This window comes from Cervus elaphus, chromosome 13 (assembly GCF_910594005.1).
Source record: "Cervus elaphus chromosome 13, mCerEla1.1, whole genome shotgun sequence".
NCBI lineage: Eukaryota > Metazoa > Chordata > Mammalia > Artiodactyla > Cervidae > Cervus > Cervus elaphus.
Genome location: NC_057827.1, coordinates 30,997,620 through 31,069,342, shown reverse-complemented (window position 1 = coordinate 31,069,342; position 71,723 = coordinate 30,997,620). Strand labels below are relative to the sequence as shown.

Here is a 71,723-nt window from a genome sequence, read left to right as displayed (position 1 = left end):
GAAGGCTGAAGCCTCAGGCCCAGCTGCAGCTGAGCTGTGTTTTTCTCTTCTTGTGGTTTCTTCTCGGGGTTAAGCAATGTTTCATTTCTCGGCACAACAACCGACTGGGGCCTCTCTGCAGTATCAACACAGCCTGATGGGGAAGGGGGAGGGGCTCCGCACCAGCCCTTGCGTCTCTGGGCTTCTCTGAGCCTGTTCACGATGATGGTAACGAGAGACCCCAGTGTCCTTCAAAGCCTCTGAGCAGAGGGAGAGGCTGCCGAGGGCGTGTTCTAGAAAGATTAGGACAAAGTAAACGCCAAACACAGTGCCAGCGCTCCTGGGAGAGACCAGCACCTTGATGAAAGCAGGTCCCCCAGCTCAGAGCGGGCAGCCCCTCTCCTCAAGCCTGACTGGGTTGCCTGGGGCCCCATCCTGGTTTCCTGGAAGTCAGGCCCGCCCCATTCCTCTTCCCATCCTTTACCCCACCCCCTCCTTGAGGGTCTTCAGGGAGGCCCTCCAGGTGCCAAATGCTCCCCCAACCTGTGGACTCATTTCTGAGACTGAGGAGGTCACTGCAGGGCGATGGGAAGCTGTGAAGAGGGACCGTTGCCCAGGACTGATGAGCGTCCTGGCATCGTCTGAGGATGGCCCTGGACTCCTGCACCCCTGCTGGCCCTCGGGGCCCCGACACCAGGAGAGTGTGCCCCTTAGCCCGAGAGGCTTCTCCTGACCTTGACCCAGCCTTCAAACAGGCTCCCTGAGGCTGCCCTAGTCCCCTCAATCCCCCACTGCAGGTCCCTAGGGCTCTCTAGGTCCTCCAGCTCCACAACCAGACCCCTCCCTGCCTGGCTGTACCCCCAGCATCCTGGCCCTTGGCCAGGCATTGTTTGGGGGTAACCAGGCTCAGAGTGGTTCCAGTTTCCCAGCCTCCGCAAAGCGGGTGGCCCTGGAACCGTAAGCCCAGACTCTGCAGTCTTTTGCTCTTCTGATAGAACCAGAGCCCTGCAGCTGACCAGCCCTGACCCCTCCATTACTCCTCAACTGGGGGCCTGTTCTGGAGCCCTCACTGGTGGGCGAGGAAGGCCCGGGGATGCTCAGAAACTGGAAGCCTGGACCACCGCCATGGTGCCTGCCTTTGCCTCCTTTTACGAGGTAAACAGCTTCCCTCAGCCTTGGCCAGGTCATCTGTCCCTGCAGGTGATGCTATGCTGACTACTCAGAGCCCAGGGAGCAAATTAGGGGGCCCAGGTCCCCTGACTCTGCTCCCCTGCACCCAAGGCCTCAAGAATGCACTTCCCTTTGAGGGTGTGAACAGCCCACCGGCTGTGATCTGAGTGGGGTCTTCTCTGAGACTGTGCGGGCCTCTGACAGCCCCTTTGCCACCCACACCCTGTCAACCCCTCTGGCCCAGAGTCTACAAAGTAAGGGAGAGAATAGGCAGGATCTGGGCTTCTGGTGGTCTGCAGCAGTCAGCAGGGCTGGAGTTTTCAGGACTGGTTACTGGTAACCAGCCACAGCATGGGGTGGGCTTCCCTGGGAACTCAGCTGGTAAAGAATCCACCTGCAATGCGGGAGACCTGGGTTTTGTCTCTGGGTAGGGAAGATGCCCTGGAGAAGGGCGTGGCAATCCACTCTAGTATTTCTGCCTGGAGAATCCCATGGACAGAGGAGCCTGGCGGGCTACAGAGCATGGGGTCGCGAAGAGTCAGACATGGCTGAGAGACTAGGCACAGCACAGCACGGTGCAGGGCACTTCCTGAACGGTTCCCCTCCCCCAGGGCCACACAGGCTCACCCAGAGGCTTCTCCCCGCTGCATTGCATCTCTCAGGCTCCGTACAGGGTGGGGCACCCCTGCTGGAGGCTGGGGACACCAAAAGGGGCTTCCTGAAGTCACGCCACCCCCTCCCTAGGTGGCCCCAAGCTCAGGACCTCACAGCCACGCCCACCTTCCTTTTCAAAGCCAAGTGTTCTGGGTCCTCCCTCTCAGGGTTCTTCCTGTGATCCTAAACCCACAACAGAATTTCAGCTTCAGGCTGCATGCATGGTTCCTAAGGCAGCCATAGGAGTGGGCCAAGAGAGGGCTGCCCAGATGGACCCCTCTGGGAGGACTCTGTCTGGGCCACCATCAAGGGAGCCTGGGCACCCTCCGCCCCTACCCATGACAGGGAGTTGGAACCAGCAACCACAGTGGGGTTTCAGTTCAGCCAGCATTTAGGGAACCCCGGCTCCGTGCCAGGACAGCGCTCACCCTGGGGAGGTGCCAAGAGGAACAGAAGCCCGATGCTGCTGGGATGTGATGGTTCCCTGGATCCCCAGTGTGCCACCCATCAGCTGGGGGCTGAGGGCACAGGGAGGTTCTGGGGGCCGAGGCTTCCACGGCCTTGGGAGGGAATGGGGGAGAGCACAGAGGGTGGGGCAGGCAGGGCTGCAGCTCAGAGGGTGCAGGGCAGGAGTCAGAGCATTATGTACAAAGGGACCCTCTCAGAAACATGCACCCCTATGTTCACTGCAGCAGTGTTTACAATAGCCAGCACATGGAAGCAAGGAGCTGAAGGTGGGATTGCCTTTTAGGGGGATTCACATGGCCCTTCTGAGTAGTGGAGTCATTGTGGAGTTGCATGAAGAGATCCAGGAAGGACAGTCAGCTTACAGAGAGGTAAGGATGCAGTCCCAGGCTTTCACGCTTGCTGGGTGAAAAATATAGCTGACACTCTAGAACGTGCTGCAGGGTAAACATTTCTGCAGCCCTGGGGTCTTTGTGCTTAGGCCAAGTTTTCCAGAGAAAGAAATTCTGCAAAAAAGTCTGTGCTCGATGCAGGTCTTTTGCAAACAACCAATTCTATCTGGCTTTACACACAAAAAAGAGGAATTCAGAGCAGGAAACCTGCACTGGAGTTTTTAAGAGCCCAAGGGCAGGGTGTGCTGGGCTCTGGACTGGGGTCTGGAGCATTATATGGTACAGGGTCCCCTCACCCCTTCTGGGATCTCTTTGCATTGTTGTGGTCTGCCCACATCCCACCATGGAAAATGACCACCTTCAAGTCTACATTTCTGCAAATTGTGCTGTGGTCCCCTGAGGCCAGCTCTGTCCTCCCAAGGAGGGGGCTTTGGTGGTCCTGGCTTGGGTCCGGCACCTGTCCCCAGGCCAATCAGTATGGCTGGTGTGGGGACAAAGGCACCCTGGAGACATTACTATATATATATATATTTGTTCTAACTTTTTATTTTGTATTGGGGTATAGCCGATTAACAATGCTGTGATAGTTTCAGGTGGACAGCAAAGGGACTCAGCCATACATATACATGTATCCATTCTCCTCCGAACTCCCTTCCCATCCAGGCTGCTGCATAACATTGAGCATAGTTCCCTGTGCTTTATAGTAGGGCATGTTACTGTCTTCACAGCAGAGCTATTTTCATCCCTGAAACAAAATCCTAACCTGAAACTCTAAATATGCCAGGGGCAGCCTTGGAAACAGCAGGTAGATGGCCTCTGGGAGTCCAGGGTCCTCCATGCTCACCTCCTTCCCTCTATGAATTCTGAATAAACCTTCAGAGCCCGTTTGAGAAATAAACAGGTCTTCCTGTTCCCATGAGAGCTTTTCCTCCCTCCTGCCCCAGCTGCCACCACCTCTTCTCAACAACACATGTCTCCTGGGTCCCAGGAGACACCCCAGCCTCCCTGGGGTCTGCAAGGATCTTAAGTACCAGGAGCAGGAGCTTGGAAATGGCAGCTCTGGGAGGCACATGGAGGGGCTGGTGATGACTGGGGTCAAGGGCATGCTCACCATGATAGCTCACAGCACCTCCAGTCCTGCCCCTGCCAGAAGCCTCCTTCTGCCTGGACCCATGCAGGTTGGGGGCCCAGAGCTCTCCCCTCCCTGGAGCAGCTGCACAGACCACAGTCCTCCTGGTTTCGCACCACCTCTGGCCCATGCAGGTCTTCTTACGTCCCAGCAGTTTGACTGAGGAAACAACTTACAGAGAAGCAAAAGGAAAAGAAAGCAAATGGGACCAGTGCTTCTGGTATGTGTCAGCTCACTTACATTAACCAAAGAATCCCTATAATAATTAGCATCTTTATGAACTAAGAGGCCAGAGCCTGGAGCTGGTCAAGTCCCCAAGGTCACACAGCTGTAGACTGCTAGGCAGGACATTTAAACCAGATGCCCAAGACTCTAACAGGTTTCCCTGGTGGCTCAGTGGTAAGGAATCCACCTGCCAATGCAGGAGATGTGGGCTTGATCTCTGGGTTGGGAAGATACCCTGGAGGAGGGCATGGCAACCCACTCTAGTATACTTGCCTGGGAAATCCCATGGACAGGGCTACATATAGTCCATGGGGTCTCAAATGAGTCGGACACAACTTAGTGACTTAACAAAACAGACTCTAATGCCCTCAGTTTCTGCAGCACTGCATCCAGAGCGGAATGAATTGTGGGTGGCCAGTGGAAGATCCAAGCCCTGGGTCTCATCCATGGTTTCCAGGCTCTCACAGTTGAGCAAGTCCTCCAGGTTAGCCAATTCTAACCATGTCTCTCGATCTTGGGAATCCTACAAGAGCCCTTGTGCTGTGCGAAAACACCACATGCCTAGGCAGGGAGGCTGGGTCCCGGATGCCATGTCTGTGCTGCTTGTCAAGGGCCTACCTACTATCTTCACAGCTGAGTCAGTTCTGCGCGGGACACGCGCTTAAACTGAGCTCATTCCTCCCCACCACCCCAAGATGAACTCCCCTTAAGACCCTAGTGCCTGGTCTCTCCTCTTCCCAGAAGGCCCTTGCCCCTCTGCCACTCCAGCTGTGCCTACTTCCTCTGAGCTTGCCTGGTACCCAGGCCTGTTACAGGCCAAACGAGTTGTGCTAGGCTGAACTATGTGCCCTCCCAATTCATCTGTTTAAGTTGAAGTCCCAACCCCCAGGACCTCAGGACATGATTGTGTTTGAGAACGGGGACTTTTAACAGGACTTGTTTGCTCAGTAATTCAGATGTGTCTGACTCTGCAATCCTATGGTCTGTAGCCCAGCTCTGTCCATGGGATTTCCTAGGCAAGAATACTGGAGTCAATTGTCATTTCCTCCTCCAGGGGATCTTTCTGACCCAAGGGATTGAACTTGAGTCTCCTGCATCTCCTGCATTGGCAGGCAGATTCTTTACCACTGAGCCATCAGCAGAAATTAAGGTTAAATGAGGTCACGCAGTGGGCCTTATCCACTCTGACTAGTGTCCTTATGAGGAGGAGAGATTAAGACACAGACACATGCAGCGGGATGACCATGTGAAGATGCAGGGAGATGACGGGCCATCTCTGAGAAGCCAAGGAAACCAGCCCTGCTGACACTTTAACCTTAAATTCTGGCCTCCAAAATTGTGAGAAAATAAATTTCTGTTGGTGAATCCACCCAGCCTGTGGCACTTTGTTATGGCAGCCCTGGTGGACTTGTACACAGAAAGGTATTTAGAAGGTCTGTGCGCAGGACCCTGGGGCACAAAAGGTGGGGAACGGCTCTGGGCCAAGGCTGGGAGAAGAGGGTGGAGCATGTTCCAACACCAGGGGCTTCAGGGTCCTTGGGAAGACTAAGTCACCCCTCTTGGCCTCAACACTGCTTGTCTCACAGAGCTGGGTGACAGCCAACCAGACAATGCCAAGGAAAGCCCTAAAAAGTCTATAAAAGAAATGTTTGTCTTTCAGTCATGTCCGACTCTTTGTGACCCCATGGACTGTAGTCCGCCAGGTTCCTCTGTCCATGAGATATCCCAGGCAAGAATACCAGAGTGGGTTGTCATGCCCTCCTCCAGGGGATCTTCCCAACCCAGGGATCGAACCCAGGTCTCCTGAATTGCAGGCAGATTCTCTACCGCTGAGCCGAGTCTGCAGATCACCTTTCAAATATTCATCCCACTCCCATGCCTGCCCTGTTAGAGCAGCCACTCAAGTTAACAAAATGCACAGAATATGACAATGAAACCTGAGAGATGGATGGTGCCCAGCTTTGTGAGTCCTGCAAAGATATGTGTTATGGCTGCCACTTCTTGGGGTCACATCAGTGGGGGTCCACCAAACTCTTCAGAGCCTGCAGCTGAGCTGCTCTGCTGCAGCCTGGAGCCTGGGCACCTTCACTGGGCCAGCTGAGGGGCACATAGAGACCGCCGAGATCTGGTCCTACCCCAGGGGGACTCTGGCTTGGAAGGTGTCTGGGGTGACTGTCCATCTGGTCTGCTGGGACTGAGGGGGTTCCTAGGGGTCATGACTTCTGAAAGAAAGTGCCAGGCAAATGCAGAGAAAACTCTAGAAGCTGCTGGCCAGGAAGAATGGTGACAGCCTTCCAAAGACATAGTTTTGGCACCAGCAGGAGCATGTGTCTGTCCTAAGGTTGCCCTGCAACTGGTGTATTAATATACTCCTGTTTCTCCTCTGAGTCCAGGACTCAGAGTGGGAATGGGCATGGGGTGGGGGGGGGCTCCTCAAAGTGTAATGCCAGAAACACCCACCCCAAGTGTCTGCTGCCTACCCCTGCAACTTGAATCATCATTGGTTTGATAGTCTTGGTCCCTGGGGGTGAGGGGACTCCCCCTCCAAGGTGGAGGACCAGAGTCCTCTTGAGTGGAAATGGAGACTGACAGTAACTACTGTGTTGGATTCCTCAGGCTCCTGAGACAATGGGAGGAAGGGGGACTTGCTACTCTCTGGGGTCGTCCACTCCCATCACCAAGGGGAGGCTGGGAGCTCTACACACAGAGGTGGGCAGGGCTGGTCTGGGACAGGGGCACCTCTAAGGGCCTCCTGTCCAACCACAGAGCCAGGGAGAAAGTACAACAACAACCATAGCAGGAGATAAGCCTTCCTGGGTGAAGGGCCCCATCAGCTGCCATGTGGATCTGGGTGGCTTTGGAGCCCTGGGGGGTGGTCCTAATTGGCCACAGATCTCAGGACTAGTTATAGAAATGAAAATCTACTCACATACTCTTTCTCATTAATATTTGCTATGTATAGGCTATTTCCCCCCTTGCCTTCCCTATTTCAAAAATGTTGATAAACTTGTTATTGAATTATAACAGAAACACAAAAAGGACACAAATGCAAAGTGTACAGCCAGAGGCACACAGGTGAAGACATCTGTGCATCCACACCCAGATCAAGATACAGAATATGGTAGGAAAGGATGAATTTGGAGCTCAGGACTAACAGATACACACTACTATATATAAAATAAACAAGTACCTATGGTATAGCATAGGGAACTACACTCAGTATTTCATAAAAACTTGTCAAAAGGAAAAGAATCTGAGAAAATAGATCTATTTTGAATGTATTTGTATGTATGATTGAATTATTTTGCCATACACCTGAAACTAACAACACTCTAAATCAACTATACTTCAATAAAAATTAATTTTTTGAAAAGACACAGAACATGGCCAGCAACCCAAACACTTTGCTGAGGCCCACTCCCCCCAAAGTAACTACCATTACTAAAGAACTTCACTGATTTTGAATATGAGTATGGCCTCATATTCAGGCTATAGTCTATAGTATGCAGGCTATACTCTAAGGTAGGAGCTGGCTTCACTCAACTCAATGGGCTGGAGGAGAAACTGAGGCTGGGGGAGAAGTTGGGGCTGGGGGAGAATATTTGCTTCCAGTTATTGCCGGAAAAGAGGGAAGTGAAGGTCATCGACTGCTGCTCACTTCTTGGTGTCCTCTAAGCTCTGTCTCTGGAGAAGGAAATGGCAACCCACTCCAGTATTCTTGCCTGGGAAAATCCCATGGACAGAGGAGCCTGGTGGGCTACAGTCTGTGGGGTTGCAGAGAGTCAGACATGACTGAGCGACTAAGCACAATCTCTGTCTCACTGGATGCACACCAGACCCATGAGTCCCGCAGGTGCAGCGCTTGCTAGAATCAGAGGGAAAGAAGCACCGGACCAAATAAGGCCCAATGGGTCCAGCATCTGGACCTCAGGACCCACACACTGGGCTCTGCTGATTTTTACCACCACGTCCCTTCAGTTGGTGGGCTGGCCATGCAAGACCCTCCAGCAGGGGGCAGTACAGCAAAGCCGAAAGGTGGACCAGTCTTTGGACCAAATCCTCCTAAGATCAATTTAGGGCCAGGAAACTGCCAGCGGCTTGGGTTGCAGGGCTTGATGGTACTGCTAGAGAAGTGATTACAGATGGGAAGGAGAGACAGGAGAGTGCCTGCTGGCCCCTGAACTGGATCAAACACAGGAGCCCCGTTTGGAACTGGCAAAGCAGGCTTGGGGGGAGGGGGAGAGAAAGGGTGTGGGTGGTCCTGGGTTACTGACCACCAGAGCCCGCACATGGGAGGGCAGGGACCCATGACCAGTTAGAAGCCCAGCAGTAGCCGGGACTCTGCTTGGGGACCTCATGCCCTAATCTCCTTCTGTCTCAGCCGGTAGATCACAGCGTAGACGCTGTCCTTGCTTCTTTGCTGCATGGGGAGTTGGGCAGACCCCAACACGTATGGGGCAATTTGAGGGATCACCCCTGACCTGCCAAGAAATTGGGGGAAGATAGTTCTAGACAGCTTTGGTGGTTGTAACATTTATTTATCACCACATAATAAACCACCTCAAAACAGCTACATAAAATTCAAAATACCAGTTACTCTGCTGATGAATCTGGGACTTCTGTTCTGGGGCTTCTGCCAGTGGCTGCCCAAGGGAACGCCAAATTTTCCAGTTTTTCTAGACAGCCTAGAAAGTCAATTTTCTTAAATATGGAAATGTCTGATTTTTAGCTAATTTACAGACTATAGGGGCTACACAAGAGCAGCCCAGGTGCAGCCAGCCTGTGCCTCTGCCTGGCCATGCAAGGTCAGTTTGGAATGGTCAAGGGCAGGTGAGGCATTCCAGAAGCTTCTCTACTCAGCACACTGTTTGGTGCTTTGCTTGGAGTGCTCAGGGGAGGAGGGACTTCCCAGGTGGCACTAGTGGTAAAGAGGCTGCCTGCCAATGCAGGAGACACAAAAGATGAGAGTTTGATCCCTGAGTCGGTAAGAGCCCCTGGAGGAGGGCATGGCAACCTGCTCCAGTATTCTTGCCTGGAGAATCCCATGGACAGAGGAGCCTGGCGAGCCGCAGTCCACCGGGTCACACAGAGTTGGACACGACTGGAAGTGTCTGAGTATGCATGCTGGGGTGCTTGGGGTAGGACCAGGCAAGGGTAAGGAGAGGTAGTGATGAAGGAGTGGGGAGAATGGCCTCCCTTAGAAATCTGGCAGAGCAACTAAGCAGCAGATGAGGAGGGGACAGCTGGGGGTGCCCCCAGGGCACAGCGGCCTCCTGCATTCCACTCTTTTCATTTCTCCTCTGAAGACCTCTCTTTGCCAACTTCCCCAGCAAAGCACACCCCCTGCCTCCCAGCTGCAGCCTTAGTGGGTGCCCCAGACACTCACTGAACAAGCACACCCCTGGCTCCCACAAAGCAGGCATCAGGCAGCCTTCTGGGACCAGTCTACCTTCTGCCAGCCTAGTGGTGCCACGTTCAGTCACTTTATTAGGGAAAGGGTTGGAGGGGAAACCTGACCTAAAGGCAAGGTTATGCAGGAGCCCATCCATGGGCTCTGCAGAGGAGGCTGTGTCACATGTCACTGACACCTGGCTGATTTCATCTGACACCAAAAGCAAAGGGGATGCATCTGGACACCCCACATAGAAGTGTTCTTGAATCCCCAGCGGCAGGAGCCCCCAAGGGCGGTGTGTGTCTGCTTACATCTAACCCAATAGCAAGGTGTCCAAAGGGACCAGTCTCAAGCTCAAAGAGGCTAAGGAGTCCCCTCCCACCAACTGTGGGGTGATTTCAGGTGCTGAGAAGACTTTAGTGTTGTCGACTAAAATTGTATTCATGACTTAAAAGTAAAGTGTCATTCAGCAGACAAAACTGAGGATTTAAGCCTAGGACACAGCATCTCAGACAGCTCTGAGGGGATCGCTTCAGAGATGCAAGGGTGGGGTGGGGGCGGAGCCAGGATATAGCAGAGTTTTTGCAACAAACATAGTCAGGGACTTCCCTGGTAGCACAGTGGATAAGAATCTGCCTGCCAATGCAGGGGACACAGGTTTAATCCCTGGTCTGGGAAGATTCCACATTCCTATGTGCTACAACTACTGAGCCTGTGTGCCTAAACTACTGAAGCCTGTGCTCCCTAGAAGAGAGCCTGTGCCCCACCACAAAAGAGAAGCCAGTGCAATGAAAAGCCCGCACACTGACACAAAGAGTAGCCCCTGCTCTCTTCAACTAGAGAGAGCTCTCACATAGCAATGAAGACCCAATGTAGCCAAAAATAAAATAATTAAAAAAAAATTTTAAAGATCAGGTAGTCAGAACATCAAAAGATTCAGTCAATTCAGTCCAGTTGCTCAGTCATGTCTGACTTTTTGCAACCCCATGGACTGCAGCATGACAGGCTTCCTGTTCATCACCAACTCCCAGAGCTTACTCAAACTCATGACCATAGAGTTGGTGATGCCATCTAACCATCTCATCCTCTGTCGTCCCCTTCTCCCGCCTCCAATCTTTCCCAGCATCAGGGTCTTTTCAAATGAGTCAGTTCTTCACATCAGGTGGCCAAAGTATTGGAGTTTCAGCTTCAACATCAGTCCTTCCAATGAATATTCAGGACTGATTTCCTTTAGGATTGACTGGTTGGATCTCCTTGCAGTCCAAGGGACTCTCAAGAGTCTTCTCCAACACCACAGTTCAAAAACATCAATTCTTCAGAGCTCAGATTTTCATTTTCTTTATTAAAAGATTACTACTAATTAAAGAAAACCAGATAGTTCAAGTAAGGAATTTATCGATTTTCTATGTACGGGAAGATGCATACCTAAACTTTGGTAAGGTACATCTGTCTTTACCTAACCATGACCCAAATCTCCTGCACTGGCAGGGAACCCCCATGGTGGGAGTTTGGTGGGAGATGGCTTTTGAAGCTAAAGTACCAAGACTGTCCTTCCTCAGCAGTCCACCCACCCAGCATGGGTCTGTGACCTGACGGATGCTCCTGGGCTCCTGTGAAGAGGCAGTGAGAAGGGATGGCTAGATTTCCCACCTAAGAGGGCAGTGAGTGCCCTGAACTGAGAGCAGCGGCAGCTCCCTGACTGGCAGGTGCTGGAGGTTCAGCCACACACGTGTGCCTGCCCTGCACTCTCTTGGCTCCTGGGTGGTTTCCAAGCTTGGCTCTGCTGCCTGGTGTCCTTCAAGTTAAGGCCCTTTCTGCTGAGTCATCCTAGCTGCTCTGTGTTGCCTGCTGCCAGGCTCTCTATTTGTCTGATGCCCAGGAGGGGAGACAGGGCTGGTCTCCAGGAGGCCGCCCTAATCTTAGAAGGCATTTGCGAGGTGCATGCAGTCTTCAAGCAGTGGATGGGGGCTCTGTCTTCAATGAGAGGGAGTGAAACCTGAGGGAGCCCTGGAAGGGCTCAGGGGTCCTGGGGCTCAAAGCTCTCAAGTCCCAATCTCCCCATCCTAGACTGTCCTTCCTGATCTGGGCCTTGAAGTTTGCCGGCCTGCGCGGGAAGGAGAGAAATTTCACACCCAAGTTGCTGTTGGACCTGCCTAGTACAGACCTGGGGCTCCAGTCAATGGGGACAGACATTTAGGCAGGTAAGAGAGACCTGTTGATATGTGGGTATTCTCTCCTCACACAGAACGCAGCATCCTGGAACATGTCCTAGGAGGATTCCCTCTTAGGTGGCTCTTGGAAGCTTGATAAAAAGCAGTGAATGGCCTAGTTTTTTAAGAGAACGGCAATGGGAAAGGAATGCCGGAACTTGCAAAGCAGACTATGGAGGAAAGATCAGTGCCTCAGAGAAGCAGCCTGTAGGACTCACAGACACAGAAAACAATCTTGCGGTCACCAGAGGTGGAGGGGGGTGGGGAGGGGGGTAGTTTTGGATTAACAGATATATGCTACTATATATAAAACAGATAAACAACAAGGATCTACTCTATAGCACAGGGAACTATAATATTCAATATCTTCTAATAACCTATAATGAAAAAGAATCTGAAAAAGAATATATATATATTTGCATGTGTGTGACTGAATCACTTTGCTGTATGCCTGAAACTAATACAGCATTGTAAATCAATTATGCTTTAATAAAAAGCAAAAAGAAAAAAGAATTTCTGCTCGACAAGACTGGAAAACCCAGCATCTGAGTGCTCCTCGGAAGGTCTGGAGGATACTTGCCAAGATGGTAAGGAATTCATGGCAAGAGAGGAGGCACTGGCCTAGTTGAGAAGCTGGGTGGTGGCTGTCATCAGAAGGGTGGGCAGGGCTGGTGGTAGGAGGTGTGATTGGAAGGACCAGGAGCAAGGAGATCTGGGGAAGAGGCATGGAGACCTAGAAGGGAACCTCCCCATGGACAAAGTGAATTGCTGTCTGACTTATATCCCTTGGGCTCTTACCTGGTGGCTCAGATGGTGAAGAGTTTGCCTGCAGTGCAGGAGACCTGAATTCAATCCCTGGGTTGGGAAGATCCCCTGGAGCAGTACATGGCAGCCCACTGCAGTATTCTTGCCTGGAGAATCCCATGGACAGAGGAGCTTGGCAGGCTACAGTCTATGGGGTGGCAAAGAGTCGGACACGACAAGTACTCACTATACTTGTAACCCTTAAGTGTGTGTGTTGGGGGAGGGGGTTGGCCTCCCTGAACCCAGTAAGATTCCAGGAACTGAGGACTGACCCTAGGCCCCCGCAGGCCCTTGGGAGATGCACCGGCTCCCTCCTGCCAAGTCCTCCTGATATCCTAGTGTCTGAGTGACTCTCCCTTGCTGGAGACTGGGTTTCGACCCAGTCTTAACTTCCGTCCACCCCATCCACCCAATCATCCACTGCCCCAGTGGCCACGCCTGGGGTGAAAGCCAGCCAATCAAAGTACATGGCTGCCGGCAGCATCTCCCTTCCCTGGGCCCGGGCCCTTGGGGAGCAGTGGGCCGGCGGCAGTGATGGGAAAACACACACTGTTTGGGGGCGTTGCGGATACAGTACGGATTATTTTTAGCAAATTGTTCTGACTTAGTGAAAACCCTGAAAGATAGTGTTGATGATCGCCCCTATTTTGGTGCTGCAGAAGGCACCGCTATAATTAGACGCTTGTTTCTGGGTGATTCTGCTCTTCCCATGAGAAGACACCTCGCCTGCTGCAGAAACGCAGCCCTGAGGGGTGTCTTTATTGTTCAACTGGGGGCTCCATCCTTTACTCTTTACCCTTAAGGATTCACAGCATTTCTGAGAAAAAATAAATTATTTGCCTGTTTCTCAAGCTAATATTAGCTGGAGCATAAATGAGAGGGGTTGGGCCCTCTTTTGTTCTGCGATCCTGCTGACAACCGGGAATTATCCCTTGCAGCCCGCCCTCCTCCTCAGAGGTACTTCCTGGGCCCCCAGCCAAGCCCGGCTCCTTACCTCCTTCCACCCTGAAGTCTCTCTTGTATCAGTGTTTGTCATTTGTGACCTCAAATTTATCTCTGAAGCACTTGGACTAACATCTGTCCCTCTGCTGGACCATAAGCTCCACTTGGAAGGGACTGTAGCTCTCTGTCCTGTCCCCGGAGCCTACGATGGTGACATCAGTGAAATGCCACCATCAGAGTCAGGCATGTGGGGAACCCACAGCCCCCAGCTCTGCTGTCCCCCATCTACAGGCTCACTGCATGGACTTCTCTGTGAGTGCGTATGTGTGTGCTAAGCCACTTCAGTCGTGTCTGACTTTGCAACCCTATGGACTGTAACCCACCAGGACTGTAACCCACCAGGCACAAATACTGGAGTGGGTTGCCATGATCTCCTCCAGGGGATCTTCCTGACCTAGGGATTGAACCTGCATCTCTTATGTCTCCTGCATTGGAAGTTGGGTTCTTTACCACTAGCACCACCTGGGAAGTCCTCTCTGTGAAGTGACAAGCAATTTACAAATCCAACCAGCTTGTGGCAGAAGCATCGTGAGACTTTAGCATGGGATGTGAATGAGGTAAGCCTGAAAAGGGAGAAGGTGATATGAGCTAGTGATCCTGCTATTGAAACTAGGGTTGGGGCACAGGAGAGAGGGAATCAGAAACTAAGAGTGTCAGTTTCCTGGGAGCTGGTGTCCCCTTCAAGACCTGGTCATAACCACAGCCCGAAGCTCAGGGTCTCCTGTACAGTAGGTGCCCATGACTGCCCATGGGAGCAGCCTCTGAGATGGCCCTCAGGATCCTTTCCCTGGTGGCCATACCCTCGTGTGGGATCCACTTGCACTGTGCCAGGACCAACAGAACACAGCAGAAGTGAGGGTATGACATTTCCAAGAAAAGGTAATAAAAGGCGCTGTGCTAAATATCCATTGACAGAGGAATGGATAAAAAAGATGTGGCACATATGGAATACAATGGAATATTACTCGATCAAGAAAAAGATGAAATTGTACCATTTGCAGAGATATGGATGGACCTTGAGTCTGTCACACAGAATAAAGTAAGTCAGAAAGAGAAAAACAAATATTGTATATTAGTGCATATGTGTTGAATATAGAAAAGTGGTATCAGTTCAGTTCAGTCACTCAGCCGTGTCCAGCTGTTTGCGACCCCATGGACTGCAGCACACCTGGCCTCCCTGTCCAACACCAACTCCCGGAGTTTACTCAGACTCATGTCCACTGAGTCAGTGATGCTATCCAACCATCTCATCCTCTGTCATCCCCTCCTCCTCGTGCCTTCAATCTTTCCCAGTATCAGGGTCTTTTCGAATGAATCAGTTCTTCACATCAGGTAGCCAAAGTATTGGAGTTTCAGCTTCAACATCAGTCCTTCCAATGAATATTCAGGACTGATTTCCTTTAGGATTGACTGGTTGGATCTCCTTGCAGTCCAAGGGACTCTCAAGAGTCTTCTCCAACACCATAGTTCAAAAGCATCAATTCTTCAGCACTCAGCTTTCTTTATAGTCCAACTCTCACATCCATACATGACTTACTTGAAAAACCATAGCCTTGACTGGACGGACCTTTGTTGGTATAGATATGAAAAGTGGTGTAGATATGAGCCTATTTTCAAAGCAGAAATAGAGACCCAAATGTAGAGAACAAATGTATGGATACCAAGGTGGGTAGAGAGGTGGGACTAATTGGAAGATAGGGTTTGACATATACACACTACTATGAATAAAACAGATAACTAATGAGAACCCACTGTACAGCTCAGGGAACTCTACTCAATGCTCTGTGGTGACCTAAATGAGAAAGAAATCCAAAAGAAAGGGAAAATATGTATATGTGTAGCTGATTCACTTTTCTGTACAGCAGAAACTAACATTGTAAAGCAACTAAACTCCAATAAAAAAAATTTTCAAGAGCCACTGCAGCTCCCTCCATGGTTGAGCTCTGTCCCTCTGTGTCTCTGTGTCTGTCTGTCTTTCTCTGAGATCACTCACTCTGGGAGAAGCCAGGTTGTGAACAGGCCTCTGGAGATGCCCACGAGGTGAGGAGCTGAGGTCTCCTGCCAACAGTCCCGTGACTGAGCAACCTGGAAAGTGGATCTTCCAGCCCCACTCAAGCCTCCAGAGACCGATGCCCAGGGTAACAGCTCAACTGCAACCTCACAAAGGTCCTTGAACTGCAACACCCAGCAAGTTGCTCCCAGATTCCTCACTCCCAGAACTGGTGGGCCGTGATGCATGTTTGCTGCTTTATGCTGTTCAGGTATGTGGTCATTTGTGACACAGCAATGGTGATTCATACACCAGCTAACTGCACCTCTAACTCCTGACTCTGTTCTGTCAGCTGGGAGCTGTGTCCGCTCCCAGCAGGGTACTCCCACTTTCTTCTCCTCATCAGCCTCCACCTCCCTCCAGCCCCCTGGCCCTGGCTCAGCAAGAGTCACCAATAAGGGCCAGCACTGACCATAACAGAAGGAAGGGCAAGGCTCAGGGAAACCAGGGAACCTCAAAGTCCTGACCCCTGGCCTGAGAAGAAAACTTGACCTTCTCCCCTCTGCCCACATGGCTTACTTAACTCTTCCCGACACTGAAATCTCTTTCCCTCCATCCTGCTTATCCCACTGCAGAGGAGCCAAGCAGCCACTTCCTTTTCCAAACTGCCTGAGGACCATCACTTTCCTGGTTCAGTCCTGATCTCTTCCCTGTGTCCCAGCACCAGAGACCAGTATTCCTTGGGAAGCTATATTCCACCATCAACTGCCATCATTTGCTGAGAGTCCCTGCAGAAAATAGAAGGGAAGACCTCCCACTGACTGCCCAGGCCAGGACGGCTGCCCCTGGGCACACAGCTTGGAGTGGAATTTTCAGAGCTCCTTGGTGGGCACTTGATGAGTCCTCTCCAGTTGGAGGCTTCCACTCTTCTGCTGGCAATTTTCTTGTCTTATTTCTTAGCAAATAGCTCTCCTTTCTCTGTTCTCTCCTTTTGCAGCTCCAAAGAGTAGGATACTGGATCGTCTGGACCAGACTTCTAGTTGTCTTTTCTCTCTGTCAATCTCTTTTTCTAGATACTCCCTCCACCCTGCCTTCTATCTCATCTATTAGGAATCCAAGTGCTTGGATGACCTCTTCCTTGTCTCTTAGATCCAATATCCTCTCTCACATCCCTGATAATATTAATGACAGTTTCATTAAGAGCTTCTCTTCTGCTCCTTTCTCTCTGAGTCCTCTGATGCCTGTTTTCTGTTTGGTTCCACACTGGTACATTCATTCACATGGTCAGGGATTCTGGGTAATCTGTTCAGAGTCAAGAGAGTAGCACTAAAGTGCTCTCTGAAGATTTCTTGGGGGGAGGGGGCTTTACGCTGGTGGGAAGAGCAGATTTCTTGTGGGGTAACCTCATAGGTCAGTGTTTCCAGGTCTCTTCTCTAGGGACATGTGCTCTCCCTAAAGCATGGAGGTCCTGCTGCCATCTTCCTGGGTGCAGAGTTGGGAAGGCGCTTTGTGGGTTCTCTTAGTGTGAAGTCTTTCTTCTTCTACCCTCGCCCTTCTCAGTCCAGAATCCCACCCCCACCTCCTTCTGTCCCTGGAGTCCCTGAGACCAGAGCCACCCCTTCTCCACTTTCTCCAAAGAGCAAAACTTCAGGCTTGTCTGGAGACTGCAGAGGAGGAAACCTGGGGTCCCACCCACTTCCTGGACAGAGTCTGAATCAACCCCTCCATTTTATTCTTGCCTTGACCACCCTTACATCATCTGCCTCTTGTGATGCCAGCTGCTACCCACTTTCCAGGCTCCTGGGTTCCAGAGTGGACAGACCTGATCCTTGGCAGTGGATTCCACCCCACCCCTACAGAGCCTTAGGTCCTGGCTTCCTCTTCTCCATCCTACCCTCTCACATCTTAGCCTACCTCCTCTCCATCCTACCCGCTCACATTTCAGCCTACTCATGGGGAAAGAGGAGGTAGCTGTGGCTCCCTCTCCCATGCTGTTGCAAGGCAGAAATGAGGTCACCATGGTGCCATTGTTAGGGGAAGCACACTGACTGAAATAGCCCACCCTGGCCAGGCACCATAGTAACCGTTTGCGTGAGTTATTTTACAACAGGAGGTCCTGGTAAAGAATGAGGAACTAACAGGCCACCACCAACTGGAAGAATTTGAGGAAGGTCAAAAGGAGATGCCACATGTCCTACCACCTCCCAGAATCCTCCTCGCTGGCATCCATCTTGGCTGAGTGATGCATGCAGCACCAGCAAGGACCATGAGTCAGATGACTGGCCAGAGACAACCTGGAAACTCACCCCATCACCATAAAATGAAACTGTGGGCCACATGGCAGAGCAGTCCTCCTGGGTTCTCTTACCCTGCTGCTTTCCACCCTTTCCAATAAAGTCTCTTGCTTAGTCAGCACATGTGTCTCCTTGGACAATTCATTTCTGAGTGAAAGCCAAGAGCCCCCTCTCAGACCCTGGAAGGGGTTCCCCTTCCTACAAACACCATGACCATGATGGCAGCCCCTCGGGTGAGCTCTGTCCCTGGTGCACACTCTGTTTCTCCCACACAGGCCCAGGAAGAGGAATCACATGTAGGGACCATGGGAAGCACAGAGCCAGGGAAACTGCCCCCTCCATGCGCCCCCACCCCCACCCATCCATGCAGGACCGGCCCCCAGCCAAGTGTGCCACCCAGTGACGCCGTGTTGGCTGTTTCACGGCCTTTCCAAAGCCTCCTTTCAGCCCCCTCCCTCCACACCCACAGACAGAAATGTGCACAAGTGCAAAGTCACCATGACAAGAACATGAGCTGGCAGCTGAGACCTGCACGGCTAATGACGGTCTGAAAGAGGATGAGCCGGCTCTGTGCCATCTGCCCACCTACTCCTCAAATTACCTTCACCCACCTTCTAAATGGTGTCTGACTTTAGGAAGAGTGATTGCCAGAGTGGGAAATATATGTGTCCCACCCCTGCAGGGCGAGGCAAGCTCGCAGAGCAGTTCTAGTTCTGTTCCGTGGGGGTCTAACCTGTCTGCTGCAGCAGGCTCCTGGCAGAGCACAGGCACTAGGGGGTGGTGACACAGGGTGTTTCAGGTTGGGTCTGCTCCTGTGACCCAGGTTGGCCCGCCTCCCATCCCTTACCAGGACTGTTGAGGCAGGAAGCCTTGCCTGGAACCTTTGATATCCGGAGGCCTGGCCAGACACATGGACAAGCTTGTCTTGTTCCTTAGTATGTGGTCACAGTGCACATGTGTATTTCAGGGAAGTCATTAGGCTTTGAGGTCATTCATTTGATGACCTGGACATTGTCAGAGGCTAATTTAGGAAAAGACAAACTCAACCTACATCAGCTGGTAGAAGAAAAGCATTTGTTAGTTGTGATGCCCTCCTCCTAAGGCAGGAGGTTCCCTGGTGGCTCAGTGGTAAAGAACCTGCCTGCCAATGCAGGAGACTTGGGTTTGATCCCTGGGTCAGGAAGATTCCCTAGAGGAAAGCATGGCAACCCACTCCAGTATTCTTGCCTGGAGAATCCCCACGGACAGAGGAGCCTGGAGGGCTCCAGTCCATGGGGTCACAAAGAGCTGGACACTACTGAGTGACTAACACTTTCACTTTCACACTGGTGAGTTAGGATTTCAGTATATGAATGGGAGAGTGGGGCAAAAACGATTAGCCCAAGACATCAGAGAAACCCATGATGCCAGTGTCCATGTTTTATGTATCCTTCCAGGAATTAATTTCTATGCTTCTACACACACTCTCTCTAGCTTCCTCTTTTTCATGAGTATACTTTTATATGCTTTGAAGACTGGTCCATATCACAGACCTATATATTTGCTGTTATTTAGTCACTAAGTCATGTCTAACTTTGTGACCCCACAGACAGCAGCATGCTGTCTATATACACACCTTAAAAAAAAAAAAATCCTGATAATTCCATACTATGGATGTGCCATAATTTCATTAATATTACTATTGCTAGTATTTAGGTTATTTTCTAAATGAGGAGGATGAGACAGTTAGATAGCATCACCAACTCAATGGATATGAGTTTGAACAAACTCCGGGAGATAGTGAAGGACAGGGAAGCCTGCTGTGCTGCAGTCCATGGGGATATAAAGAGTCGGACACGACTTAGCGGCTGAACCATAACAAGGTGTTTCCACCCTTTTACAATCATAAGCAATGCCTCCATGAGCCTGTGATCAACATCCTTGCAGAGGCACTTGAGAACACACACAGAAAAAAGTTTGAGAGCGAACTTGCTGGGCCAGTGGTTCTGACATAAGGGCCCAAACCTTCCAGGTCCTGTCCCTCTGGCATTGCGGTTATCAAAGTTTCTGGAGCTTGGCCAATCTGATTTAGGTCTAGAGTAAGGTTTCCAGGTGTTTCAGTCTGCATCTCTTTTACCATGAGATTAAACCTCTTTTCAAAGGTTTAAAAGCCTTTTCCCTTTCTGTGAGGGATTTCTATCCATTTTTCAATTCAGTCCCTGGGGTTTTTTTTTTTGGTATTGATTTATAGCAGTCCCACACTTGTGACATAAATTGCATATATTATTATGCAGATGATACTGCTTTCATATTCAGACATAAATATATTTTGTTCATTTAATGACTGCATGATAATTCCATTTTAGGGATGACCCATTATTTTATTCTTAGTTGAAAGTTGCCTTCCTACTTTAATCACATGTTTTCTGCCAGGCAGAAATATCTGGCTCTTGTATCAGTGATGTGATTTATGGCCTAGGGTTTTGTAACATAAGCATTCCTAGCCCAGGAGCCCCTTTCAAGACATGGCGGTGGCCAATGTATCCCTGTGAAGTGGTGTCCCTAAGATGGGAAAGTTGCCACATAGAAAAGTGTCTGATCCACATGGAAGTATCCCCACCCCCTCCCACCATGGGTGTGGCTGTCTCAGAGCAGGGACCCAGGGCAGCTTCAAGCACCCCTGCAGCCGAGGAAGAAAGGCCCAAGGTGGAGGGAGGAGTGGGAGGCCAGGTGGGCGGGTCCCACACGCTCTCCACCAAGGCTGGAAGTGTCGGCGGCCACCCCAGCTGCCTGTCCCTGGCCTTTCCTGCCCAGCATTCTCCATCCTTCCCCACGGTACACCGCCAAACACTGTAGAGAGCCGCTTCTTTGTGTCAGGGCCTGCCCTGGGGGCTGGGATGATTGCACTGTGGAGACTGGTGGTCCGCGGAGGGCAGGCTCCTGGCACCGGGTTAGGGCCCTGCTTAGCTGGGGGAAGCAGCGGCTTGCACTGAGCGCTGCCGGGAATCTGGGAGGGAAAGCCAACAGGAGGTAGGTGGCAGCAGATGAGGCCAGACCCAGGGACCAGAGCGCGGGCTGCTCCCCACCATGGACACACTGCAGAGACCCTGGAGGGTCAACATCCCCCAGCCTGACCAAGCTGGAGGCACCCCACACCCCTGGGCGAGACCAGCAGGGATGCCCCACCACCCTGGAGGGCAGTGCCCATCCAGGACCCCAGTGACCCCAATGCCTTTGGGGACCGGTCAGGCTCTGCGGGCTGGCAGCTCAGCTTCTGGTTTTGACTTAGAGCTGATGCTCAGTTTTCTCATCTATAAAGAGCACGTAATGCTATGGCAACCCCTGAGATGGGTGAGGAGTGACCCACATGAATCCCTGGATCTGTGAGCACTGCTCAGTGAGTGTAGATGGAGGGCGGAGCTGAGCCCACTCGCCAGCCCAGTCGTGCACACCCCTCCCACACACACTCATCCAGGATCACATTTTCTCTGCAAACGGAGAAACTCTCCATCACAGATTTCAGCACAGCTAGCGTCTATGCTGGGAAAGACTGAGGGCAAGAGGAGAAGGGGGCGACAGAGGATGGCATCACCAACTCAATGGGCATGAGTTTGAGCAAACTCTGGGAAATGGTGAAGGACAGAGGAGCCTGGCGTGCTGCAGTCCATGGGGTCGCAAAGAGTCGGACACGACTGAAACCGAACAACACTGAACCTCCACGATTTACCTGGGCCACCAGGAACCAAGCGCCCCCACTCCTGGAGGATGCTCTAGGACTAGGGGTAAAAGTCAAATTGCACCTGTTCACCACCAGAAAGGTGAGTCCCTTGCCCCTTTCCTAGAGGTGGTGACACGCACAAGTGTATCAGGTTCCTGACAAATGCTGGCTCCCTTGGGACTGAAACTGCTTGCCTGCAGGAGAGCCCAACTGCATGAGACACTCAGTGACTGCTGTGTTTGCTGAGAGACGGGATGGGAGGGGGCTAGTGCCGCCCCTCTGGTGTCTCGTCCGCCCCTCTGTGGTCCCTGCAAAGAGTCTGTATTTAGGAGATCAGGAAGTGGTCCTTTTCACAGGGCTGCCTCGAATTATTTCAGCTGCACCGAGGTATTTCAAAGTCAGACCAAATAAACATTTGCATCTAAAAGAGGCAAAACAAGGTCATTTGAAATAGAGAAGAAAGCCTTTCCCGTATCCGGAGGGTGTGGCCAGACTCCCCCATGAAGCCTCATAGCGTTAGCTTTGGTTTTATGAGTTTGCCAAGGCACGGAGCTCTCTGGCTTCAGGAAGAAAGTGTTTCGTTTGAAATAAAACATGAGCCGATCTAAGGTTCCTTCCCTGATCTGCTCTGTGGCCACCCCAGCCCCCTGCAGCTGCCGGGACCATATCTTTAAAGGTTTGTTTTTCCTGAGGAGGCAGCCGGGACCCACTGGGTGTTAACAAGCAACCAGGCCCAGGGTGGGTGTGTGAGTGTGTGTGTGTGTGAGTATGTGTGTGTGTTGGGGGGGCTGCTCCCAGCCTCCACTCAGCATCCCCCGCATGTGGTCAGATGGGTCTCTGGCCTGCCCCCAGCTTTCTAGTTCTTCCCTCTTCCTGTTGGGCCTGGCACCCAAGAAACACAGCCAGACCTTTCCTGAAGAGTCTGGACCGAAACCAGGGTGTTCCTGTTCAGTCGCTCAGTCATGTCCAACTCTTTGCCACCCTGTGGACTGTAGCACACCAGGCTTCCCTGTCCTTCACCATCTCCTGGGGGAATCACCTTTTCTTTTCTTCTAGCAATTATTTCTGCCCTCCCCTGGCTTAAACACATCTTTTAAATTAAGCCCAAAGGGAGGGGCCGTCTGTATAGCATTCTGTGTGCTGACACCCCCGCCCCCCCCCCCCCCCCCACCCCCACAGGGACCTGTAGCATTTCCACCAATCGCTGAGCTCCTGGATGACAACAGGGTCAGGGCACACCCTGGCCTCACCTGAGGTACAGGTGCTCTTACACAGGTGGGACTTCCTATCCAAACCACATGCCCTCTGACCCTCATGGCATCCCTGCCTCAGAGGAGTGTCTGCACAGGCCCCGGCCCTCCCCAACCCTCCCACTCCTCCAGGAGCCCTTGCTCATTCATTCATTCATGCACTGGGCTCAAGATGACTCATGCAACACCCAACTCTCCCTCCTCAGACCTCTGAAATAGCAGGATAAATATAAAAACAAATCCTTTGTATAGATGATCTTATGTACAAGACAGAAATAGAGACACAGGGGTAGAGAACAAACATTGACACCAAGAGAGGGGTGGGATGAACTAGCAGATTAGGATTGACATATATACACTACTATGTGTAAAGTAGAAAATTAAAGAGAACCTACAGCATAGCACAGGGAACTCTACTCACTGCTCTGTGGTGACCTGAATGTGAAGGAAATCCAAAAAAGAGATATATGTAGGCATATACCTGATTCATTCTAGTGTGCAGCAGAAAGTGGTAAAACATTGTAAAACAACTGCACTCCAATAAAAATAAGAAAAAAAAACACCCAGATGCCCTGGAAAACTAGAAATATGCCACCAGTAGACCAGAACATGGGAGAATTCGCAGAAGAGAGAAGCAGAAGAGGTCAGATTAGTGGTGAAACCCAACATCCCTGAGGACCCACAAGGCCGGACCACCTTCTGAAAGTGAGGAGGGGTGCAGGGTCATGAACATTTACGGGGAGAGTTACCTGAAGGGCCACCCAGGCAGCCAAGCTGGTTTCCTGTTTGCCCGTGGGATAAAGCCAGAAGGCAGTTTTAGAGACTTCCGTGGAGGCATAAGATATGGCATAAGTGTATAAGAATCTGCCTATCAATGGGGGTGAACAGAGGCTTAATCCCTGGTGTGGGAAGAGTCCACAAACTGCAAAGCAACTAAGCCTGTGAAAGTGAAAGTAAAGTCGCTCAGTCGTATCCGACTCTTTGCAACCACATGGACTGTAGCCTACCAGGCTTCTCCATCCATGGGATTTTCCAGGCAAGAGTACCGGAGTGGGTTGCCATTTCCTTCTCCAGGGGATCTTCCTGACCCAGGGATGGAACCCAGGTCTCCCGCATTACAGGCAGACACTTCACCCTCTGAGCCACCAGGGAAGATGTGCCACAACTGTTGAGCTTGCATGCTGCAACTAATGAAGCCCGTGCCTAGAGCCCATGCTCAGCAATAAGCCCTTCGCAACAAGACCAAGCATCACAACCAACAGTAGCCCCAGCTTGCCACAACTAGAGAAAAGCCCAAGCAGCAATGAAGACCCAGCAGAGCCAAAAGTCAATAGTAATAAAAAAAGAAGACAGCTTTACAACAGGGCAGGGGGCTGTAAGGGGCACTTCAGAGAGGGAGCAGGGCCACTGTCCCTTAACCGTAGCAAAATGAGAGGCAGAATGTCCCTGCATCAGAGGCCTTCTCAGCGTGGGAACAAAAGGTTTGAGGTTTTGTCTCTTCAAAGTGGCCCCCTCCCAGCATTCTGACTCCCATGTGTTGGTCTGAGAATGGGTTCTGTGGGAGATCCACAGCCTAGAGTCGCCCCACCAGGCTACCTCAAGACATGGCCCTTAGGGGTGGGAGATGCAGCCAGAAAGGAAGGGTAGCTCCTCTCCTAGCCCTCCCCACCCCCATAAAGACTCTATAGGTCCACCCCCCACCAGAAAAAGAAAACACAGGATGCTGGCCCGAGGTAGCTAAGTTGGACATCAAAGGAATGATTTCAGTGAGCCCAGACTCTTGCATATCTTCCCATACACAGAAAAGCGCCAAATTCCTTAACTTGGGATATCTGGTTTTCTTTAATTAACAATCATCTTTTGATGTTCAGGGCTTCCCTGGTAGCTCAACTGGTAAAGAATCCACCTGCAATGCAGGAGACCCCGGTTCTTGATTTCTGGGTTGGGAAGAGCCGCTGGAGAAGGGAAAGGCTATCCACTCCAGTATTCTGACCTGGAGAATTCTACAGTCCATGTGGTCGAAAGACATGACTGAGCTACTTTCACTTTCACTTTTGATGTTCAGACCACCTGTCCTTTGTTGCAAAACTTCTATATAACTTGACTCCTCCCCCACTCACCTCCTCCAAGCAGTTCTCTCAGGGTCACTTGAAATGCTGCCTGCCTGTCTTAAAGTCCTAAAAATTCCCATCAAATAAAACATAACTGTCAAAGTTTACGTTGTGAATATTTTTTAAGTCTACAGGATCAAATGAGTTACTGCATGCAAAATGCTCAGAGCAATGCTTGGCATTTGGGAACCAGTCACTGCCCAATAGGTCTTATACTATCCTGATCTCATTTCTACAACAAGCACATTAAGACACATCAATGCAGATTGATCCAGCTGTACATCCTTGGCCATGAACAGTGGTTACCTGGAAGTGGGGGTGAGGAGGGAGGAAGGGGGTCAATATGGTGTCTATTGGTCTATGGTCTATGAATAAATCCTTTCAATTTCCTCTAAAAAGTACTAACTCCTGTAGGTAGGCAAGTAAGTATACAGGAGACAGATCAAATGGATGTTACAGGACAACGCAGGCAGAGCCCTGGGACCTGAGGCCTCTCCAGGTCCCTGAGAGGCACCCAGGAATGGGGGGGGGGGGGCTGGGGCGGGGAGCTGGGAGTGGACCCTGGAAAAGGGGCACTGCACAGAGCCAGGCCATGACATTCATCATCGCCACTCTCCTTTCTGCCCCGCTCTTTGATCCACCAGGTCCCAGGGCTCAAGTCCCACCAGTGGACACAGTCAGTGAGTGGACAGTGAACTCATCGGAAAACGCACAGCCTTCCTGAAGGTCCAGGGTCCTAGCTTAGTGGGAGGAGCGATGTAGGCACTGTTCGGGACAGGTGCTGGCTGACCCCAGGCGGGGGACGGGGGTCAAGGCACGAGGGGGGTGGTACAGCCTGTACCTTGCACCCCTTGCACCCTGGAAGGCAGGTACACCGTTCATTCATTTCATACTTCCCTGCAGGGCTGGCCTAGGGCCCGGGGAGAAGGCAGGAGTGCGGCCTGCGGCCTCCATCATCCTCCCTCCCGCTCCTGCCCTCCCGCTCCTGCCCTTCCCAACCCTTCCTCCCTCTCCTTTGCCTTCAAGTTCCTTTCTTCTCCTCCCTCCTCCCCGCTCCTGTCCCCTTGCTTCTTCTCCCCTTTCTTGTCCCCCCGCCCCAACCCTCCTCCCTCTCCTTTCACCGACCCTCCTTATCTTTTATCCTCCCCCATCTCCTGTCTCCACCACCCCCCCCCCCCAAGGCAGAGGCGGCGGGCTGGGCGGCCCCTGGCTTGGGCCCCGCCCTGCGCTCGCACCTGCTCCGCGGCCGCGTGGATTCCCCGCCCCGGGCTCCGCGGGCTGGAGGGAATGTGGGTCAACGCTGAGCCGCTAAGCCTGTGCTTGGGAGCAGACCGGGGACCCGGGGCCTCTGCCGGGGCGGGAGCGGGGAGGCGGCCGCTTGCGTTGCGAAGGATGCGGGCCCGCTAGCCCCTCCTCGCGCCCCAGCCCGCGAGAGGCTGCCTCCCTCCGCTTTGCCCCCCGGCCGCTGCGCCCAGCGCGCCCGCATTTCAACTGGCGGGTCGGAGGGTCTCCCCTCCTGGACGCGGTTCCCGCTACCCCTCACTGCCCCCTAGTGTCAGCCCCCGGACTGCGCAGGCTGGAGCCCAGCCCTGGAGCACGCCCCTGTGAGCGTCTGTCTGACGCCCCCAGACCGCGCGGCCCTTCTGCCCAGGTGTGCAGGGCCCTGGGTCTGCTCTGTGGGGAAGCCCCCCAAGCGGCCCTCTCCGCCTCTACCCCGGGCGGTGCTCCCACCTGTAACCCGGCTGAGCGCTGTCCAGCCGCACCCTAGCCCAGTATCCCGAAGTCCCATTGCAGATCCAGGTCTATGCCCTGCGGCAGGGACCAGTTATGGGGCCATGGAGGTGACCTGGCCTCCCAGGCATCAGTCCTGGGGTCTCCCCGCAGCAGTCTCCCACCTTGGGCCTCGCTGCCTCCTGTATTGCCCTGGGACTTCTAGGGTGGGCAGCACAGCTCTACCACCTCCTAGTACACTCCTTCTGAGCTCTCTCCAGGCTAGGCCTCCGATTCCTTCTGGACTTAAGCCTGATCCTGGAAAGCCCTACCCCTTGTTCACCTGACCAGTGGGTCACCTTAGCCCAGAACCCCCAAACCCTCTCACCAGAATGCTGCTTCATGCCCTGGTTCCCGGGATCCACAGTTTGCATCTGTCAGTGACCAGGCTGAGCGTTGGCCTGTCAGGGAGGCTGGTGTCTGTGAACCCCAGCAAGATGAGCTTCTCATATAGGAAGCAGGAGGCCTGCCTGAGTCAGAGGCTGCCAGAGTCCATCCACCCCCTCTCCACACCCCACCCCACCCCACTCCCCTGCCGTCACAGGGCTCCAGGTTTGAAAGACTGCCTGGTGTCCTCAGTCATGTCAGACTCTTTTTGACCCCAAGGACTATAGCCCACCAGGCTCTTCTGTCCATGGGATTCTCCAGGCAAGAATCCTGGAGTGGGTTGCTATTTCCTTCTCCAGGGCATCTTCCAGACCCAGGGATGGAACCTCTGTCTGCTGCATTGTCAGGCAGGTTCTTTACCGCTGCACCACCTTCAGACAAATCATCAGACACAAATCATCAGAGCCCTGTGGATCGCTTGGTAAACAGCGCTCAGGAAAAGCCAGGCTGGGCCCTGCCCACTCAGTTAGGAAACAGATTTGGATTCAGTTTAGTTTTGTTTTTATTTGAAGCTTTGGTCATGGGCAGGTTATCACCGTTGAGGATCTTCCTTCCCATCAACTCCCGCTGAGTTCTGAGGCTCTGAAATTCTCAGGGGAACAGACACTGGTTAATAAAACTTGGAAGGGGCTGTTTTTTTTTTTTTTTCATGAAGTAACCCTCCTTTCATGTCTGTTTACTGCCGGGCTCCATCTCTGGCTCCACGTAGCAACGTCTGATTAAATGCCCAACATGTCCCGGGGCGAGAGACACATAATTGCAGTGCTTCGTTTTCCCATGTGATGATTAAGGAAAGCTTTGCTCATTTTGTACGTGTGGGAAAGAGACTATGTTAGTATTTGGATTTGAAAACTTGTTGGTGTTGCTGTCCTGAGAGAATGATACAGTGTGGGTTGCCCCTGCAATGGTTACTATACATCTTTGAAAACAGAACAGATTTTTGGTGCCAGAGGGTAGGATGGGGCATGGAGGGAGGTATTGCCAGCCTGCCTTATATGTAACGTTACACACAGCAGCAGGACATATTTCTTCCTCAAACACTAGATAAACAATATACACCATAAATGAGGATCCTTTGTCATTAAAGATCTCAGTGTGACTAGTGTTTTGAACCTGCCACAAGGCTTTTTTTCTCAAGTAAAAGGAGAAAATATGCCTACCTGTACTGCTTCTCCTATGGAACTTTCCTGCCTCTGACTCTGTGGGGAGAATGGAAAGAACCTGGCCAAGGAGTCAGGAGTCTGTTCAGTGATGAATTTGGCTGTGAGCTGGCTGTGTTTTGTTGCAGAAATCGCTGTCCTTCTCTGGTCTCAATTGCATTATATGTTAATAGACAAGAGAGTAATCTCCCTTCCTCCCTCTCTTTCTCCTTCCCTCCTCCACTTCCCTCCCCTTCCTTGTTTTCCTTTTTTTTTGGGGGGGGGGGAGGTTTGTTTGTTTGTTTCTGGGTTTTCTTGGCTGCATTGGGTCCTTGTCATTGCTGCACAAACTTTCTCTAGTGAGTGGGGGCTACTCTCTTGTTATAGTGCTTGGGCTTCTCATTGCATTTGCTTCTCTTGTTGTGGATCCCGGGTTCTAGGGCACGCAGGCTCAGTAGTTGCAGCACATGGGCTTAGTTGCCCCTTGGCCTGTGGGATCTTCCCAGACCAAAAATTGAACCTGTATCCCTTTCACTGGAAGGAGGATTCCCAACCACTGGAGCATGGGGGAAGTCCTCCTGTGATTTTTTATTATGGAAACTTTCCATTTCAAAGATAACCAGTTGTAGAGAGAACAGTAAAGAAATAATAAACCGTCATGTACCCCCTCACCAGCTTCAACAGTGATCATTACAGAACCCATCTTGTTTCATCTTTGCTTCCACTCAACCCTCACCCCCAGCTCATGCATGTGTGTTTGTTCAGTCACTCAGTCATGTCTGACTCTTTACCTCTCCATGGCTGGTAGCCTGCCAGGCTCTTCTGCCCATGGGATTCTCCAGACAAGAATACTGGAGTGGGTTGCCATTTCCTCTTCCAGGGGATCTTCCCGACCCAGGATTCGAGCCCACGTCTCCTGCATTGGTAGGCGGGTTCTTTACCTATGAACCGCTGGGGCTTCCATACCCTCCAGCTTATTGGGAAGAAAATCCCTAAACATCAGTAATTTCATCTATACATGTTTCAGAATTATCTGATTTATCACTGCAATCTGGTTGCTTGAAACAGCACTACTCTATTAGATTAAGATGCTGTGGCTTGACAGTCTTGGCTGGGACCAACTGGACTGTTCTTCTGTTGATTCTGCCTGGTTCTTTCATATAAAAGCAGTTAGCTGGTATCTTGGTTGTGGCCACACAGTCTGTGATGGCTTTATGTGTCTGACAGCTGGCCTAGGTGCCTCCATTGTCCACATGGCTCCTCCAGTTAGGCTAGCTTGGGCTTGCTGTCATGGTGGTGGCGTTCCATGAGTTTCCAGTGGCAAGAGAAGGCAAACCTCAATGGGAAGTTACTTCCCAAGCTTGCTGCTTGTGTCATGTTTGCTAAAGTCCCATTTGCCAAAACAGGTCTTGTGTAGCCCTGCCCAGAATCAACATGGGAGGGGAAGAGAGATGTACAAAGAGGGAGAAACAGGGGAAGTAATTTATTGGCGGCTGTTACTGCAGCAATCTACCATAAGGATATATTCCTAAAACCTAAGCCCTCTGCCATTTTAATATAACCACAATTCTGTTATGAAAGCCTACCAAATTGACTGCAATCTTTGATATGGATGATATCCAGAGTTCCCCCATTTTCACGTAAATGTGGAGAAATGGGAACTTTGGTAAATAATATGGTGCGGCCACAGTGGAAAACAGAATAAAATGGAGTATTGTTTGTGTGTAACTGCTGTCAAGTTTTTTATGACTGTGCACTCTTATAGCATAAAATAGATCTGTTATTAAAAATGTTTTACAAACCCAAAGGTTGCTCATTTTGTCAGTAGCAGAGGGGCTGGAGTTCTCAAGAAATGAGGAGCAGTTGTAACAGTTCTGAGGACTATTGGCTTGGGTCTGAGCAGCTACACTATGGCTTTATTGTCATTCATTGTCACTTGAACAGCTACTTTCACATTTCACCAACTTTAAATCTCTCAGGTGCCGTCATTAGTGCAGTAATAAGACACTCAAGTCCTTGCAAGCAAGATCAGTTGAAATACACAATTTCCCCTGATGCAATATAGGTATTATTCTCTGAAATGTAACAGCACACTCTTAGGTCTTAAGAGCCATTTAGACAGGGTGGATCTGGAGTCTGTGAGGTCTGAAGATTATAGACTTGTGAGACTCCTGTAAGAATTAGATGTTGCAAAAATCAAGTTAGGTATAAAAGTGAATATTTAGAATGAGAAAATAAATCACAACAAATCAGAAACTTAAAAGTGCTGAAAAATGCCCCAAACACTGTAAATCCAGAAATATAACATAACATTAAAAAAAGTAACTTCCTGACATAATTATATAGTACTTGTTTTTCTACATTTTTGACTAGACTTTCTTATATGGCAGTTCTCTTGTCATATATTTTTATAAAGTGTTTAAAAGATGATTAGAAAGTGAAAGTGAAGTCGCTCAGTTGTGTCCGACTCTTTTTGACCCCATGTCAGACTCTTCCGTCCATGGAATTCCCCAGGCAAGACTACTAGAGTGGGTTGCCATTTCCTTCTCCAGGGGATCTTCCCAGCCAGAAATCACACCTGGGTCTCCCACACTGCAGGCAGACTCTTTATCATCTGAGCCACCAGGGAAGCCCTAAAAGCTAATTAATCTCTGTCATATAGCACAGAGGTCAGCTAACTTCTCCTGTAAAAGACCTATCAGTAAATACATCAGGCTTCATGGCCATAGGGTGTCTGTCATGACTACTCAACTCTGCCACTGCAGCACGGAAGCTGTCTTAGATGATGTGCAAATAAAGAAACATGACTATGTTCCAATAAAGCTTTATTTATGTAAACAGGTGCCAACCCAGGAAGTGACAGCAAGATGGTGTAATAGAAAGACATAAATACAGAGATTAACAACAATAAATAGTTCAAAAAAGTGTTTCAGAGAACTCCATAAGCCAGTTAGGAAGTCATAACATCCCAGGAAGCTGAAAGCTAAGAAGAGCTGCACTGAAACAAGAAAAATCCATTTCAACCCAAGCAGGCACAGCTTGCCATCAGGATAAAGTGCAACTTCCAGCTTCTCCTTTGAGAGGAAGAGAGCAGAACATACGTCCAATGTTTCAACTTTTCAGGGGGCTGCCCAAGAGACTAGTTTCTGTCTTTGCTGACTCAGAGCAGTGATGGAACCAGGAGAGCTCACATGCGGGGGACCACAGAGAAAGCGCTGCAGCTTGACACTGCTCCAGAGAACTTGCAGTACTACAAGCAGACACCAGAGGGAGCAAGACTACAAGCTCCTGAGAGAAATTGGCAGACCTCATCAGCTGGAGAGGGAAAAGGCAACCCACTCCAGTATTCTTGCCTGGGAAATGCCATGGACAGAGGTGCCTGGTGGGCTACAGTCCATGGGGTCCCAAAGAGTTAGAGATGACTTAGCGACTAAAATAACACAGCAGCAACAACGCCTTATCTCTTTAGACAAGACTATGTTGGTCCCTGTGAACTGGTGAACTCTTTCGAAGTTGGGTTCAGTTTAGTTGCTCAGTCGTGTCCAACTCTTTGCGACCCCATGGACTGCAGCACGCCAGGCTTCCCTGTCCATCACCAGCTCCTGGAGCTTACTCATACTCGTGTCCATCAAGTCAGTGATGCCATCCAACCAACTCATCCTCTGTCGTCCCCTTCTCCTTCCACCTTTAATCTTTCCCAGCATCAGGGTCTTTTCCATTGAGTCAGTTCTTTCTATCAGATCGGCAAAGTATTGGAGCTTCAGCTTCAGCAGCAGTCCTTCCGATGAATATTCAGGACTGATTTCCTTTAGGATTAACTGGTTGGATCTCCTTGTAGTCCAAGGGACTCTCAAGAGTCTTCTCCAACACCACAGTCTAAAAGCATCAATTCTTCAGTGCTCAGCTTTCTTTATAGTCCAACTCTCACATCCATACATAACTACTGGAAAAACCATGCTTTGACTAGACAAACTTTTGTTGGCAAAGTAATGTCTCTGCTTTTTAATATGCTGTCTAGTTTGGTCATAGCTTTTCTTCCAAGGAGCAAGTGTCTTTTAATTTCATGGCTGCAGTCACCATCTGCAGTGATTTTGCAGCCCCCCAAGATAAAGTCTGTCAGTGTTTCCATTGTTTCCCCATCTATTTGCCATGAAGTGATGGGACCAGATGCCATGATCTTAGTTTTCTGAATGTTGAGTTTTAAGCCAACTTCTTCGTTCTCCTCTTTCACTTTCATCAAAAGTCTCTTTAGTTCTTCACTTTCTGCCATAAGGGTGGTGTCATCTGCATATCTGAGGTTATTGATATTTCTCCTGGCAATCTTGATTCCAGCTTGTGCTTCATCCAGCCCAGCATTTCACATGATGTACTCTTCATCTAAGTTAAATAAGCAGGGTGACAATATACAGCCTTGACTTACTCCTTTCCTGATTTGGAAACAGTCTATTGTTCCATGTCCAGTTCTAATTGTTGCTTCATGACCTGCATACAGATTTCTCACGAGGCAGGTCAGGTGGTCTGGTAATCCCATCTATTTGAGAATTTTCTACAGTTTGTTGTGATCCACACAGTCAAAGGCTTTGGCATAGTCAATAAAGCAGATGTTTTTCTGGAACTCGCTTGCATTTTCAATGATCCAACGGATGTTGACAATTTGATCTCAGGTTCTTCTGGCTTTTCTAAATGCAGCTTGAACACCTGGAAGTTCGTGGTTCACGTAGCCAGGTGTTGAAGCCTAGCTTGGAGAATTTTGAGCATTACTTTGCTAGTGTGTGAGATGAGTGCAAGAGTGTGGTAGTTTAAACATTCTTTCAAAGAGCACAGTGAAAATGGCCACCATAGTGTGAAAGTTGCAAAAATATCATTGCATATGTAATTAAAGAGAATTGAACAATTATGTTGATTGACAGGGTGAAGATGTCAGAACAATCTGGATAAGTGAAGAAACCTGGCTTCACCTGGGAGCTCATAATCCCGTCCAGGCAGCTCTACAAACAAGAAGCTTGCATAAGCGGCAAACATTCCCTGAAGGATTCACGCACAGACAGACATAGTGGGTGCCTCAGGGGAGGGGTCCTTTCCAATTTAAATCCTTCCTTGATGTTTGATCGTTTATCATGTTTATGAGTTGTTTTTACTTTTAAAAAACGCACACATTTAGAAGCATGCGTGCATGTGTGCTAAATCGCTTCAGTTGTGTCCAACTCTTTGTGACCCCATGGACTGTAGCCCACCAGGCTCCTCTGTCCAAGGGATTCTCCAGGCAAGAAAACTGAAGTGGGATGCCATGCCCTCTTCTGGGATATCTTCCCAACCTAGGGATCGAACCCTAGTCTCCTGCACTGCAAACGGATTCTTTATCGCTGAGCCACCAGGGAAACCCACGTAGAAGCATATCAAGATACAAAAGAGAAAGTTCTACCAGTGACTCCACCTCCCAGAAATAAGTCCGACGATCATCTTGGAATTTGTCAGTTAAGGAATTCATACAGACCTTGAACTCTGGATGTCTCTCCAGGCTGCTCAGCCTTTTCCCATAACCCTAAACTCATCCATAGCAGATTATTCTAGTTCCTGGATGATCTTTTGACACGTTGGGCCACTCCCTCCCCTGCCCCACCCCGCCCCCCTCTCCCGGCCTATAACTGAGGCCATCCAGGGGCCTCGTCCGTTGGTTCTGCACCAATGGCCCCTTGGGCAGCATCCCCTTCCCAACAGAAAGATACGTCACAGTAAACCCATGGGCCCAACAGAGGACGAGGACCCCAATGCAGAGTTCTGTCTGCATCTTCACCTCTGCTGCTCCCAGGGGTCCCCCCAGGCCCCTTGGCTGGTCCTTCCCTGTCTTGTTCTTAAATGTCAGCCCTGTCCACACTATACTGTCATTGGCTTTGGGGACACTTTTAAATTCACTTTGTTCTTCCCCTCTGCTTTCTACTCATAACCAGCAAATGTGCTCAGGCCTTTGCAGATTTCAGATGCTCAACAAATAGATACTGAAAACAGCAGAGTGAAGGAGGCTGTGTTTATGGGTGATTGTGGTCCCCACTTGTCACCCTAAAAACTGCATCACAGCAGCCAGAACTCAGGCCCTACATGGTGGAGCATTCTGCCATTTACAAGGGACTGGGAACTGCTGGGGCTTTTCCTGCTGTGGGAAATAAACATTCCCAAAGGCCCACAGCTGCCAGGTCTTCTGTCAAGAAGCAGGCAGGCTTTGGCAGAGGGCAGGGCCACCTGTCTTTCTTGTGACACATGGGCAGAAGGGTGGCCAGATGGGCCACAGGTGGACAAAAGTCACCCCGCCGTCCTGGGCTGCACTCTTCAATACAGGTGATCATCCAGGCTTCCGTTGAGGGTCTCAGCTTTGCCTGGCCCTGCACTCTTGCCTTTAATCCTGATTTAGGACGCACCCCAATGCAGGATGCTTAAGCCTGGTGAATGGGGCAGGAGTAATAACATTTGGGCTTAGAGGGAAGTTAATTCTTTCCACTCATTGGGGTCTGGAGATCTCGAAAAGCACAGGTGTCTCCCGGCACATGTAAGGACACGGGCTCTCCCAGGCTCTGGGTTAACAGCACGTTTCCCGGCCATTCCCAGCCTGCTCCCACCTGGGAAGAGCTGTCTTGCCAAACTTGCAGCCTTGACCATCCTTTGGGCGCTGCCATGAGGAGACATTTTCCCTCATTGGCCCCAAGCCAGCGAAGAATTTCTGAGTCCTGACAAGCCAAGGAACACACTGCTGACTTTAAAAATATTCAAAACCTAAAAGTTGGGACTTATGTTTTATTCAGCAGGAAGTTTTAAGACTTCAAACCCGGAAGGCAGCATTTCAAGTAACCCTGAGAGAACTGCTCTGAGAATCTTACTCAGACCTTTGCATCCATGTGGACAAATGTGTCTTGAAGGTAGATGGCCAAGAAGCAGATTTTGAATATTCATAGAAGCAGCCATTGACTTTCTGTACCAAACAAATTTCTTTGCCTATGTAAATGTTTTCCCCCCTCCAAAAATCTTTGAAAAAGAAAATAAATAGCACCTGAAATCTCAAGAATCTGAGATAATGAGCATTATCATTTTTTACACATACACAGGTGCGTGTGCACACACAGACACACATATTTACATTAGTGGCGTCTCTTCAGCATTCATTATTATAAAAAACTTAAGTATCCTTTAAATGCAGTATTTTCCTTCTGACTTTCTCCTTTCCAATTCCCCACCTCCCTGATCTCTTATAATCTAATATGGACCTCTGGTTAAACATGCTGAATTGAAAGTATGCATTAAACTCTGTTCCCTCCCCAAACTCAGCTAAAATGACAGTAAATGGATGACAAAGGCATTATCCCTAAATGACAAAGAGCTCAGCAGAATATTGGACAGCCCTTGAGAAATGCCCAGGACATTTGGGAAGCAGGAAAACAGCTGGGTTGACCGCTGACCTTGATTCAACAGGGCTGGGGAAGCTGAAACCTAGCTGCCTTTGGCGGGAAGCACACAGGCTGATTTGCCCCCAGTGACCCTGGGAATGTCAGTATTGGCATCTGAGATCCTTTGGGAAAATATGAACTCAGCAGCAGTTGCAAGTCAGCCTAAGAAGCAACTGAATCTCCAGGTTGTATCCTTCACCCCTCAAGTGACTTCCCATCCCTCTCCTGGTAGTAAAACAGGAGGGAAGGGGGACAGGGTACAACCTTTAAAAGAATGACATAGCCCAAGGACACAACATAAACAAACATCACCAACTCAATGGATATGAGTTTGAGCAAACTCCAGGAGATAGTGAAGGACAGGGAAACTTGTGCTATAGTCCATGGCGTCGCAAAGAGTTGGACGTGTCCTTAGAGACTGAACAACAAGGTCAAAGATGGCAAATGGGTCAACTCTACTAGATCTTAAGTATATGCTCACTATGACACATTAACTAAATGACACACGCACAGATGCTGTGACATTCCCAAGGCCAACCATTAAGGTAAAAAAATGGGCAGTGGACCAATTTCTGGAAATCCCCACCCTTTCCCCCAAATAGCTGGAATAGTCCTCCCACTCATTAGCCTGTGAAATTAACCGCTCCTATAAAAACTGACAACCTAGTACCCAATGGCTGGTCTCCCCTTCAGAGATGGCCCACACTCTTTCTGTGGAGTGTGTTTCTCTCTAAATAAATGCACTTCTTACCTATCACTGTGTCTCTCACTGAATTCTGCAGAGACATCAAGGACCTGAGTTCCATTAAGTCTTGAGGCCAGGTGTGTGATCTCAGTTAAGAGACCAATTTGGGTTGCATGGTTTCAGCAGGAGGTGAAGTTGCTGTCTGGAGAGGTTGAATCCATGAGCCCCATGGATGTGGGAACCCCAGGCACAGCCCAGGGTACGAGATCCATTCTGGACCCAAGACACATGGGATGTGAAGTGCTCAGGACCTCTCCTCCCATGGCTCAGGGAACCTTAGGGGTCCAGCTCATCCATCCAAGTCAGAGGCTAGAGGGCTTCTCTCTGCAAGAATTACTTTATAGGAAAGATACACAGATGCTGGTGTTACCAGAATCATACCCCTGCCCCTCCCTCGAATTGAAACTAATTACTCTTAGCTAAGAGTCAGAATGAAGCTGCAAAAAAACCCCAAAAAACAAAAATAAGAGCTGGTTGGAACCAACTAGGTCCAAGATGGCAACCTGCAGTAGAGCTTGAGGCTCATCATAGGCTCACTGTGACACATTCCCTAAAGGACACACCCACCAGCCCAAGGCAGTTGCTAGTTGCCATGACAACAACCAGAAAAGCCCATGCAAGGGTATTTTAATGATGGTATGCATATTGTACCATGATTTACTTATTTCTCCTTTGAATGACACTGATTTTGTTTCCAGTTTTTTGCTACTACCAAAAATACTGTAGTTAACATCTTTAAATATATATATACATTTATACACACATATATGTGAAATTTAATATGTATATAGATATATACATATGTATACATATGTGTACATGAACATATATAAGAAAGCATTATTTGCTCAGTTGTGTCTGACTCTTTGTGACCTGGTGAACTGTAGTCCTCCAGGCTACTCTGTCCATGGAGTTCTCCAGGCAAGAACACTGGAGTGGGTTGCCAAGCCCTCCTCCAGGGGATCCACCTGATGCAGGGATTGAACCAGGGTCTCCTGCATTGCAGGCAGATTCTTCACTGTCTGAGCCACCAGGGAAGTCCATACATATACATATAGAAAAGATACACAGATGCTGGTGTTACCAGAATCATACCTCTCCTCTCCCTTGAGTGGAAACTGATTACTCTTAGCTAAGAGTCAGAATGAAGCTGCAAAAAAAAAAGATATACATATACATACGTTACATAGAGCTTCAATTTCTGTGAGATAAAGCCCATAGACGAGTTACTAGTCAACAAGTAAGTGTACTTTTAAAATAATATATTAAATGTATTTTATTTATTTTTTGAATAATATAGCTAGTTTGACTTCCAAAAAATACTGCAGCAGTGAATGAGAATATACATTTTGTCAAGATCTCCTTTCCTGTTCTTCAGTAAAATTCTATCAGTTCCTCACACTGAACTTACAAACTTGTTGCTAGGTTTATTGATGGGTGTTTTGTTATTTCTTTAGCAATTTGATGGGGATTATTTTCTCACTGGGGCTTCCCACGTGGTGCTAGTGGCAAAGAACCCACCTGCCAATGCAGGAGACGTAAGGGATATGGGTTTGATCCCTGGGTTGGGAAGATCCCCTGGAGAAGTAAATGGCAACCTACTCCAGTATTCTTGCCTGGAGAATCCCGTGGACAGAGGAGTCTGGTGGGCTACAGTCCATAGGGTTGCAAAGAGTTGGACACGTCTGAGGGCCTTAGTACGCACACACGAGGTAGAACTTTTGGGCAGTATAGGGATGTGGCACCCAATGCTTCTGCAAGACCAGGGAGAATTAGGACTGAAAATGCTATTAGGGGGACTTCCCTGGCAGGTCCAGTGGTTAAGACTCTGTACTTCCAATGCAGGGGGTCTGGATTTGACCCCTGGTCAGAGAACTAAGATCCCACATGATGCAAGGCATAGCTGAAGAAAAAAAAAGGGCTAGGGCTTAGCAACACCAAGTCCTGGATTGTCTCTCCAAAACCATTTCACCCACAGCCTTCTCTGTGTCATCCAGGGCAACTCCATCCTTCCAGTAGCTGTGGTCCTGAGCCTGCTGGGCATTGACTTTTCTCTACTCTGTCCCTGCCCCGTCATCCCCACACCTGGTCCTTCACACAGCCCCTCGGCTCTGCTGTCTCCAGGGTCAGACCACCACTCACCCTGCTCCTGACTTCTCAATGACTGTGCTCCCCTCTGCCCTGGCACCTCCAGCTAGCCCTCCAGGGGACCACGGGGGTCCTTTTCAACTGCAAATCAGGCCAATGGCTCAGCGAACCCTATAGCTTCTTAGGATGGCTTCCAGGGCCTCCATGATCCCCACTGCATGCTGACCCCACTTCCAGCCACCTGTGCATCCTGGGTGTTCCTCTTTCCAGATATCCCCCACATACACCCCCTTCCCCCCTCCCACCCCCTCTTCCCGGCTGCTCCCTTGGCCTGGAGCCTTCTCCCACATTCCTGTATGGCTTAGACATCCCTCTCCCGGGAGCTTTGTCCGCACTGAGGGAGTGGGGAATGTGTTGAGGAGATGCCAGAGTTGTGCCTCTCCAAGCTCCTAAGCCCCCTAAGAGGAAGAGGTCCTGTCTCCGAGGTCAAGCAACCTCCTGGGGCAAGAAGGAGTGTGTGCCCCCAGGAATCTGACTCATCACACTGGCCTGTTCCTCCTCCCTACCCACCCCCTTTTTTCCTGCAGCCCCCCTCCTTTTCTCCCTTCTATCCTCTGGTATTTGGGGTGGTCCTGCTTCAGGATTCCTTCTCAAGGGGAAGCCAGAGAGGGGCAGGATGACTGAGTCTCAGATTTCAGCAGTGATTGCAGCAGTTCACAAGTCACTAAAGGTTGACGAGGTTAGGGCTTCTCTGGTGGCTCAGTTGATAAAGAATCCCCCTGCAATATAGGAGACACAGGTTTGATCCCTGGGTCAGGAAGATCCCCTGGAGAAGGGAATGGCTACCCATTGCAGTAGTCTTGCCTGGAGAATCCAATGGACAGAGGAGCCTGGCAGGCTATAGTCCATGGGGTTGCAAAGAGTAGGACACGACTGAGTGACTAACACACACGTGTTGAGGTTAATAGGAAAAGGAAATGCCAAGCAGAGAGTCCAGCCTAGAGTGCTGTGCAGGCTCCAGCAGCCACCATTTACTTATTGAGCTAAAGCCTGTCTGTCCTTAAAAAATTCACCTATGACCTTGGGAATATGTCACTGTCCTCTGAGGCTCAGTCTTTGGGGGCAAGAGGACAGACTATCCCCATCTGCAGGGAGTGATGACACCTGGGCCCACAGAGGGGAGAGCCGGGTGGGAGACAATGCTGACACAGAGCACCCCATGGGGAGCACCCACCACGTGCCCACCTGGAGCCCTGGGCCAGAGCCTACAACCACACCTCCCTTAGGAAACTGAGCCCTTTTGTGGGGGGCCAGACCGGCACCCCTGAGATAGCCATGACAGACAGGCACTCACAGAACACTCTGAGCCCCAGCCCAGACTGGATGGACCATCAACAAGGATGTCTGTAACAGGCCATGACGGCAGGTTAATAGCGGAGAAAGAGCATGCCTGGGGCTGGGGGAAGGAGCCGTGACCCAAGGGGCTGGGTCTTGGTGCTGGTCTTACTTCCAGACTGGGGAATCTGGGTGCTGCCCTTGGTGGGGGTGGCCCACCCTGCAGCTGTGGGCTGTCTGCCCCCATCTGCGCTTTTCTGCTCTGCACACCCAAATCCCTCCCGTGTGACCACCCTTTGCAGCCACCACTTTCTCAAAGTGGATTTACTTTCAATCGCCATTTGCTAAATCTGCCCCCTCTAAACCTTGGGGGGATGGAGGGATTAAGCCTGATTACAGATGTTATAGAAGCGCCCCAGAGCCCCGAGGCGGGAGTCTGGAAAGAGGGCAGCTGGAACCCACATCTGCTCCTCCTGGGCTGACCAGGCTCTGGACACGTTTGACCAGCCCTTCAGGGGCCCCCACAGGGACTGTGCCTCTACCCATCCCAGGACACGAGAGGCAGGCTCATGGGCTCCGTGAGGAAGATGAGCAGCTCCTTCAAGAGGGGTTCACTCAAGAGCTCCACGTCAGGGTCACAGAAGGTGAGTGGGCGGGCAGAGGGCCTGCGGGGAGGGGATGCTGGTCTCCCGCTGCCCTCTTTCAGAGTGCCTGGGGAGTGGAGATGGGCATCCGAGACTAGAGCTCCTGTGTCGGGACCGCTCCTCGCCCTTCATACCACTGTATCTAACGCCCACCCCTCCCAGCTGCCCCCACCATCCACATATCCCCCACGGCTCTCGAGGAGGCTACTAGGGGTGTGAGCCGTGCAGACAGTGTGGGTCTCACATCCCATTCCTCCACTGTAATGTCACCCCCTTAACTCTCAGGGTCTTGCCTTAAAGTTCATCTTCGTTCCTCATCACATGTCTGCGGGATAACTGTGAGGACTTTGGGGAACCCTCAGTGAAGATCAGAGATGCCTCAGAGGGCCCCGGGAGGGCCAGGGGGCTCCCGGGACTCAAATCAGACTGATGGAAAGAGGTTGCAATGCCCCTGCCCCTGGGCCCTGTACAGCGCCTTGCGAAGAGCTGTGTTAACTTGAACCCTACCTGTGATTTTCCCAGGTGACCGAACTGAGGGCCCTGAGCACCCAGGGCCTTAAATGATTCTCTGAACTCAGGGGACCTGGACAGGCCAGCCTGTCCTTAACCCTTACCATTCAGAGGGTGGTGAGATCCAGCCAGGAACCCAGCCTGGGCCACTCTGGGAGCCTCTGGACATCTCACCCCAGAGGCTCAGGGAGGGGGACCTCTGTTTTCCCTGGGGGTGCCCGCTGAGGGAGGGGAGTGGGGGAGGCAGCAGAGGTGCCACAGTGCACAAGCAGGGGCCTGCCCTGTGTGGGTGGCGAGGACACCCCACTCCCACGAGCCCTCACTAGCACCCACATGCAGGCGGGCCCCAGGGCCTGGGACTTGAACCAGGAAAGGCCTTTCCCCTGGGCTGGAAGCAGAGGGTTCCTCTTGCGGCTCCACAGGCTTCAGGCTCCCAGCTGCAAACTGGGTGGGCAGGTATGGACCAGTCTCTCACATCCCATGAGCCTGAAGATTCAGATGGAACAATGAAAGGCTTTCTCTTCTAAATAAAGAGTTAAAATTCACCTGTCTCAGAAATAGGAAAAATCCATCCTTTGGGGGCTCTGTAGGGCATCTCTCTGCTTTTATGCGTGTATGAGTTAGTGTTCTTTGCAGGGACAGTGCACACCCATGTCTTGTGCAAAATCAACATCCAAAAACCCACCACAGCATTTGGCAGGAATGTGCATGAGACCCATGTGCAGCCTGGGACCACGTGACCCCTTCTCCCCAAACCAAGCGTTCACTCTGTTCTCACTGATAAACTCTGAAAAGAACAGGCTTTTGTTGTTCTTGAACATGATGTCTCCTCTTGACCTGTGCCTGATGCTGGAGAGGGAATGGGAGCAGGGGAAGTCCCAAATGGTGATCGATGGGGTCTGGACTCAGGGAATTTGGCAAGAGGGGAGGAGGGGGAAGTGCTTATCTTTTGTTCAAGATTGAAAAGCACCTCACTAATATAGACACACTCACAACCTTCGCTGTAGGAGACATGCCATCGGTGACAAGTCCAAAAGCAAAGGTCTCAGCTCCACTTCTCACTTCTGAGCAGATAGTGCCAAACTCCTAGAAAAGCTGCATAAGGTGAAAAGTCTTAATGTCATCATTTGCCCTATTTACAACCCTAAGCCCTGGAACTGAGAAGTACACTTGCTGACAGAAGAATGAACGACAATACCTCTGGCTTTTAAGGAAGCCACTCTTTAAAGCGGTGCTAGGAAACACCCCCAAAATCACACAGGCAGATAGTGGACTGTGTCCATTCTATTTTTTTACATACTAGGCCCTCCTTTGACATCACTAGCTCAGGGCCAGGTCCCTATTTCCTAACCCACACCCACATTCTTCGGCCTAGTGTTCACTGAAACACACCAGGTGTCTCAAAGGGAAAAAGACCAACACAAGATACAGCAGGCACAACCTCCCTGGGGTCATCTCGTCCGGACCTTCCATTGCCAAAGGCAGATTGAGCCCTTAGTCCTTGTCTGGCCAGCTCTTCTCACCTCTAAGGCTCTTCCTATGGTCTTAGACAGACAGGGGTGGCTGGCACGCCATCCTGGGCGATGAACCAAACTCAGTGGACTTTGGGGCCCCTGGAGCTCCATCCTCAGCTGCCTGGCAGAATAGTCTCTTTTCCAGAAAAAGCCTCGAGTGTTCACATGGGAGATAGAAAATGTGCTTGTGTGCGACTCCTTGTCTGTACTTTTGTCTTCGTCTACATTTTATTTAGCTGAGAGATGCAGAGGATATTTGGAGTCCACGGCCAAGGTCTCAAACACAACTAAATAATAGCCTGGCCCAGCGATTATATCCTAGAGTCAACCTTGAAAAACTGTAGTCCATGTACTCAAGGGAAGGTACACAATGCTCGTGTCAGCATTGCGTGCTGTAGAAAATCAGAAAGAACCAAACAGTCCATCTAGGAGGGTAACTATCAGCTTCTGTTTATTCACACAATGAAATATGCTACAGCCCTTGAATAACCAAGCCAGTTGTCTCAGCATGGATGCACTGAATGAAAAAGCAAACCCTGAAAGCGCACTCCTTATTGAAATTCTAGAACACAGGGAAATTCCACATAAACACACATATTTCTTTAGTGTGGAGGTGGTTAGCTGTATTTGTAGTGTGCTTTCTTGCCCCCTCCTTCCCTCTTTTTAAAGAGAATAAGAAAATACAAAGCACATATGGAAATTCGAAACACCTGTAACGGCTGGACTGTGGGTCCTATGCTTATCTGTTGTATCAGCTGTGTCTCTGATGTTGAAATCAGAGCCATGTTTTCATGATTTTTTAAAAAACGTGCTAATACTTTGCTTTTTAATGTCACAACTGCTGCTGCTGCTGCTGCTGCTAAGTCACTTCAGTCGTTTCCGACTCTGTGCAACCCCATAGACGGCCGCCCACCAGGCTCCCCTGTCCATGGGATTTTCCAGGCAAGAGTACTGGAGTGAGATGCCATTGCCTTCTCCAAATATCACAACATAGAATTTTATTTCATTAATTCATTCAAATGTTCACGGAAGCTTAGTCCATGCCAGACACTGTGTGAGGCCTTGTGAACAGACAAAGATGTAGATTTTGTGAAGCTGATATTTCAGTGGAAGAAATGAAGTATAAACGGAATGTGGTAGGAGGTAACCACGGCTAGGATACAGAAAGATAGGGTTGGGTAGGTGGCCATCTAGTTTACAGATAGTGTCTAAAGAGGTGGCATTTATACTCATGCCTTCAGTTTCAGAAGGATTCAGCTATTCAAAGAGCTGAGAGAACATTCCAGGCAAAAGGGAACCAAAAAATGTGCTAGTACCTTTAAAGTAGGCCACAGGGGCAGTGAGGGTAAACTTGGGTGTGTTGACCTGGGGTTGCCCCAGCTGTGCACATGGAGGATGAATTGTGAGTGAGGACAAAGCACATTACAAAGCCAGGCTGAGAAGGGCCTCCTGTAAACCCGCCCCTGGAATTGTCTGAGCCTCCTTCTCGAGGTCAGCATGCAGGCTGGGGTCACGGCCACCGGTCTCACCTCCTGCAGGCCCGCCACCCCTCCCCTTGCAGCAGCGGTGGCAGACCTTTGGCACTACGACCAGACCCAGTGCCCCACGGGGTCCTGCCTCCCCTACTTCTCAGAGGGCATTGCTGGAACCCAGGGTGTCTTGCATACCCGCATAGCCTGCGTTTGGAATCCGCTTACAGAATTCCAAGGGCGTGTGTCTTCAGTTGCTCAGTTGTGTTCGACTCTGCGACCCCGTGGACTGTAGCCCGCCAGGCTCCTCTGTCCATGGGATTCTCCAGGCAAGAATACTGGAGTGGGTTGCCATTTCCTCCTCCAGCAGAATTCCATATGCAAATCCAAACCATCCCCATCCCCAAGCAGGAGGGGCCCAGCTCCCCACTCCTCTGTCATGAAGGCTGTAGAGGTAACAGACTCCCACCACGACCCGTCTGTCCACGGCTGCCCCATCATCTGTGGGACAAAACCTGAAATCTGACTGTTGTGAACAGCCAATTTTTGTTACATCTTCAACCCATTATAGACTGATACTTTCATAGAATGCAATACAAATGAACTATTAAATGATGAAATTTTAAAAAGACATACAAAATTCAAGCCTTAAGGTTTTAAAAAATTATTAACTGTAACAGACATCCATTGATTCCTTCAAATTGCTGCACTGGCGTAGCCCTCATTGCAGCCCTTGTGATCTACAGCCCCATGCTCAGGCCACACTTTGAGTACAAGGGTCCAGGAGACTACACGACCCCTTTAATCCCTGCCACCACCCCAGGGAGCAGGGGCTCTCGTCCCCTTTGAGGCTGAGGAAGATTCTCAGAGCAGAGCTGAGCTGGGGAGACTCAATCTGGGCCCTGTCTTTCCCCAGGCGGTGTGGTACCTGATTCTCTAGCATCTGAACTGGGCAGGGGAGTTCCCTTTTGTGTGAATATGGAGTTCTGGGGATCCCCAGCCCCAGGAACAGGCCCGACCCCATGTTCAAACCTGAGCAGAGTTCCCCAGGCAGCCACCCAAGGGAGAAGGGCCTGGGTGATGTGGCAGAGAGCCCTTGAGTTCTGGAGAAGGTGCCACAGGGGCCTCCCGCCTGTGGACAGTCCAGTCACCCTTCACCTATGTGACAACAGGTGTTCCCAGGGATGGTGGGTCCAGCCCCTCTCTGGGGCCTGTTGGGTCGCCCACTTGCCTGCAGGTCCTAGTTTCTGGCTCACTTGGACTCCTCACTGTTCGGTAGCCCCCACGTTTAGCCCAGGGGCAGAAAGGTCACAGGCCTGGTTCTTCCACTCTGAGGGGCCAGGATGGGGGAGTTGTTGTTCAGTCTCTAAGTAGTGTCTGACTTGGTGACACCATGGACTACAGCACGCCAGGCTTCCCAGAGTTTGCCCAAATTCATGTCCATTGAGTCGGTGATGCCATCCAACCCAGGGGGCGGGAGAGAGCAGGAAATGGGCTCAGGGTCACTTGCTCAAAGGACATTGCCCCCCTTTCCCCCTGCCACTCCCCCTCCCCACAGTATCAGAGAAAGGGCTCCGGAAAGAAGCTGCCTGGGAGACAGGAGCCAAAGGGAGTGGTTTGGGCTACAGGGTCTGTGTTTGAGGAAGTTGGAGGTGGGATATGGGAGAGGGGAGCAGGTCTGACATTGTCTGATAGCTTACAGGCCTCCAGGGCTGATGTTGGGTCCAGGCTGGGCTGAGGGGCACCCCTGGGCTGGACAGGGGCTGAGACCTAGCCAGAGCCCACCATGACTGCTGTGTTGTCCAACCAGCCTGCCACCCTTGCTTTGGGCAAATACTCAGGGGGAGGTATGACTCTGGCAGGCCAACCCCCACCCCAGTGTAAAGGGGATGCCAAGTAAGAGACCTTTGGAAGGCATTCCAAGGAAGGCATCCCTGTGCATTCCAGGAGGAGTCTGGCAAGGCCGGTGGGGAAACATTTGGTTGCTTTGTTGAGTCGGCCTGAGAGCGAAGGAGAGCCATCACAAGGTTGAGTCAAAATCTCTGACGGGTTGGAGGGACTGTAGGCAACCAAGATGTCCTGTTGCTTCAGGACCCCCAAGAGGACCCTGTGAAGCCTAACATCAAGAACAGCCTGAAGACAGCAGCCCCCAAACCAGAGGGACCAAGGAGTCCCTTGTTAGAGATTTACAGTGCACACCGCCATATTAAAGGTTCTGATAAGTCTTGCATGAAAGAAACTTCCATTTAACTCAGAGCACCTCATGAAAACCCTTTTCATGTCACCATTTTTGGAGCAGTTCAAGGGGAAGGCTGGGGACACAGTGGCAGCCCTGTGACCTCTGACCTCCCCTTACCCTTTGGCCTGTGCTTCACTGCACACAGCAGATCAAGCAACAAACCAAGCCCTTCACCAGAACCCCCATCCCTAGAAGGCAGCTCAGATGACCCCCACCTCCCTGGAACCACAGCCCCTCTCCCCTGGCCCCTTTCAAAATTCCCTCCCCAAGAGATTTCCAGCTGCTAAGAAAAGTCATACTTTTCCCCACATCAGCCCCTCTGTGTCCTGGGACACATTTCCTCTTTTGAATGCAGGTAAGTGTCTGGAAAAGGTGCATGTGACCCTGAGCAGTAGGTATCACATGGTATAACCGTGGGCCTGGCTGGCACGCTTGACCTTCAGCTCCAGAGCAGCCTTGAATGCTAGAAAAGAGCCTGGAGCTGGGGAGGCCTCAGTGCAAATCCTAGTTCTGCTGTGTGACCACAGGGAAGCCACTTAACCTCTCTGGGCCTTGGTTTCCTCATCAGTAAGATGAGCTGGTTTTGCATGGGACTTTTCTAGAAAATTCCTTACTTTCTATACATTTTATAACATTAAAAACAATAACAACAACAACAATTTGTAACATGTTACAGGTTTAACTTTTAGAACACTGGCTGAAAGGCAAACAAAACCCCATTATGATCAGCTAGGAAGTTGTTGGTGCAAGTATGTCATGATTCTTTGTTCTCTGCAAACCTACCATGGTGTTTTAGTAAAGCCAGGTGCATGCCATCCTTCCCCAGCAAGCATATCTTAGCCCTGCTACAAGCTGCTGGGACCTCTTGGAGCTCAGGAGCCAGTGATGGCAAATCAGAAAACAACACTGCCATCAGGGGCAGACATCCAGCAGGGTCACCCAGATAAGGTGCCAGCTAATGAAAGCAAGACAGCAGCAGGAGGGGCAGAGCCTCAGGGCAGGGGCTCCAATTCTATGTTGGCCCCAGGGAAGGAGGCACTGACCAAGGCCTGAAGGACAGGTGGCTCAGACGGTAAAGAATCTGCCTGCAATGCAGGAAATCTGAGTTCTATCCCTGGGTCAGGAAGATCCCCTAGAGTAGGAAACAGTAACCTACTCCAGTATTCTTGCCTGAGAAATCCTATGGACAGAGGAACATGGTGGGCTACAGCCCATGAGGTCGCAAAGAGTTGGAAACGACTGAGTGACTAAGCACATATTCATACACATAACTTTACTGCAGTCAGCTTTGATCTGTTATGAAGGTTTTTGATTCAGTAGTAAAAGAAAAACGTTCCAGAAGACTGAGATTTGGAATTTGGGCAGGGGGGAAGGAGAGGGGGATTGAGTTGCATCTCATCGGATTAGACTGGATTTCACATTCTTCCATGGGCTTGGAAGAATCCCTGGCTTGAACGATGCAATGCCTCAGTGCCTTCTAATTTTACATGGTGCTGTGACATGTATTTCATACTGTCAAGTAAGACAGTAGGTTCCCCTGGCAGGCTAGGAGAACACATAGGGAAACAGAGCCAGTGTCGCAGTCACTGGGGCCGCCTGCTCCCCTGAACATCCTAGAGTCTGTCAGCACCCACATCCTCCCCTACCCACATCCAGAGGAAGCAGTGTAAGACCCTGCTCCCTCCCACCCTCTGGAGATAATTGGCAGGTGGTTGGTACCCCACTGGCTTCTACACATTCAGACTGGAAAGTACACACACATGGAGGGGTTAGCAGATGGAATCATCTTTGTGTGTATGTGTCTGCTCAGTCATGTCCAACTCTTTGCTACCCTTTGGACTGTAGCCCGTCAGGTTCTTCTGTGCATGGGATTTTTCAGGCAAGAATACTGGAGTGGGTTGCCATTTCCTTCTCCAGGGGATCGTCCTGACCCAGGAATCGAACCCGGTTCTTCTACATTGCAGGCAGATTCTTCACCCTCTGAGCCACCAGGGAAGCCATCTTTACTCAAACAGAATTCCATAGTTCTCATCACTCACACTTTTAGCGGCCCATGTACTCTTTCAGCAGCATCCCTGTAAGCCAGCAGATCTAGAGCTAAGTCTATCTTGCATTTCTGGGTATTTCATCCATATATATGTACCCGTAATGGGGTCTTTCATTTTTCTCTCCTCCTCTTCCCTGTCTACTCGCTATGTGTGTATAACACGGCATCATGATCACTGTGCTCCAGTGAACAGACAGTAGAGTCTGTGGACACAGAACGAATACACGTATCTCGGGGTTTTATCAGTGTTTGCTTCTAAAGATGGGATCAAAATGAACATGTTTCTTTGTGTTTGGGGATGTAGATGACTTAAAACTCTTGAAATCAGCCCAAATAATTTGAGGAAACCTAGGTCCAGAAAAGGTGACCTGCTGGACTTGGCTGGGCTTCCCTTGCCCCACAGGACCCAGCCCCACCCCATCCCCCTCAGCTCTCCAGCCACACACAGTGCTCCTCTCCTCCGGCCCACTGGTCCTGCCACCTGAGGGCTTTTCACTGGCTGTCCACTCCCCTGGGCTGCCCTTCTCAGAAGCCTCACTCATTCATTCCCTCAGACATTCCATCTGTGACAGCCACGCCCTTAATTTTCCCTCTTTACATGACGAATCTGCAAGTTTATTCACAGTCTGACGAGAGTGACTGCTCCAGAGAGCAGGGCTCCATCCACCTAGGTGTCCTAGCTCCACCTAACTGCAGCCTGAGTGGTGAGGGGGTCTCCCTGGGCCTGGAGGGCTCTGTGGTGGAAGACGAGCCCTCCATGGGATCTGATTTACACTGTACTCCTTGGTATTCTCTTCTTTCAGTGCCTTTTTTCTTTTTTAAAGTTTTCTTTTTTTAAAAAATGTGGGCCATTTAAAAAAGTCTTTATTGAATTTGTTACAATAATGCTTCTGTTTTATGCTTTGGTTTTTTGGCTGCACGTCATGTGAGATCTTAGCTCCCTGAGGAGGGATTGAACCTGTACCCCCGAACTGGAAGGCGAAGTCTTAACTTCTGGTCCACCAGAGAAGTCCCCTCCTTGCCTCTTTTTGCAGCCAGATTCCCACCATCAGCCTTTCCAGTCCCTCTGTGGTTAAAGAGACTCTGGGACCAAAAAGGAACAAAATGTATCCGCACTTGAATCCCCTGGCCCACTGGGAGGAACCTGAGGAGCCAGAGATCTCTCTTGGAAAGTGATGCTACAACCAGTCACACCTCCTTCCCCAGGGTCTCCTATCCCCTCAGGCCCATGGAAGAATATGTGCTTTTTAATGCTGCTGGTGGTGGTTAATAGCAAAGAGGGCAGAGGCTGTAGATCTGGGAGTGTGCATTTGCTGCCCAGTGGCCATCCTAATACTGTGTGAAGCCTCATTGGCCATGGGAGAAAGGGTGAGCGCAAAGGAGGCCAGGCAGCTGTGGGTGGTGGGGGTCATGGACCCACCTGGGGGGCTGCAGGGTCCCAGCAAACCCGAGATGGGGGTGAGGGTGCAGTTCAAGGGTAATCCAAGTAATGGCCTGGGAAGCAGGACAGCAGCTGGAGGGCTAATGCTCCTTAGTATCTGCTTTCGTGTGATTAATGGCTGTGGATAAACCCTTGAGCCCAGGAAAGCGGGTGCCACAGCTAAGCCTGGCCGCGAGCATCACTTTGGGTTATGCTGGGAGCAGGGAGTATTTCATCCATTTACATTTTAACACAACTGTTTGAGGACAGCGGCCAAGCCATCATCTGAGAAATACTAAAAGCTGACTAATAACAGAGGTGGGGCTCTGAACTCATGGAGAGAGCAGAAAGAAGGCCAGGAGGGAGCCTGGTGCTGGGGTCCCAAGTACCCTCTTACTGTCTCTTGCCTGGGCTCACAGGTCTCCTGCCCCACCTGGACAGCTTCAGGCCGCACCAGTGGTAACACCAGGAGCATTCTGCCTCTGCATCATCTACATGTCTTTCTTCTGCATGTGATCCATTTGCATTTCACCAGGACCCTGTAAATAGTAGGATCAGTGCAGACAAATCAGATGCCAGGCAGGGCATTAGGCAGGTCCCCGCGGTCTCAGGTGTGCCCAGCATTAACCCTTCAGCTGCTGGGTCATAGAGAAGCGCCCAGGGTCCCAGGGGAGGCACTCAGGCACCTGCCTCCCTGGGCAGCTCTGGACAATGACTATTTCCTAACCTATATAGAGGCATCCTGATGTTTTCCCATCTGAAAGTGCATTCCTGCTGAAGCCCAGCCCTGCCTGTGACCACCTGCCTGTGTAGGAGGCAGGTGCTTGTGTTCTAAAACCACAGGTGAGAACACTCAAGCTCAGAGGGCTCTGGACATTGGCACCAGCCAGTGTTCCCACCAGACCAGGCACTGACTGCATTTGGCATGTGCTTTCCCTTCTGCCAAATTGGCCCGCTGCAACCAAGACTCACTGCCCCAAGGCAGCTCTCACTCATCCTCTAATGTTGGTTAACCTCTGGGCCAGGAGAGGCGCCCCACCCAGATGTCAGCTGTTCCCGCCCGCCTGTCCTCACAGGAGGAGCCGCTGTTTCTCTCCCCAGAACAGTGAGTTGCCTGTCTTTGCCCAGGGGCGCCTGGCTGCTGCCCTTACTGAGCACACCCTCCCTCCTCCCCCTTCCTGGTCCGCGGGGGAGGAGGGTGGATGTTGTTCTCGCTGGCCCGTTCATTCCCCACAGGCAGTCAGTTTCTATGCCAACGTCTGAACTGCCCCCAGAGCGAACCGCAGAGAGCTGACAAACTCCCGGCCCCTCCTGAGCAAGTGTTAAAGTTGTACTTCACAATTGTCCTGTTTTTTTGTTTGTTTGTTTGTTTGTTTTTGGCGGGGGAAGATGTTCAAAAATTTGGGGGGAGTATAGTTGATTTACAATGTTGTGTTAGGTGTACAGCAAAGTGAATCAGTTATACATACACACATACCCACTTTTTTAAAAAAGGCTCTTTCCCCGTATAGGTCATTACAGAGCATTGAGTAGAGTTCCCAGTGCTGTAGCAGGTTCTTACTAGTTATCTATTTTATACATTGTAGTGCTCATGTCAGTTCCAATCTCTCAATTTATCCCTCCCCCATCCCCTGTAGGATTGTTCTTTATACCCATGTCCTTTACCCTACCCTTTTACGCATGTCCCTCCATTCCTTTTTATAAGACCCTGCTAGTCCATGGCATGAGGTTGGACCACTGAAACTTTGCCATCTGTATGGGTCAAAACCAGCCAACTAGCGGCAATTTCATGTTGCTTCAGGTACTTGGCAATTTAGAGCCACACAGATCTCCGACTGCGGTCAGATGGGCTGTAGAGGAGGCCAGGAGGGGGCAGCAGAGAGCTGAGTCTGCACAGCTCCGGCCTACATGCGCGGCTGGGGCTGCTGCATGAAGCCACCTCTGGCCTCTTGTTGAGCCCTGATCCTGTTCCAAGTGGGGTTTCCGGAGGGGGCAGCCGCCTTCCACATCCATCTCGGCGGTGGCTCCAAGGCTCTGGAAGCAGGGAACCACTGGCTCCGGCAGCCAGCTTTTGGTTTTATTTATTTTCTCTGTTGATTCTCTGTTTTTCATTTCATTGGTTTCCATTCAAATTTTTATTATTTCTTTACTTGCACTAGTATTAGGCTTAATTTGTTCTTTCTCTAGTTTCCCAAGATGGAAGCTTAGACTATTCATTTTTTATATTCCTTCCTTTTAATTATAAATGCATCAAGGCTATATATTTCCACCTCGGCACTGCTTTTGCTGCATCCCACAGATTTTGCCTTGTTTTGTCTCTGAGTCGTGTTTGAGTCTTTGTGACTGCATGAACTGCAACACACCAGGCTTCCCTGTCCTTCACCATGTCCCAGAACTTGCTCAAACTCATGTCCATTGAGTCGGTGATGCCATCCAACCATGTCATCCTCTGTCGCCCACTTCTACTCCAGCAGTATATGTTTACCTCTAATCTAGGTCCCCTTGAATAACACGCCAGTTCAGCCCATCTTCTGGGCGCCCACAGAAGCACAAACACCAGGGCTGTGGGATGACTGGAGACAATGCAAATCACAGGGACCCTACTGTGACCATGCAGAATGGGTCACGGCTGGCTCTGCCCTGTTTCACATTCCCAAGGGCAAACAGACCAGTGGACTGGACTCAGGCCATTACTGCAGAACCCACTGTAGACACAGTCCTCCCTCTGTGTGTTCAAGTGTTCTCCTTGTCTTGTATTTGTAACTTTAAAAAAGATCTATTTATTTATTTTTATTTGGCTGAACTGGGTCTTAGTTTCAGCATGAAGGATCTTTAGTTGCTGTTTGTGGGAACTTAGTTCCTGACCAGGGATTGAACCCAAAGCCCCTGCATTGGAAGGTAACGTCTTAGCCACTGGACCGCTGGGGAATTCCCCCACTGAAGGTTTCCTTTGACATCTCCAAAATCACTGAATCTTTTCTCCAGTGTCTAGTCTGCCAGTGAGCCAATCAAAGGCATTGTTCATTGCTATTATAGTGCATTCGATTTGATTTTCTTTTGATTCTTTTTTAGAGTTTTCATCTCTTTGCATGTATTGCCCCTCTATTTTTGCTTGACATCTTTTTTCACATTAGACCCTTTAATGTAAAATCATAGTTGTTTAAAATTCCTGGTCTGATGATTCCAAAGCCTCTGCTGAATCTGAGTCTAGTTCTGTTGTTTCTTTTGTCTCTTCAGACTATTTTTCCTTGTCTTTCAGCACTCCGTGTAATTGTTGAAAGTGAGACATGTTATATCGGATAATGAGAACTGAGGTTCGTATGACTTTAGTTGGAGGCTTTATATTTATTTGGCTAGCTGTTACACTGTGTTTGCTCTTTACTGTGGTTTTAGATGTCTGAGGCTTTACTTTCATCCAGTGTATTTTTTAGTGTATTTTTTTTTTTTTTTTTTGGTCTTTGAGTTCCTTTGAGAGTCCTTAGCATCTGAGCCTTGTGGTCCTCCCAGCTGTAGCCCTTCTATTCCACAGGAGCTCTCTTGCGGTGGGTGGGAAGATATGAGGGCCAGTGGGTGTACAGAAGCATTCTGTTACCCTAAGATCAGGTCTCAGTCTTAGTGAGCCTGTGCCCTGGGCGCCAACCTTCACAAGTGCTTCTCAGCTTTCTTCTCCCACTTACACAAGACAAGAAGACTGGAGGAGGTTAAAATTATAAATTTTATGTTATATACAGTTTAGGGCAGGTGGAGAAGGCAACAGTAGAGGATGAGATGGTTGGAGGACATCACCAAACTCAATGTACATGAGTCTGAGCTAACTCTGGGAAATAGTGAAGGACAGGGAAGCCTGCCATGCTGCAGTACATGGGGTTGCAGAGTCGGCCATGACTTAGCGACTAAACAACAAATAAAAGTGATTTTATGTGTGTTCTTTAGAAACAGCAAAGACATTAATTGGATGCCATTGACTCTGCATCTGGGGACTGGTGTCCTCACTTGGTTTGGGTGTCTTAAGGCACCACAGATCAGGGGGAGAATGGGAAACACCCCAGGCCTCCTGCAGCTCCCCAGAGGGGCAGAGATGGGGACCCAGAGGCAGGTGAGGGTAGCCCCCAGTAGAGCAGAGCCAATGGAACCAGGCAGGGGCCTCAGAGGAGCTTTGGCAGCAAGGCTGCCAGGTGTGGATAGAGACTCCAAGAACACACCCAGAGTAGGGCCCTGGGGAGGGCACCCCAGGAGGGGCTGCAGCAGTGCGGGTGCAGCAGAGAAATAGGAGCCCAGAGCACAGCCATGGTGTAGAGCTGGTAGCCCCTGTGAGGGCCCGCAGGGCATTTAACACTCAGGAGAACTCCTATCAGGCCCACAGGGACTCCTGCGCTATGACGACGCCCCAGGCCGGGGGATCATGTCTGGCAGGGAGCACTGGCCTGTGCACAGTCGCTCCCATCCCAGGTGGGATGGAAGGTACTAGGGAGCCAAGAAGGACACAGAGTTCCCAGGCTGGACCACCCAGGAAGGAGTGTGTTCTGCTGGAGAAGTCAGCCCTTTGTGGAGCTCAGGACAGAAAGTGGGGCCTGTGCTCCACAAATGTGCTGGATAAAATGTCAAGGGAAAGAAAGAGAAGGAGGGAAGGAGGGCGAGCTTTAGAGCCCTGCAGAGAGGGCAGCGTTGCCTGGTCTGATGGGGTGGGAGCAGGACCACAGAGGCAGGGTTGCACAGAATGCTGAGCGCGACAACTGGCCACGGGACAGTCCCCAGACCACCCTCTGCCCCCGACTCTCCAGGCCCTGTCTGGCAGGGGGTTCAGGGGGCAGACCCTGGAGTCTGAGAGGGCAGGGGTCTGCCTCCATTTCCAGCTGGTTTAGCTGGGACACTTTCGTCAGGTACCATTCTTGTCACCCAACTGAAGGTGGGTGACAGTGGGAGTGATTCAGACAGAATCCATACTGGGAGATGATCCTATCTCATCAAAGCCAAGGAGGTTTCTACAGGGATTCTTAGCATCCCATCTCCAGACCTTCAGAGCGACCTGGGAGGGGGGCAGTTTGCCTCAGAACAGTCATCAGCCCCCCAGATGGTTAAGCTCCTGGTACCTGGGGAGGGGGCTTCCCAAACCCTCCCTTGTGACTTTGGATCTGAGATACACTTGGAGTTACTTCAGAAGAAAAAGGGGGATAAAGGGCCAACAAGTTTGGAGAACACCGGGTTATGTAAAATTAAAGACGTTTATTAGTTGTAGGACTTCTCAGAGCCTTTCCACATCCTAACATGTGAATCTCTAAAAGGAAAATACAGTCTGCAAAATGGTCTCAGTTAGTTCATGTGGGACCATTTTTTGAGGATGTCTAGTCTCAGAGGAGCCCAGTTTAGAAGTTTAGGGAAGACTATTCCTGGGCAGACTTGATTCTCTAAGGAGCAGCATCACTGAATTAGGAACTCCTCACAGCAGAGATATTCCTCTTCATCTCAGGGGCTTAAAAAAAGTTTAATTGGTATCTTGGGAGGAGGGAACTGGGTGTGATGGGGAGAGAAATCTCAGCTAGCAAAGTTTTCCAGCACTAAGGGAAATTTCGGACTCATTGCTAACAATCTCATAGCCAGCGTTGTTTGTTGTTTGCTTGCTTTCTGAATCAACTGGGAGAGAAATGGTGACCTGAAAAAAATAGAGAGATTCAGTTCTGAGAAGAAGGAAATCCCGTGATTTTCCCCCCTCCCAACCCCGCCCCTCTGCCCCCAGACCTGGAGGGCATCACCCTAAGTGAAATAATTGAAATAAGTCAGAGAAAGAAAGGCAATGTATGATTTCCTTTATGTGTGGAATTTTTAAACGTTAAGCTTTTTTAGGCTCTCAGAGAAACCGAGTGGTGGTTACTACGGGCTGGGTGGTGGCAGGAATAGGGAGAAGCTATTGAAAGGTAGAAAGTTTCAGTTTAAGATGAACACATTTGAGTATCTCATGTACAGAGTGGTGATTAGAGCAATAATATTGAGTCACATGCCTGTGTATTGGGAAGAAAATAGACCTTAAGTGTTCTCACCACACACACACACACAATATATATATATATATATAAGAAGAGGGTGGAGATGGTAGCTAATACTATTGTGGTAATCATTTTGCAATTTATAAATGTATCAGATCAACACTTACACCTTAAACTTACACGACGTTGTGTGTTAATTATTTCAATAAAGTTGGAAAAAATAAACATAATGTGAGACCTTGGAACAGAGAAAGGAATTAGATAAAAGAACGTAAGTTTAGTTTTTTAAGGAGACTCCATGCTGTTCTCTATAGTGGCTGTATCAATTTACATTCACACCCACAGTGTAGGAGGGTTCCCTTTTCTCCACACCCTCTCCAGCATTCACTGTTTGTAGATTTTTTGATAATGGCCATTCTGACTGGTGTGAGGTGATACCTCATTGTAGTTTTGATTTTCATCTCTCTAATATTAAGTTATATTGAGCAGCTTTTCATGTGCCTCTTGGCCATCTGTATGTCTTCTTTAGAGATATGTCTATCTAGGTCTTCTGCCCATTTTTTGATTGGGTTGTTTGGTTCTTTTGCACAGGGAACTCAGCTTGGTACTCTGTGATGACTAGAGGAGTGGGAAGAGGGGGTGGGGTGAGAGGGAGGATCACTAGGGACGGGATATATGTATACATATGGCTGATTCATGCTGTTGTACAGCAGAAACTAACACAATATTGTAAAGAAATTATATTCCAATAAAAATAAATTAAAATAAAAAAAACTAAGGAAATATGAATAAAGCATAATCTTTAGTTAGTGATAATATGTTGATATTGGCTCATTAACTGTAACAATATACCACAATATATGGGGCTTTCCCAGGTGACACAGTTTTAAAGAATCCACCTGCCAATGCAGGATACACAGCTTTGATCACTGGGTTGGGAAGAACCCCTGGAGAAGGAAATGGCAACCCATTCCAGTACTTTTGCATGGAAAATCTCATGGACAGAGGAATATGGCGGGCTGCAGTCCATGAGATCACAAAGAGTTGGACATAACTGAGTGACTGTCCACACACACACGCACCATAGTATATGTTGTTGTTGTTTAGTCATTAAGTTGTATATATGCTACCAGAATAATGTATTGGAGAAGGAAATGGCAACCCACTCCAGTATGCTTGCCTGGGAAATCTCATGGACAGAGGAGCTTGGCGGGATACAGTCCAAGGGGTCACACAGAGCCAGACAGGACTTAGCAATTAAACGAACAAAAACAAAAACAGTGTATATAACATATATACATTTATATTCTAGTATAAATGGACCATAATAATATGTTAATATTATTAAAGAGTATAGGGGAGATGGAAACTATCTATACTGTCTTTTCTCTTTTTATTTTTATTTATTTTACGTTTTATTTTCTTAACACCAAAAACATTTTGTATTGGGGTATAGCCAATTAACAATGTTGTGATAGTTTCAGATGAACCGTGAAGGGATTCAGCTATACATATACATGTATCCATTCTCCCCCAATCCCCCTCCCATCCAGGGTATGCTGCTGCTGCTGCTAAGTCGCTTCAGTTGTGTCCAGAGTATACTGTCTTCTCAATTTTTCTATAAATCTAAAACTGTTTTTAAAATTAAAGTCTACTTAAAATTTTTTTTAAAAGTAAAATGCGGGAATCTTTCTTGCTGTATCTAGAACCGAACCTTACAGACCATAAGCTCTATGCTCTCACGCTGGCCACCCTCCTCCAGAGCATCCTGCCTGGGCCTGTTTTTCACATACTTTTTGGGGGATTTTCATCAAACAATTAAAAATCAAAGAGTCACTGTTAATGGAAACATGATTCAAGCGACAATGAGTATTTGATTCCCAGAATGTTTTGTTTGAAGCATTACTGAGATTTACAGGATGTTCCTAAATTTTTATTTTGGTGCATTTTTTTTCTTCATTGATTATTGCAACCAAATTGGGTGAAACCCAAATTTTAGTAGCTGTGAAGCATTGCTCAGAAGAGATGAGGCTGGTAGGAGATAGGCTGATGAAGACCATTATGAGCACTTCCTTTCCAACAATGTATGAGGTAGAAACAACCAGGGTGCCAGGTAGCCAGGGGAAGCCCCGTGTGTAGAATGTGTGTGTGTCCAAGGCATCTTTCAGGGCCCAGCAGTGAGAAGGCACAGCTGGCTTCCTAAGGCTGAAGTTCCTTCTTTTATCTCCCAGCGAGTCTGTGCTGTTGCAGTCAGCTGCTATAAACAAAGTCAGACGGAGGCAAAACAACTTCTTGCATGGTTCCTGTCCAAACGTCTCCTCTGAAACACAGACATCTCAAAGGAAGACAAGGTCACATTGACTTCCACATAATTGGACCCACATTTCGGGAGATGTGCCACTGTTCCAGAGTGAAGGTTGAAGAAGCATTAACCACCAGTGCTCAGAATTTGTAAGAAGAGCCCTCCTCAGTCCCACCAGAGAGCAGAAGATGACATCGTGGAATTAGACATGTGGCGATTCCACCATCGAGATGCGGTGGGTCTTCTTACATGTGGTTGATTGGTTTGCAGATTAACTAGCCATCAGGAATTTGATGAGAAGAAAAACCAGCTCAGAAAAGTGTTCTCTCCTGAGGACTCCCAGAAGCTCCAGCCACGAGCAAACCAGCCCCCAGAAGCACAAGGCACATCTTCTCCTGTGCCCAGACTGGCTGCCCCAGTTCCTGGATTTATGGACGGTGACTGCAGCCATGAAATTAGAAGGCACTTGCTCCTTGGAAGGAAAGCTATGACAAACCTAGACAGCATATTAAAAAGCAGAGGCATCACTGCCAAGAAAGGTCCATGTAGTCAAAGCTATGGTTTTTCCAGTAGTCACGTACAGATGTGAGAATTGGTCCATAAAGAAAGTTGAGTGCCAAAGAATTGATGCTTTTGAGAGTGTGCTGGAAAAGGGAACCCTCTTACACTGTTGGTGGGAGTGCAAACTAGTACAGTCACAATGGAGAACAGTGTGGAGATTCCTTAAAAAACTGGAAATAGAACTGCTATACGACCCAGCAATCCCACTGCTGGGCATACACACTGAGGAAACCAGAATTGAAAGAGACATGTGTACCCCAATGTTCATCAAATCGCTGTTTACAATAGCTAGGACATGGAAGCAACCTAGATGTCCATAGGCAGACAAATGGATAAGAAAGCTGTGGTACATATACACAATGGAATATTACTCCGCTATTAAAAAGAAGGTATTTGAGTCAGTTCTGATGAGGTGGATGAAACTGGAGCCTATTATACAGAGTAAAGTAAGTCAGAAAGAAAAACACCAATATAGTATATTAATGCATATATATGGAATTTAGAAAGATGGTAACGATGATCCTATATGCGAGATAGCAAAAGATACACATGTAAAGAACAGACTTTTGGACTCTGTAGGAGAAGGCAAGGGTGGGATGATTTGAGAGAATAGCATTGAAACATGTATATTATCATATGTGAAACAGATCATCAGTCCAGGTTTGATGCATGAGACAGGGTGCTCAGGGCTGGTGCATTGGCATGACCATGAGGGATGGGATGGGGAGGGAGGTGGGAGGGGGGGTTCAGGATGGGGAACACATGTACACCCATGGCTGACTCATGTCAATGTATGGCAAAAACCACTACAATATTGTAAAGTAATTAGCCTCCAATTAAAATAAATAATTTTTTAAAAAAAGAATTGATGCTTTCAAATTGTGGTGCTGGAGAAGACTCTTGAGGGCCTGTTTAACTGCAAGGAGATCAAACTAGTCAATCCTAAAGGAAATCAACCCTGAATCTTCATTGGAAGGACTGATGCTGAAGTTGAAGCTCCGATACTTTGGCCACCTGATGCGAAGAGCTGACTCACTGGAAAATACTGAAGGCAAAAGGAGAAGGGGGTGGTTGAGGATGAGATGGATTGATAACATCACCAACTCAATGGACATGAATTTGAGCAAACTCCAGGAGATAGTGAAGGACAGGTAAGCCTGGTGTGCTGCAGTCCATGGGGTTGAAAAGAGTTGGACAGGACTCAGCAACTGAACAACAACAACAACTGCACCAGTGTGAGGCTCCTACAAAGCTCTGAGGCAGTTGGTCATTTCCACCACAAAATCACCAGCTTTCTTTTTACTGCAGAGATTATTCTGGAAACTAAAATACAGTCAATGTTTGGTTGTTGTTGTTTTTTTTGCCCATGTGCTTGTGATTCCAGGACATATCATCTGCCAACATTGCAACATAACCCATTGAGAAACCAAAATAAATAAAGAGAAGAGAAAAAGGAAAAATGAAGAGAAAGCACCCAGGATTAGATAGGAAGCTGCTGTCCATTTGGACTCTATTGGGCTGTGTCCTCCACTGAATAATGACCAGAGCTCTGTCTTCACCAGTCTAGAGACATATGGAGAGGAGGAGGGGATGCGAAAAGGCTGCTGCCAATATTCAACTGTTGATCGGAGAAGCACCCTTTGGAGAATGACCTATGCATTTTGGTCTATGTGGCCCCTGAGATTCACCAGAAAGACCCTCTGCTTTTCAGACGGAGAGGGGTGAGCTTCCCAGGCATGTGTCCCAGATGTTTAAGGCTCTTCTTTCCCCAAAGTAGCAAAACCTTCCTTGTTCTTCTGACAGTTGGTGGAAGATTTCCAGAGCCATGGAGTCAGAGTCTATGGTGATCAAAGGTTTTGATGGATCTGTCAGTCTCTGCCTGATCAAGTTTTCCATTTATTTTTATGACTATCCTTGATCGCAGTATCAAAGGCCTTCAAGTCCACTCTGACCTTCCTCATGTGTACAGGTATTGTTTGATGACATGTGAATTTTTACAAAGTAAATGTATTTGTTTGATAAATCTACCACTTCAGCTTTGTTTCAAAGATTCTGCCAATGGGGTCATAGGTCATAAGTCAACACTACCTGGTTTTAAAATGTATGTAAATAATTCAGAAATATGGAAAGTAGATGCTCACTCCTGCAGCCATTTCCAGGAGCAGTATAGTCTGTCGAGCAGGTATGAGTCAAGCATCAAATGAGACTTTCAGAAGAAGGCCTTTGGAACAGGCCTCTAGGTCAGGATTCACAAATGGCCAGTGCTGGCCCGAGCACTTGACACTCCCCAGGGCTTTCTCACCCCTCCCTGGACACCTGTATTAATAATGAAAGGCCTCAAGTCAATAATCTAATCTTCAGCCTTGGAACACTACAAAAAAAAAAAACAAACAGCAAACTAAACCTGAATCAAGCAGAAGGAAGGAAATAAGACTAGAGTAGAAAGAAATATAATAGAGAATAGGAGAACAATAGAAGAAATCAATGAAACCAAAAGCTGTTTTCTTGGAAAGATAAACACCATTGATAAGTTAGTTAACTAACCAAGAAAAAAAAAAAAAGAAGAAGACTCAAGTTAGTAAAATCAAGAGAGAAAGACGGGATACCACAACTGATCTTCTGGAAATAAAAAGGATAATTTTAAGGGAAAACCATAAACAACTACATGCCAACAAATAAAAACCCAGATGTAATGAATAAATTCCTGAAAAGATACAAATTATTGAGACTGCCTCAAGAAGAAACAGAAAAGTCGGAGTAGATTTATGAAAAGCGAAGAGCTTGAACTATTAACTTTACAACTTCCCACAAAGAAAACCCCAGGCTCAGATGATTTCACTTGTAAATTCCATCAAACTTGTAAAGAAGAATTAATACTAATCTTTCACCAACTCTTACAGAAAATAGAAGGTGAAACATTTCCCAGGTCATTCTGTGAAGCCAGGATTATCCTGATTAAAAAACAAGCAAACAAAAATAAATAAATAAATAAAAAACAAGCAAACAAACAATAAAACTGGATAAGAGCATTGCAAGAAATGAAAACTATTCTTATTAAGACACCATTTCTTAATAAGATGGACAAAAAATCCAAAAGTTTAATAGCACATTCTATAGACAAAGCTGTGGGGAAACAATTCTCATAAAATACTGGTGGAAATGCAAGATGGTGCAGCCTCTATGGTGGAGAAGGCAATGGCAACCCACTCCAGTGTTCTTGCCTGGAGAATCCCAGGGACGGCGGAGCCTGGTGGGCTGCCGTCTGTGGAGTCGCACAGAGTTGGACGCGACTGAAGCAACTTAGCAGCAGCAGCAGCAACCTCTATGGAGGGAAACTTTGCAATGTTAGCAAAATTACGTGTGCATTTACCCTTAATTCCAATAATCTCACTTCTAGGAAACTAGCCTAGAGATGACTGGCAAAATACAAAAGGACACACGGCAAGGCTTTTTGCTGCTCGGTGATTTGTAAAGACCAAAACTCACCCAAGTGTCCATCTGGTTGAATCAATTTTCATGCATTCACTCACGGATTCAGGTTACACAGCTACAAAAAAGAAATGAGACACGGCTAAGTAATGCCTCCCAAAAGTGGAGAAGATAAGTACAAAAAGCAAGGTGGGAAAAAGTGTATAAAGTCCTCTATCAGTTCCATGAAAAAAATACATGTGTCTGTATAGACACAGAATTAATATTATATACTAATACTCAGAATGAGAAAGATTAAAACAAAAAATATTTTAAAGTTTACTTTACACTTTAAATAAACTTTAGGAAGAAATAGATATAGTAGTCAGACACTTCTGAAAAAACCTTTGCAGTTTTGAGTTTGCAATAATGTAATCATTTTATATAATTATAAAACAAAATTAAATTGAGAAGTCAATGTCTAAAAACCCAGGGGAAAATTCCATAAGTGAATCCAACTATGTATCATTTTTGCAGAGTAGCCACACAAGGCAGAATCATTTTAGGTGATGTGAAAACCCTGATGGGATATGTGTGTGTGAGTGCTAAGTCCCTTCAGTTGGGTCCAACTGTTTGCGACCCCATGGACTATAGCCGGCCAGGTTCCTCTGTCCATGAGATTCTCTAGGCAAAATACTGGAGTGGGTTGCCAGGCCATCCTCCAGCAGATCTTCTTGACCCAGGGATAGATCTGGTGTCTCTTCTGTCTTCCACATTGGCAGGTGAGTTCTTTAGCACTGAGCCACCTGGGAAGTCCTTGATGGGATATACCTCAGACCAAAAAGAAAAATAAAACAACATTTTAAACCGCTTTCAGTAATTTATGGGTCACAGTAATACTGTTGCTCTGAAACTTTACCTAAGGTAAAGCAAAAGAGAAACTGTGTCAATGACCTGAAGATAAGAGAGCATAAAGAAAAAGAGACATAAATATAAAATCAAGGACTTTAAAGAAAATCACTCTTTTTAAATCTGAATGGGAAATTATCAGTATGAACTCATGATGAATTTTCTTTTATGTATATTATATAAATTAATATATGTGATAAAAATCATATATTTTTATTAACATAACCTGTTAGCATATCATGTTCCTTTCTGGTCCGTTTTTCTCTAAGTATATTTTTATAGCTGGAATCAAACTGTACATAAAATTTACTCATATTTTCCTCCTAGGATTAATCATATTGAAAGTTAAAATATTAAAATAGAATATATTAAAATATTAACAATATTTTTAAAATAATGTTTTATTCAACTGCAAACATCCAAAATATCATTTCAACATGCAATCAGTAAAAAATATGATCACCAGTCTTGGCCATTTCATGTGTTTTATGCTAGATTTCATCTCAAATTGAACGGGCCAAGTTTTATGTTCTCAGTTAGCAGGCAGATGGGACTGGGGCCACAGTGTTGCACGTGGGGGCTGGGCACCGTGTTGCAGTCCCAGGGGGCTGGGCTCAGCATGCCGGCCCCAGGGAGGATGGGCATTGGCTTGCAGAGGTCTGGGGATCCTATTCTCTTCATCTTATCTGATCCTGAGAAGGGCCTAAATGACCAGTGACAGTCGTGTCCACTGACTGGTGAGCCACTTACTGGCTGGCTGGGATGGGGCTGGTCCATGGTTCTGCAGCCATGGTGGGGCTGGCCATAGAGGCAGCCACAGGGAAGGCAGGAGGCCTCCCTGGTTGCTCCAGTCTGATTCCTGATGCCCCAGAAGTGCCCAGCATCCAAAATTCTGCCTCGAGCCACGCAGTCAGACCTACAGCCACCTGCAGCGGCCCCCTCTGCCCAGAAAGACTCCTGCTAAAAGCTGTGAGCCCATCAGGGGTGTGGTCTACAGGGTACATAACCCTGCTGCCAGGCCAGAGCTGCTTCAGGGCAGGCACTGCCGACTCATTCCAGGCTGTGTGCATGGGCAAAGCTTGGCAGGAGTCACACTTTACCCAACCCCGGCACTCACTCTGCTGGGACAAAGCCATCAACCTTTAGTGGGCAGAGACCCAAGACAAGCTGCTGAAAGCAAAGGATAGACCTCCCCTCCCCAGGCCCCCTGCACAGTCCTGCATCCACCTCCAAATTTCAGAGGCTCCCCAAGCCCCTAGGCATCCCCCAGGTGTGGTTACGTCCTATGGCCAGGTGTGGTTACGTCCTGCTGCAGCTGGTGGTGGGGGCTGGTCCCAGGCTTGGCCTGCAGTCCCGGGAGCTCTACAGGGGGGACCTGACAGCCTGGGCCAGTTAGGGTCCTGCCCGCCTCTCACAATGTCTGGGCAAACAGCCTCCTGACTCATATGATCCTCAGTCTCCTCATCTATAAAATGTGAACTCCCCTAACGCCCCTTGCGTCCAGTCTGCCTGTATCTCTGTTGGCTCCTCTGTGATGACAGAGGGAACCCAGGCTGAGGAGACTTGCAGCCTCCTCTGCTGGGGAGGCGTTCCTTGTGTGGAAGGCCATGGTGGGGAGAATTTCAGGGCTCGGGTTTCTTCTTTCCTCAATTCATGTCCATTGAATCAGTGATGTTATTTAACCATCTCATCCTCTTCCGCCCCCTTCTCCTTTTGCCCTCAATCTTTCCCCACATCAGGGTCTTTTCCAATGAGTCAGTTCTTCCCATCAGGTGGCCAAAATATTGGAGCTTCAGCATCAGTCCTTCCAATGAATATTCAGGGTTGATTTCCTTTAAGACTGACCTGTTTGATCTCCTTGATCACTGGACTAATCATTACAGCAAACCTCAGAAACTCTCATCACGGTAGTTGTGGGGTGACTGTGGACATAGATCGCTCGGGCTGTGGTTGGAGTGGGGACCTGGGGGCTCAGGAGCACCAAGAGAAGGCTGACAGTCACATGGGACTCACGTCCACCTCGACCTCTGGCCCAGCCTCAGATGATTTCAAAGGATTAGGGTAATTAGGGCACTGCCTTCAAGCCAGGAGCCTGCTGAAAGAGCCAGTTATGTCCAATTGTCTCAATTATGCAAACAGTGCTGACATTTTTAGCTGGGAAGGGCTGCTGGAGGAAGGGTCACTTCAAAGGGAAAGTTCTTGCTCCCCTCCTCCCGCCTCCCCAGACCCCAAGGCTGCTTTTGTGGCATCGACATTGAACAGTCTGGTGGGGTGGGCTGGGCTGTGGCTTCCTTTTTGGGCCTTGAAGCGAGGTCACAAGCCTCATGGGGATCATGAGGGCTCAGTATGGGGGCTCACGTGCTCCTCATGTGGACGCCCCCTCTTAAAGGGTGGGCCCTCCTCAGTGAGCCTCCTGCCTGGCCAGAGGAGGCGGCGGAAAGAGGTCAGCTGCACCCTCTTGGCCCCGTGCTGGGGCAGGTAAGCTCAGGTGTGGGGGAGTGCAGGTGCGCTGTGACAGGTAAGCTCAGGCATGGGGAAGTGTTGCAGGTGTAGGACTCAGATTCCTGGGGCCTCCAGCTCCTCTCCTGTGGAGCATGGCTGAACAAGGTCATGTGGGAAGGGCCAGTGAATCCATGTTCCCTGAAGGGACAAGCCTATGGAACCGGCCACCACCAGGCTCCAATGTCTAAATGCAGCTGCTGGGGTTCTGCTGAGAAGCCCCAGCTCCAGGGCTTGGCCTCCTGGCCTTCACTCCCTAGCATCTTACCTTTGTCCCCTGATTCCTGCAGAATGTGCATCTGTGTGTCTTCCTCTTGGCCGGGATATCCCTGTAAGCCTTTATCAGCTGACATTTTAGCCATTAGTTGAAACCTCGGCAGAAAGATTGATTGGCTGTGAAGGAAGATGGAGGTTCCTTCTTACTGCTAGGGGACGGGAGGTGGGAAATGGGAGTTGGCTTCCAGAAGCCAGTTCACCTGCCAGTGCAGGAGACCCAGGAGATGTGTGTTTGATCCCTGGAGGAAGGCATGACCCCTGGAAGAGGGCATGACAACCCACTCCAGTATACTTGCCTGGGAAATCCTATGGACAGAGGAGCCTGGCGGGCTACAGTCCATGGGGTCACAAAGCGTTGGACACAACTTAGCATGCACACACGCCCAAGTCCAACAACTGCACAACTAAGGATCTGTCCTAAGGAAATAATCCTGACAGATTAATGTAAATATAAGCCAACATTTATAGAGCGCTATTTACTACAGTAAGACACAGGGGACAATCCAAATGCTGAAATAGAGGACTGGACACATAATCATGGTCTATCTACAAGGTAAAATGTAGTCTTTTTTTTTTTATGTGGATCATTTTAAAGTCTACTTAATTTGTTACAATACTGCTTCTGTTGTATGTTTTAGGTTTTAGGCCTTGAGCCATCAAGGATTTTAGCTCCCTAACCAGGGATAAAATTCTCTTCTCTAGCCCTGGAAAGTGAAGTCTTAACCACTGGACCACCAGGGAAGTCTTTGTAATGTATTAACTTTTTAAACGACAGAGAAGAGTGAATAATGACAAAGCAGGGATAATCATATTTTCCATTACACATGCATGTACACGCTCACACACACACACACGTCTTATCTATTCTTGGAAAAAGCCAAGGAATACGTTGAAATACTAGCCATTATTTTAAATGCAGTTTGTATGTGTGATGTTTATTTATTCCTTTGTACATTTCTTTTTCTTTTACTTTAACAATATTCGATAATGAATACATTTTCATTTTGTTACCAGAAAATTTTTAAACTATAGCAAATATTAACAAAAATAGTGGGAATGTGGGGAAGATTGAAAATATTCACAGGATTTGTTCTCAGCTGACCAGGGGTAGGAGACAGGAATAAAAGAAGGGAGAGAGGTTGGGAGAAAAAAGACAAGACAGATTTGCTGAGTCTGAGGTAAGTATTTATGGAGGAATTAAGAGGGACGATTGGTCTCTCTGGGAGAGGACCTTAGTAATACAGGTCTGATTTTGGGAAAGGGTTGTCTTTGGGAATGTTTACCAAATTACATTTTGCAAGGTATTGAGCAGCATTTAAAAAATATATATATATACATATATATATATAATCTGATTTGTTTATTTATGGCTGTGATAGCTCTTCACTGCTGTGTGGGTATCACTCTAGTTGTGGCCAGTGGGGGCTACTCTCTAGTTGTGGTGCTCAGGCTTCTCTTATCGCAGAGCACGGACTCTAGGGCATACAGACTTCAATAATTGTGGCTCCTGGGCTCTAGAGCACAGGCTTCATTGCTCCACAGCATGTGGGATCTTTCCGGATCAGGGATCGAATCCATGTCTCCTAGGTTGGCAGGAGGATTCTTTACCACTGAACCCCCAGGGAAGCCCCTCAAGCAGCAGTTTTGGCTCATGGCATTTGCAGTGATCATTCCCTGCCGTGTATTTTAGGCACCAGAAAATGTAACAGGAAATGTCAACCAGTACCGAGGGTATTTGCTGTCATGGTTTATGTTTTATTAGTTATTTTTCAGCAGAAGTCAGGGCTTGTGTTGGGTTTGGCTCCTTCGAAACTTCATTTATTTGCTTTGCAAAGTTGATAAGTACAAGGCACAGAAAGATGTGCGGACGTTTTAAGTGGTTGGTCTCTATTTTGAACTAAGTGAAAACAAAGCAGACTTTCTATTAACTTACAGGTCTCTTGACTTGGAGCACTAGGTATTCTTAGAAAATTCTCTCTTGCTTTGTTTGAAAATGTTTTAAAGATGTCCTATAATTTTGTGTGCATGCGTGCACGTTTGTGTGTGTGTGTTAAAGTTCTAGATCTGGGAAAATAGAAGCCCTCATCCAGAGGACTAATGAGACCCCGTCCCTGACCTAGAGATTAATGGTGTTCAGCATTTAAACACCTCCATTAAAAAGACAGTCACCAGGGATATATTAATATGCAGAGAGATCTGTCCCCAGACATCATTGTACATTGTAGAGTAGCTGTATCCAAACAAAAATAAGCCATGTTAAAAAAAATTAGTGAAATATAAAAACATATTTAACTCAATATATCCCCAATATGATAATTTCAAAAGGTGGTCAACATAAAAAGCGTATTAGTGAGTTACTTTTTGTCTGTTTTTGAATGCATTCATACCTAGTAGCTCAGTTGTGTCTGACTGTTGTGTAGAAACAACAGTCCAGTTGTGTCCACAGACACCATGGACTGTAGCCTGCAAGGCTCCTCTGTCCATGGGATTCTCTAGGCAAGAATACTGAAGTGGGTTGCCATTCCCTTCTCTAGGGAATCTTCTCAGGAATCAAACCCACTTCTCCTGCATCTCCTGCATTGGCAAGCAGATTCTTTACCACTGAGCCACCTGGGAAAATCCTCCCAAACACTTTTTCTTTTCTTTCTTTCTTTTCTGGGGTTGGAGGAGTGGGGTGACGGTACTACAAAGCACATAGGATCTTAGCTCCCCAAACAGGGATCAGATCCACACCCCCTGCATTGGAAGGTGAAGTCTTAATCACTGGACCTTCAGGGAAATCCCCACTTTTCTTTCTAAGGTCTAGTGTTAGACATGGAAAATGATAACTTGCTGTTTTACATGTAAATTCACAGCATATCCCAACTCAGACCAGCCAGATTTAAGATGCTCCATAAGCTACCTGTGGCTGCCATCTTGAACTCGACATTTATACCTCAAGGTTGGTTCTTGCACAGCTAGATCGTGCCAGCAAAATCTTATTACAACTTTTTTTTTTACTCAAAATAGAGATAGTTCTTTCTCTATCCTCCTTAAAGGGAGGACCTCAAAAGCATCTGCCCATTTTGGAGAAAATTTTTTGAATCTGCCAGAGAAGACAGATGTGTGATGAGAGACAGAGCCATGCAGGGAAGTCAGGCCAGCCACCTGGCCAAGAGACTGGCCAAGCCTGTGGCTTCACCATGTCACTGTGTCTTATGTCTCGATGCCCCCTAACTTCCCAGTTGTTGTTCAGTCACTCAGTCGTGTCAAACTCTTTGCAACCCCATAAACTGCAGCATGCCAGGCTTCTCTGTCCACCACTATCTCTCAGAGTTTGCTCAAACTCATGTCCATTGAGTCAGTGATGCCATCCAACCATCACCTTCCAGAGTCCCTACCAAAGCCCTAACCCCTCCACTGCCTGTTTCCTCATCTGTGAAACCACATTGAGGGAGCCCATGGTCTCCACATGGCCCCCACCCCAAATGCATCCAGATTTGAGCAGGCATCACTGTGCCCATCACAGCAGAGAGGGGAGGCCTGTCATTCTTCCCTGTCCTGCTGTCCCCTCTTCAAGAGCACTTTCCCCTTGTCTCCTGTGTGGGGGGACTCACCACCTCTTGCAGCTGTGCGGGAGGTCTGTCAGCCGGAGTCCCCACATCCTCAGGGCAGTGCAGGGCAGCCAGAGGTCAAGGTTTTCACACGGGGACCTCTCTTGCAGTTAATAACAGCAGCAAATTCTCCTCCTGATACAAGGGTCAAACCAAGTCCACGTGTGGGCCCCATGCAGCCCTGGATGAGAGCGAGCGCAAGGCGTCTGCTCTAAATAGACACATGAGACCAGCGGTTTCTTTCAGCTAAATTGGTCCGCAAATCACCATTTCACTGTGGCCTTTGCTGTTAATTTTGGCCCAAGAAGCAGGGCCACTGAGTAAACAGAGACTCACCCAGCAGCAAACCAGCTCTTAGTTCCGAAGCCACTTCCTGAGGCCCAGACCAGGCTGCCCCGTCGCCCCAGCCCCACCCTCCCCACCTTCCCTGGGCACCCCCACTTCAGCCCTGCCTTCTCCAGGCTGTGCCCTGCCCTGCTCCTCCCACCCACACCTCCCCAGAGGCCCCTCCCCGTCCACAGGAACCCATTCCAGAAGGTCCTGATGCGACCCCTATTCTGGATGGAGGTGGAGGGGGTGAAGCTGGCTGTCTACAACTCCTCAGGACTTGGCTCTAAATCCACATAAAAGTCCAGCAAATAACCTGATCATGAGATCCAGTGGCCACTCCCCAGGTTGTACAAAGGTTACCTGGGGATTTTTATTGTTAATAGCAGGTACTTCTTTTTTTTTTTTTTCCTTTCTTTGAAAACAAAACAAAAAAATGAGCTGGCAGGGCCATCAGTCCACTCCCTTCTGACCTCCCTCCCACAACCTGGCTAGTCCATCAAGGACACACGATCCTCAGCAGGCCCCTGAGACACTGTGTCTGTCCTCTACTTCCCAGACCTTGCATCCCCAGCCCTCTCCCCTGCTCCTGGGGGCTCAATGCCAGACACCTTCTTCTCTACTTCCTGCAGTCTCTCCATCAGCAGTCTCTCTGATTCCCATTATCTAGAGTTGTCTAGATATGGCTATACTCTTAGTCTCATTTATGCAACCAGCTGACCCCTTTCCCTCCCTGCAGTTCCAGTGGGTGCCCCTAAGGTGTCCACTGCAGGGGGTTGGGTTGTCTTCCTCAAGCCTGGGCCTGCGTGGCCCCACCTCCATAAATTGCACCCCAGCCACCCAGCTCCACCAGCCAGAAACCTAGGTTCCTGATTAGGCCGCTCCCCTCTCTCCATCTCCATCAACATCAGGTCCTTTCCCAGTCCCGCCAGCACCACCAAATGTTCCATCTGCCTGCCTCTGAACCTTCCCCAAGCAAGAGAAATTGACCAGATAAGGGTTTTTCTTTTATTATTAGGAATTGTTGTTCATTTGTGTTATTTTATTATTTTATTATTAGTTATTGTTATTAGTTATTATATTATTAGTTATTGTTAATCTCTTAATGTGCCTAATTTATAAATTAAACTTTATCATAAGTATGTATGGGAAAAGGCATAGTATATCCCAAATTTGGTCCTATCTGGGTTTCGGGCATCAACTGGGGGTCCTAGCATGTAACCCCTGTAGATAAGGGAGGGGGGCTATTGGAATGACCAGGATTTCCATTTAAATATGTGTGTATGCACGCTTAGTTGCTTGGTCACGTGCAACTCTTTTGTGACCCCATGGACTGTAGCCCACCAGGCTCCTCTGTCCATGGAATTCTCCAGGAAAGAATACTGGAGTGGGTTGCCATTTCCTTCTCCAGGGGATCTTCCTGAACGAGGGATCGAAACCGTGTCTCCTGTAGGACTTCCCAAATACTGCACAAATATCATCCCAGTTGAAGCTCAGAACTATGCAAAGCAGTGTCCCTTTCAGAGACAGGAAAGTTGCAGCTCAAAGTGGTGGGCAGGGCTCCCACATTCCCCTCACTCAGCTTCCTGCACTCTTTCAGATGGGAGCCTAATCCCATCCCCAGGACAAGGGTTCCCATTACCCTGCCCCAAGGCATTTCAAATAACCACTTACTGAAAAAAATAAAATGTTTCTCAATTTCTGTTAAAAAAATAAAATAAAAGTTTATTTGTGATGGAAGAGACTACTTCAGATGAGTGAGCGGGATCTAGCCTGGGGGCTGGGGGGACCTGGAGGGTTTATGAATGAACCCCAGGAGGCTCGGCTTCCTTTCATCCGAGTCCACCCTCCCTTCCTTAATCCCTTGGCCTGACTCAGCCTGGGGCATCCTCCGGAGGGCTGGGAGGACTGTTTACCGAGGGGCCCTCCACCCGCGGCCTCTCACCTGAATTTGCCTCTGAGGCTGAGCTCGCCCCACGTGAGCTGAGGCTCTCTCCCGGTGACCTGGGTGACTTCCTGCTCTATGTGCCCAGCTGCCCTCAGGGGCCCGGGGATGGGCTACTGCCCGCATCCCTGGCAACACTCCACCTGGGCTTCTGAATCACCCCTTAGTCACCAGGGGACAGTGAGCACCGCCCTTCCGCCAGGCACTCCTACAGGAGACCGAGCAGGGATGTGGCTTCTGAGATTCCTGTGGGAGGAAAAGGGTCAGAAGAGAGAGGGAGGGTGTGTAGGAACAGGTTGCCGGAGGGGCTGGGGGGCGGGGAGCCAGAGAGCCTCCCTGCTGGGCCTCTTGACGGAAACTGGACCCTGTGAAGCATGACTGCAGGCAGAGTGAGTGACTTCCGGGACTTCTTGTTCAT

General features: G+C 49.1%; 2 long non-coding RNA genes across 2 annotated transcripts; one reads left to right on the top strand and one right to left on the bottom strand.

Moving 5' to 3' along the window:
* Positions 1–11,252: 11,252 nt before the first annotated feature.
* Positions 11,253–17,561, top strand: LOC122706643. Its single transcript, XR_006344430.1, has 3 exons — positions 11,253–11,607; positions 12,114–12,203; positions 15,407–17,561. It is a non-coding gene; the product is annotated as an uncharacterized LOC122706643 (long non-coding RNA).
* A 37,161-nt stretch (positions 17,562–54,722) lies between these two features.
* On the bottom strand, positions 54,723–69,464 carry LOC122706822. Its single transcript, XR_006344471.1, has 3 exons — positions 69,037–69,464; positions 61,835–61,895; positions 54,723–55,154 (listed from the first exon to the last, which is right to left on the bottom strand). It is a non-coding gene; the product is annotated as an uncharacterized LOC122706822 (long non-coding RNA).
* Positions 69,465–71,723: the final 2,259 nt, after the last annotated feature.